Raw genomic sequence first — 71,598 nt, 5'->3', positions numbered from 1 at the left:
CCCAGGTGGCTTGTGGCAAACTTTAAACAACACTTTTTATGGATATCTTTAAGAAATGTCTTTCTTCTTGTCACTCTTCCATAAAGGCCAGATTTGTGCAATATACGACTGATTGTTGTCCTATGGACAGAGTCTCCCACCTCAGCTGTAGATCTCTGCAGTTCATCCAGAGTGATCATGGGCCTCTTGGCTGCATCTCTGATCAGTCTTCTCCTTGTATGAGCTGAAAGTTTAGAGGGACGGCCAGGTCTTGGTAGATTTGCAGTGGTCTGATACTCCTTCCATTTCAATATTATCGCTTGCACAGTGCTCCTTGGGATGTTTAAAGCTTGGGAAATATTTTTGTATCCAAATCCGGCTTTAAACTTCTTCACAACAGTATCTCGGACCTGCCTGGTGTGTTCCTTGTTCTTCATGATGCTCTCTGCGCTTTTAACGGACCTCTGAGACTATCACAGTGCAGGAGAATTTATACGGAGACTTGATTACACACAGGTGGATTGTATTTATCATCATTAGTCATTTAGGTCAACATTGGATCATTCAGAGATCCTCACTGAACTTCTGGAGAGAGTTTGCTGCACTGAAAGTAAAGGGGCTGAATAATTTTGCACACCCAATTTTTCAGTTTTTGATTTGTTAAAAAAGTTTGAAATATCCAATAAATGTCGTTCCACTTCATGATCGTGTCCCACTTGTTGTTGATTCTTCAGAAAAAAATACAGTTTTATATCTTTATGTTTGAAGCCTGAAATGTGGCAAAAGGTCGCAAAGTTCAAGGGGGCCGAATACTTTCGCAAGGCACTGTAAAAAAGATAGAAATGTAACAAATAATTAAGGAGCAACAATAAAATAACAGTAGCGAGGCTATATACAGGGGGTTCCGGTATAGAGTCAATGTGCGTGGGCACAGGTTAGTCGAGGTAATTGAGGTAATATGTACATGTAGGTAGAGGTAAAGTGATTATGCATGGATAATATATAGAGAGTAGCAGCAGCGTAAAAATGGGGGGTGGGGACAATGTAAATAGTCAGTAGCAAAGAGAACAGTCTATGACTCGGGTGGCTGGAGTTCTTGTCAATTTTTTGGGCACAGCCCGGTATAAAGGTCCTGGATGGCAGGAAGCTTGGCCCCAGTGATGTACTGAGCCGTACGCAGCAACCTCTGTAGTGCCTTGCGGTCGGAGGCCGTGCAGTTGCCATACCAGGCGGTGATGCAACCGGTCAGGATGCTCTCGATGGTGCAGCTGTAGAACTTTTTGAGGATCTGAAGACCCATGCCAAATCTTTTCAGTCTCCTGAGGGGAATAGGCGTTGTCGTGCCCTCTTCAAGCTGCTAGAAGTCTCATGGGTGTGCTTGAAAACTACCAAAAGGCATTATCATTCCTATGGCCTTACTTGTACCCTGCACCTGTGGAATATTGCTCAATACACTACTTTTACACAACTTTTGAAAAAACAGTGTTCAGTGCCGGGCCTTGGCCCCTCTAGTCTGCGGTGCCGAGGTCTGGGGGGTTATTTCTGGAAGGCGGGCTGGCCGCTGACCTCAGTCCATTGTTCAGGCTGGGTAGGGCAACGCTTAGTTAGCATGGGGGGGGGGGTTAATGGGACATGTCAGTTAGGAGTTGTAACTTATAGCTGATTCAAGGGACCTTGAAACTTGGTCTATTGTGATGTTGTGTGTTGTTGTTTTTTTTAACCATACTGGAAGAATCAAACAAAAACTTTTACAGTGTCTTGAACACAGGGGCATGACATTACACCATGCTTCTAGGTTTTCTCCTTCTAACGAGACAGGAACTGCAGTCTTTTATCAGCCCAACGATAAACAAATACATTCAGGCATGTGCAGAAGCATACACAAACACACACACAAACACAAACACACACACACAAACGCACACACACACGCATGAACACATCCATCTCTCCCTTCCTCTTCATCTTATCCATCATCATCCTCTGTGCACCCTCATCTGGCAATTGGCATTCAGATAACCATCCCGCTCTGATAGAAGACGGGAGAGCGTTTATAGATTGCACCACGCAGCCTGCCGTCCTCTACCTCTAGCAGATAACTCCTCTAACTGACCTCCCTGTGAACTATCTATCTCTGCATCTAGGGAGGGATGGGGACCAAGGGACCAAGTTTGAGATAGACAAGAGAGGAAGAGGCTTCAAATGTCCTTTCAATGCCAGTACAGTGCCGTTTCAATTTGCATACATCAAAAGAACGATGTTGTACAGACTGGTTCACTGGAGAATGAGAAACAAGGACCGTATTATATACGTAGCTTTGCATTGTGTTGTTTACATCGTATCAACCTGTGCTAACATCCATCAATCCCTCCTTAGTTGACCATGAGTGTAATCGGTACACTGGAGAAGGGGGCCCACCACCAGGCTCTGGAGCTCTCCGAGGAGCTCTCTCCCCTCAACCACCACCACCCAAACCACCACCACCTCCAGCACTCCAACTCTCTGGCCTCCAGCGCTCCTGTGGGGACCCCCTCCGGCGTGGTGGTGCCTCCCCCGTACTCTGCAGCTGAGAGTGGGGGAGGTGGTAGTGATGCTCCCCTGGAGCTCCGAGGCTCTCTGGACTGCTGGGCGTGCTCGGTGCTGGTGACGGCCCAGAACCTGGTCATCGCTGGGATCAACGCCTGCCTGGCCGGACTGGTGTTCGGACTCATCCTCACCCCCGCCATCGCCATGGTGGTGTTCGGGTTCCTCTGTCATTCTACGGTACGAAGGGTGTGTGTGTGTGTATGTGTGTACACAGAGTAAAGGGCATTTGTGCAATACTTACATTCATCTTCCAAAATTCCTATGTGTCATTTCAATTTCACATTCATAATTCATCTGTGTCAGTGTGTGTGTGTGTGTGTGTCAACGTGTGTGCGTCAGTGTGAGTGTGTGTCAACGTGTGTGCGTCAGTGTGAGTGGTGTTTGCCAGAACAGTCATAACAATTTACCCTTTCAGAGGTACTCAGGACTATCAGACTAGATAAGAAACCAGTAATAATATGTTATACAGCATGCTGACTAACTAAACCTCCACCATCCACCACAAGTTTGGAATAGTTTAGCTGAAAATTAGGGTGGAGTTTGGAATAGGTTAAATGAGGGTGGTGTTTGGAATAGGTTAAATTAGGGTGGAGTTTGGAATAGGTTAAATGAGGGTGGAGTTTGGAATAGGTTAAATTAGGGTGGAGTTTGGAATAGTTTACATGAGGGTGGAGTTTGGAATAGTTTACATGAGGGTGGTGTTTGGAATAGTTTACATGAGGGTGGTGTTTGGAATAGGTTAAATGAGGGTGGAGTTTGGAATAGGTTAAATTAGGGTGGAGTTTGGAATAGTTTACATGAGGGTGGAGTTTGGAATAGGTTAAATGAGGGTGGAGTTTGGAATAGGTTAAATTAGGGTGGAGTTTGGAATAGGTTAAATGAGGGTGGAGTTTGGAATAGGTTAAATTAGGGTGGAGTTTGGAATAGGTTAAATGAGGGTGGAGTTTGGAATAGGTTAAGTTTGGCTCTTTGTGATGTGTTTCATAAGCAGATGTTTAAGAACAGGGGCTACATGGTCAAAAGTAGTGCACTATATACTGAATAGGGTGCCAGTCAGGGTTTAGAATCAGACTGGACAGATTAGGACTCAGGAGTCAGGGGAGAGTGACGTCAGTGGTGGGAACTTTCAAGAAGAGAGGGAGGTAAGGGTTAGCCAGCCTGGCTGGTCTCAGATCTAGGTGTGCTTTAGCCTACTCTTACAAGCTGTCCAATAAAGTTTTAAACACACACATGCACAGATTCACCGGCAGAATAAATGTTGTGTGAAATACATTTAGCACACTTGTGCTCACACACACAGACTCACTGAGATGCACGCACGCAAGACCCTGTGGAGGTGGGAGGGTGCACGCACGCACACACACACACATTTGACCCCCATAAATCCCACCAGTTTCAGTTTCCCACCCAGCCACCCCTACAGGTCACAGTAGGTCAGAGTGTGAAAGGGAAGAAGGACCACAGCACTACTGGTCTGACCACCTTACTATGAGAGAGTGAGAGAGAGAGAGAGAGAGAGAGAGAGAGACAGAGAGACAGAGAGACAGAGAGACAGAGAGACAGAGAGACAGAGAGACAGAGAGACAGAGAGACAGAGAGACAGAGAGAGAGAGAGAGAGAGAGAGAGAGAGAGAGCTGTCCAAGAAAGTTGAGAGGAATGAATCAAAGGAGAGAGCGGGATGAAACAAAGAAGAGAGGGGGATGAGAAAGAAGGGAGGTGGGATTACAAACCTGGCTAAAAAGTTACCCTGAGCTCACAGTTTCCTGTCACAAACTCTGAAAAAGATAGAGCATCTTCGCTAACCAGCTGCAAGAACTTGAAATGGACAGTTGCATGATTTCAGAGCTAGATACCCAACACACACACAACTCACAACCACATGCCTTCAATAAGAATGAATATAAACATGATTCAGTTTGGGACATAAAATCCCGGATAAGGCCTCAGAAAGCGGAAATTAAAGACATTAATGTGTAGTGGTATCTGGGTTCACCTCCCAACCTCCCTCAACACTTTATGTGCCTCTCCTCTCCTATCCCTCTCCTTTCCTTTCCTCTCCTCTCCATCGCCCTTTCCTCTCCTATCCCTCTCCTCTCCTCTCCTCTCCTTTTCCTCTCCTGTTCACCTCCCAACCTCCTGCACCACTCTTGGTGCCTTGCTATCGCTCCCCCCTCCACTCTCTCATTCTGTTCTTACCAAATGGAGTTAAGGAAGGATAATTCAGCCCCTCCATTTTCCCTGTCCATTGCTCACATATTCTCTGTCACCCCCCTTCACCCTCTTCTCCCTCATACCAACAGCATCACACACCACAACAACAGGTGGCCATTTTAAATGTAAAGCACCAGAGGTATTATTGTGATGTTACACAGCCGTGATATAAGAATGGCAATTCATCACATTTAATCTATGGAAGGGCTCTTCGTTCTTTGTGGGGTCGGTATGTGTCCGTAAGAACAAAACAGATTGGGTTTGTGAGTGTTGCTCAGTCTCTCTGTCTCTCTGTGTGTGTGTGTGTGTGTGTGTGTGTGTGTGTGTGTGTGTGTGTGTGTGTGTGTGTGTGTGTGTGTGTGTGTGTGCATTCGTCAGACTGCTATCTTCTCTGTGTCAAGCCTCACCTCAGACACACACTACCAGGGGCACACCATTGTCTCCCTGCGTCTCCTCCTTGTTTCCTCCATCCTTCACTTGTCCTGATCACGGGCGCTGAAACCAACCGTCTCCATCGGTTCTGAGAAGACACCAACAGAAAGCCTCATTAGCTTTAGCTTGTTAGAAACTACCTTGTTATAGCAACGTGTGAGACCACTGCATGTCTGTTGCATGGACAATGCATTATTAATGTCATTTTACAGTCACAGGGACATTGTCAATCTCTTCGCTTTGAGTGCAACATTCTTACGGCCATGTGAAAAACAGTGAGTAACACAAACAATCAGGAAAAATACGACCCGTGTCCCTCTCCCCAGGTGCGCCCTCATGGGACGTCGCGCTACTGCTCGGACCTGCTGAATGACGGTGGCTGTGTGGCCCTCCTGGTTGTGGGTTTCCTCCTGGTCACACCCCTCCTGGTCCTGGCTCTGGCCGCCTACTGCCGCCTGGCCCGCCACCTCCAACTGGGGCTCTGCTTTATACCATACTCCAGGGCTATCTACAAGAACCTGCCCGCCACACAGCACCCTGGCCTGGGAGGGGGCTGCTGTGGAGGCAGTGGCGCTGGAGGGGAGGGAGGAGGGAAGGGTAAGGTCTGGGTGTGAGGGGGAGGGGGGGAGGGTGGGGAGAGGGAGCGATGTGAAGGAAGCTAGTGTCAAGATCTATGTATAGGGGGAGGGAGCGAGGATGAGCGAGAGTGACACACAAAGAGGAAGAAAGAGAGGGAGAGAGAAAGAAAAGGTGAGGAAGAGAAGGGAGCGCGTGGAGGGAAAGGGAGAGCCAAGATGAGGAGGGAGACAGGAGGAAAGAATGGTGTTAGAGCAGGGAGGAGAAGGAGGAGAACAACCACAGCAGCCAAACTCTTATCTGGGAAGGCTTCAGTATAGGCGCCACAGTTTAAAGAACAAAGTAAACCGTTCCTCTGGAGTTCAACCAAAGTAACCTCCTTCACACTACCACGTTTTATACAACCAATTTCATGTAAAAGTTATCTGTCAACATATGTGGTTTACTGTGGGAAAACTTTTGTTTGTGATCAACAGCAAACATCTCAACCACACGGCAGGCAAAGTGTTGTTTCTCCAGTTAAAGGACATAATATCACTGCCATGTGTTGACATCCAATATATTATTAACATTGATTCAACACAGTATCTTTAAGCATTTACCACCATGAAGGACCTTCAATAGAGTTTTGTGCATTTAGTTGACTCTGGTTTATGACTGCTACTGTTTCTTGTGTATTTCCTCTTTTCAAATAAAGTCATTTGGAATCAGTTTGAGTCTGTTTCAATTTTTGTTTTAATTATTATTATTTTAACCTTTATTTAACTAGGCAAGTCAGTTAAGAACAAATTCTTATTTACTATGACGACCTACCAAAAGGCAAAAGGCCTCCTGCTGGGACGGGGGCTGGGATTCAAAATTAATATAATATAGAGAGACCTAAGACAACAGCACAGCATGGCAGCAACACAACATGGTAGCAGCACGAAACATGGTACAAACATTATTGGGCACAGACAACAGCACAAAGGGCAAGAAGTTAGAGATAACACCACGCAAAGCAGCCATAACTGTCAGTAAGACTGTCCATGATTGAGTCTTTGAATGAAGAGATTGAGATAAAACTGTCCAGTTTGAGTGTTTGTTGCAGCTTGTTCCAGTCGCTCGCTGCAGCGAACTGAAAAGACGAGCGACCCAGAAATGTGACTGGCAGAACGGTTGTTGTATGTGGATGAGGGCTGCAGTAGATATCTCAGATGGGGAGAGTGAGGCCTAAGAGGGTTTTATAAATAAGCATCAACCAGTAGCCGAGATCACCCTTACCTGCAGATCTATAAATCACGTTTCCGTAATCTAGCATGGGTAGGATGGTCATCTGAACCAGGGTTAGTTTGGTAGCTGGGGTGAAAGAGGAGTGATTACGATAGAGGAAACCAAGTCTAATTTAATTGAATTTAAATTTAACTTTAGCCTGCAGCTTTGATATGTGCTCAGAGAAGGACAGTGTGCCAGTGTACCATCTAGCCATACTCCCAAGTACTTGTATGAGGTGGCTACCTCAAGCTCTAAACCCACAGAGGTAACCTGTAGGGAGAGGGGCATTCTTCTTACCAAACCACATGACCTTTGTTTTGGAGGTGTTCAGAACAAGGTTAAGGGCAGAGAAAGCTTGTTGGACACTAAGAAAACTTTGTTGTAGAGCGTTTAAAACAAAATCCGGGGAGGGGCCAGCTGAGTATAAGACTGTATCATCTACATATAAATGGACGAGAGCTTCCTACTGCCTGAACTATGTTGTTAATTTTTTTTTAAGTGTTCATTGTGGTTATGTATACATTTCCACATTAGAGCGTCTCTAATTACCTACCCCCACACACAGGTTTTCATCTCTTGTTTGCATACCCCAGGGTGTTAATTTCGCAAGCCTGGAATCAGGCGCAACAATCAGCTTGTTACTAAAGTATCTTTCCTGGCTGGATACATAGTTTTTTCGTCGCATGCAGTGTTGTTGACCCTCTCCAACAATCATGGAACTATTTACATGCAGTATTTGGATAAATATGCGTATAGATACGACAGAAGATTATGCCGTGGAGTTGTTTTGTTTGTTGAAGGGTTTCAAATGAGAACCTTGAAAGTTCATGGCGTCACAGATTCCACCACAACACACAAACCAATTAAGTAGGGCCTAGCCTTTGGTATTTAAAGCGCATGAGACTGAAGTTTACTTCGTGACTGAGTATGGTATGAGTTGGCCTACATTCTGAAATACAATGTTTGGTAATGTTTATCATTTGTAAAGACAGGACTCAATACCCCTCCCCTAGTCAAACTGTACAGCCAAATGCACCATCTTTACAGTTTGGCCTGCAGTAAGTTTAGGAGGGCAACTTCGAGAAAGCACCGTGCTAGAAATAAGGGGGATGGTACCTTGCAATGTGTTAAACTAATTTTCGTCATTGCCTCTGAATTAGAAACATGTGGGATGCATATCCAAATGGATCTAGCTAGATAGGTAGCTAGAACTGCACAATTGAACTGGAGTCATCTATGAATGTCCACTTGGTGGCGACAGAGTTCCATTTGGAAAACAAATCACCTTCGTGTTGGGATAAAACAAGCTATGCAGTCTGATTTGTGGAGATGATAGTATCGCTTGAATATCACAATGATCTTGACACGCCAGCAGTCATCGTTCAGACAGACTCAACCCAGAAGATGGAACTCTGTCGCCACCAAGTGGACATTCCTAGATGACTCGAGTTCATCTAGGTTCAGCCATTTGGATAATTGGCTATGCAAAATTATTATTTTATACTAAAATAATTGCTCAAAGACATTTTATTTGACAAAAAAAATAAATAAATGGGTGTCAAATTATTGGCACCCCTAATTATTCTTATAAGTAAAATCAAACAACATTTAACCTGCATTAACATTCTACTTTGAATTAATCTCAGTTTTGGGAACTGTATTGTGGACTTTCATGGCTTCCTGTTTCACTGGGGTATAAAAATTAGGTAACGTTTTATTATTTATCACCCTTGGGAAAGACAAAGAACTTCCAAATGAAGAGGCAAAATGGTGTACAAAAAATATATATTTAAATAAATAGGGCAACAATTGAAGTTTTAAAAACTCTGGAACAGTGGTAAACTTGCCTGGTAGAGGACCCAAATAAAACATGTAACATTGAGAATCTGTGGTTTGAATTGAAGAGGGCAGTCCAAAAGGCTAAAATCCCTCCCAATGTCACGGTTTTCTAGGTGTGAAGGAGAGTCGGACCAAAATGCGGCGTGTAGATTGCGATCCATGTTTAATAAACAAACGTAAAACACAAATCGATACAAACACTACAAAACAAAGACCGTAACAAAAACCGAAACAACCCTATCTGGTGAGAACAGAGACAGGAACAATCACCCACAAACACACAGTGAAACCCAGGCTACCTAAATATGGTTCCCAATCAGAGACAATGACTAACACCTGCCTCTGATTGAGAACCATATCAGGCCAGACATAGAAATAGACAAACTAGACAATGAAACATAGAATGCCCACTCAGCTCACACCCTGATCAACCAAAACATAGAAATATACAAAGTAAACTATGGTCAGGGTGTGACACCCAACATGTTATTCAATCTCATAAAACATAGAAAAAGACTAAGTGCCGTTATCCTCTTTAGATTTTTTTGTTCATTTGTTGTAAAGTTTTATCTCGGCGCAATTGTATTAGTGTATAATTGTGTTTTTTTTAGCATACAGTATAGCTCAGTATTTGTAGTATTTATTTTATAAAGTTTTTTTTTTTAAATCAAAGGTGGCAATCATTTTGGAAGAAGCAGTTACGATATTATTGCAGCTTGAAGTAAGGGTTTAATGGTTGACCATTTTTATTACTAGGGAACCACTTGCACTTCCTCCAGTGTATTTGTCTTCCACTCCCAGGATGCATTGTGATTTCAAAAACATATCTCTCAAAGATTAAATTGAACAGAGCCACATTTGTACTAGTCCGTGGACCAGTGTTTAATTTGTTTATTTTTTAACGAACAGTCCACTACCTGTACTCGACACGGAGTAGGCTACAATAACTGGACTGTTAGCTTGAAAGACTGGTACCCAGGCTAAACTGGCACCAGTTTGGTAAGGAAATACAACAAATCAAACACATTTTATTTGTCACATGCTTCGTAAACAGCAGGTGATGACTAACAGTGAAAGGCGTAATGACAGAGAAAGAAATAGAGAATTAATAAAAAAGTAATAATAAATGCAATGAGGGACGATAACATGGCTAGATACAGTCGTGGCCAAAAGAATGACACAAATTTCCACAAAGTTTGCTGCTTCAGTGTCTTTAGATATTTTGTCAGATGTTACTATGGAATACTGAAGTATAATTACAAGCATTTCATACGTGTCAAAGGCTTTTATTGACAATTACATGAAGTTGATGCAAAGAGTCAATATTTGCAGTGTTGACCCTTCTTTTTCAAGACCTCTGCAATCCGCCCTGGCATGCTGTCAATTAACTTCTGCGCCACATCCTGACTGATGGCAGCCCATTTTTGCATAATCAATGCTTGGAGTTTGTCAGAATTTGTGGGGTTTTGTTTGTCCATCCGCCTCTTGAGGATTCACCACAATTTCTCAATGGGATTAAGGTCTGGGGAGTATCCTGGCCATGGACCCAAAATATTGATGTTTTGTTCCCCGAACCACTTAGTTATCACTTTTGCCTTATGGCAAGGTGCTCATCATGCTGGAAAAGACATTGTTCATCACCAAACTGTTCCTGGATGGGAGAAGTTGCTCTTGGAGGATGTGTTGGTACCATTCTTTATTCATGGCTGTGTTCTGAGGCAAAATTGTGAGTGAGCCCACTCCCTTGGCTGAGAAGCAACCCCACACATGAATGGTCTCAGGATGCTTTACTGTTGGCATGACACAGGACTGATGGTAGCGCTCACCTTGTCTTGTCCGGTCAAGCTTTTTTTCCGGATGCCCCAAACAATCGGAAAGGGGATTAATCAGAGACAATGACTTTACCCCAGTCCTCAGCAGTCCAATTCCTGTACCTTTTGCAGAATATCAGTCTGTCCCTGATGTTGTTCCTGGAGAGAAGTGGCTTCTTTGCTGCCCTTCTTGACACCAGGGTGTCCTCCAAAAGTCTTCGCCTCACTGTGCGTGCAGATGCACTCACACCTGCATGCTGCCATTCCTGAGCAAGCTCTGTACTGGTGGTGCCCCGATCCCACAGCTGAATCAACTTTAAGAGACGTTCTTGGCGCTTGCTGGACTTTCTTGGGCGCCCTGAAGCCTTCTTAGCAAACAATTGAACCGCTCTCCTTGAAGTTCTTGATGATCTGATAATTGGTTGATTTAGGTGCAATCTTACTGGCAGCAATATCCTTGCCTGTGAAGCCCTTTTTGTGCAAAGCAATGATGACTGCACGTGTTTCCTTGCAGATAATCATGATTGACAGAGGAAGAACATTGATTCCAAGCACCACCCTCCTTTTGAAGCGTTGTGTCCTCGTCAACACTCACACCTGTGTTAACGAGAGAACTTTGCAATGAATTACAATTCATCTGATCACTCTTCATAACATTCTGGAGTATATGCAAATTGCCATCATACAAACTGAGGCAGCAGACTTTGTGAAAATTAATATTTGTGTCACTCTCAAAACCTTTGCCCACGACTCTACACGGGGTACCAGTACCGAGGCCATGTGCAGGGATACCAGGTAATTGAGGTAGATATGTACATATAACTAGGAATAAAGTGTCTAGGCAACAGGATAGACAATAAACAGTGGCAGCAGCGTATGTGATGAGTCACAAAAGTTAGTGCAATAATGGTCAATGCGGATAGTCCAGGCAGCTATTTGGCAGAGGGACATTGAGGCGGACACTCCATCTGCTGCTCTCTCCCCCCGCTGAGACTGGCCATCAGATGCAGGCACCTTCAGCCCAGTAAAATACAATTAAAAAGCTAATTATTTACATGTATGCTCCCTCGGCTGTGCCTCACAAGTAATACAACGGATCTATTACCAGTGTGATCATATACAGTGGGGCAAAAAAGTATTTAGTCAGCCACCAATTGTGCAAGTTCTCCCACTTAAAAAGATGAGAGAGGCCTGTAATTTTCATCATTGGTACATCACTGTAGCTTACCTCAAATTTAACACAATGCAACATGCCTAAACAAAACAAACTATTTTGTTGTAGGCAGAACGCATTAGAGTAGGGTTCTGTTGCATTGACACGCACGGCTCAGCGCGTACTCAACACAGACTGGTGCGGCATAAACAGAGCTGCAGTAGGCCTATATGCAACAAGACCATTTCCATATATGAATCTGTACCATTTACTTTGAACTGGACTGTTTACAGCATGAGCGATCGTGAGCCGATGAGCTTGTTTTGAGATCAAAGCGAGAGCTGCATGTAGACGTGTGCACATTTTTGTTAATATCCTTTGCTAGTTAGTGAGTTATTTGCCTAGTTATAGATCATTTGTAGCCAGCAACAGGGGAGTCATTTCTTCCTACAAGAGCACAAAACATGCACATTTCTAGACATATTTCAAAAGAGAGTCGGGTAACGAGTCTTTAAAGGGGCAGGGTTTGTCTTAAAGGGGCAGGGTTGTATTTTGAGACATGAGCTAAATAGCCAATAGCATAATGTGTCTGATTCTCTGTAATAATGGTATGGGAATAATAATGTATGTTGTGAAGGGGTTTCTTGCATCAAACAACACATTTTCAGTCATCTCCTTTTCTGAAGGACAAGTGGATGAACAGGTCAAGCCCTGCATGTTTGTTTTCATTCTCATGGAATGTAGGCCCACATTCAACACCACACACTGGCTGCTACTGTAGGCGGAACGGTAGAACAGCTGTGTCCATGTTAAAACGTTACAGGATGCATTTTCTCCATTGTTTTCAATGGAAGGCCTCTCTTGTAGGTCTACATTAGGGTCAAATAGCCACAGTAGCCTACTTAGCCACTGGTTAAAACTGTAACTTAAAGCGCGCTGGAAGTTGCACAGAATTTTCACAACATTCAAGTTTGCAACTCATCCTGTGTGGCATCCAGGTCAGATAATTAAATACCACACGTTATTTATGTGTGATTGTGTCATTGAATGTTTGTGTGTCATCCAGGTGGCCAACGGCTGTGTAGGCTGCGTCTGAGGACTACCGTATAAGGAGATTTGACTCTCGCGACAGACGTTAGAACTGCTGTTCACAAATGCTCTCCATCCAAGGAATGGGAAAAATGTTCAGTCTCTCCGATGTGCAAAACTGATAGAGACATACCCCAAGCGACTTACAGCTGTAATCGCAGCAAAAGGTGGCGCTACAAAGTATTAACTTAAGGGGGCTGAATAATTTTGCACGCCCAATTTTTCAGTTTTTGATTTGTTAAAAAAGTTTGAAATATCCAATAAATGTCGTTCCACTTCATGATTGTGTCCCACTTGTTGTTGATTCTTCACAAAAAAATACAGTTTTATATCTTTATGTTTGAAGCCTGAAATGTGGCAAAAGGTTGCAAAGTTCAAGGGGTCCGAATACTTTCGCAAGGCACTGTATATGAAAACAAACCACACACATGCCACTAACAAGGTGTTATTACCAGAGTACAATCTGATGACCAGACACGAAGCATAATAAGATATAAGCCTAATAGATTGAAGTTGTAGAGAAAGTTTCTTAAACATAAAGGCCAGCTTAGTGAAATTCAGGGTACAATTATTAAATCATATGGGTGGTTGTTCGAAGATCATGCTGAGATTTAGCTCCTGGTTGAACGTACAGGAAGAGGTTCACACACACACAGGTCCTGTACGTGATCACGCTGTGTGCCTTTATTCACACGGCACGCTTCCTATTGTCAACTCATGATACACATTCCTTTACAATAACTCATGGGGAATTACTGTATTTGGTCTGTAATGCATAAAAGATCAAGCGTTAACCATGGCTACGATATATTAATAATAGCTCTCCCTACATCACAAGAATCTGAGGTAGCCTTTTCAAAAAGTGATTTTTGAATGCGTGTATCATGTTTTCTTTTCCCCTTGTGTTTTTCTATTTTCAGGGTGACGCCAGCGGGACTCTCAGACTCTCAAACATGCCACAGCCTGTTCCAGATGACATACCTGGACTAGAGTACTTGCTACAGCTTCACACAACTGCCTATATGCCAGGAAAACTTCCCTTTTGGGAATAAAGCATATGGTCTACTTTTGATACCGTGTTCAAATCAAGCCACACAATGTGCCAAATGAATCATAGTCAATTGTAATTCTTAAATAATTCAAAACTCTTGTCATAGTCGTGTACCTCTTGCGTCGTTTCATGTGGGCTGCCCACTGCCAGTTTGTTCAATTATTAAATTGTTTGACTTTTATATGAATTATTGACAACAATGAGAGAGGGAACTTCTGCATCGAGACTTTCCATGGAAACATCATACAGCACGTCATCGGCGGGTTCCTCCGAGTTGGTTAAGTTATTTTCCATTCTTTATTTCCTTTTAGCAAACATTTCTTTCACATTATCTTTTTTTTTGTATCTTCTTTAGTTTAATCCGATAAGTCAGAATAGTAAAAATAAGCAATAAACCATATTATTTTTTATTAAATCTTTTTGTCATTAAGTTTTCGTGATCTGGGTATTGGTAATTCAATACTGGCCAACAGTTCAGGAAGAAGGCAGACAACTGAACGGTTCTCCTCCAGTACCAAAATATTAACCCAATTTAACCCAGAGTTACATCATGGAAAACAACAACAAATTAACTATAAGAAGGATTCCTTGATAAAGCACCAAAACTGTAGGGGAGAGTGGGGTATGTTGAGCCACCCCTTGTTTCTAGGAAACCATACACAAAATTAATAATGACCAAATATTTAGGAAGAGGTAATCGTTTCATGGAGTCTGTGAAGGAAGAAATCACATAGGGGAAAAGTGGTAAGTTAGGCAAAAAATAATAATAAACTGGATTTTCACAAAGTCAAATGAATTTGTTTTATAGGTTTCCTGAAAGTGCATCCTTGTAGCTGTGTGGGCTAAGGTGCTTTGAGGTAAGTTGAGCCAATGGCCTCCATACCCCCATACAAATTATTACTTTTTGTCAATTTTAATGCATAGTATTTTTGCAGTGTGTGATGTATGTGAACTTCAGAGCAGACCTCATCATGCCCCGTGTATACAAACATAAAACAAGCAGGGGTCTTCCCCCCTTGAGATTCTTGAGAGAGCAGCCAATGAAGTGAGTCCATTTGACCACCGGCAAGGGATTAAGAAAGTAGACCATGACACTGAAGAGGTACATTGACATGTACATGTGTGAGAGGCTATGAGTAGCAAAGTCACACAAGGTCTTATCTGATGACAGTCTGAGAGGGGAAGGAGGGCTACAGAGAGAGCAGGTAGAACGAAAGATGGGAGATGGGACAGAAAGAGGAGGAGATAGGAGAGCAAGGGAGAACTTTCATTAGTTCCGTTAGACACCACCCTCAGCGGGTCCGGAGGAAACTGGAAGCATCCGGTTTTCTGTTAAAAAGCAAAGAAGAGCTGAAGTCTGATCCGGATGCTTCCGGATTTTGCAGAAGCCGCTCAGGCATTTATTTTACGCCTGCTACGTTAGGTTGCTTAGATACAGACACCCAGAACTACCAGGATTGTGTGTCAGGGTAGGTCAGAGGTCACAGTGAACCCTGTGGTGACGGTAAGAACTACAGCTGGAAAAACTGACTGTCTGGGGCAGGAGTGAGTTGCTTTCATCGAGCAAGATCCGGTTAAGCAATCTTTTTTTGCCATCCAGTGGCTTGTGGTAATTGTTATATAACTTTCCAGATAAACACTCTTAGTAGCACTATAAGGGGATAAATATAGATTATGTTCTCAAGACAAAAACAAGCAGAGAGAGAGAGACCACTGTGTGCATGACAGACTGATAGAGAGGAATACTGCACATACAGTTGAAGTCGGAAGTTTACATACACCTTACATACACCATAACTCAGTTTTTCACAATTCCTGACATTTAATCCCAGTAAAAATTCTGTGTCTTAGGTCAGCTAGGATCACCACTTTATTTTAAGAATGTGAAATGTCAGAATAATAGTAGAGAGAATGATTTATTTCAGCTTTTATTTCTTTCATCACATTCCCAGTGGGTCAGAAGTTTACATACACTCAATTAGTATTTGGTTGCATTGCCTTTAAATAGTTTAACTTGGGTCAAACATTTAGGGTAGCCTTCCACAAGCATCCCACAATAAATTGGGTGAATTTTGGCCCATTCTTCCTGACAGAGCTGGTGTAACTGAGTCAGGTTTGTAGGCCTCCTTGCTCGCACATGCTTTTTCAGTTCTGCCCACACTTTTTCTATAGGATTGAGGTCAGGGCTTTGTGATGGCCACTCCAATACCTTGACTTTGTTGTCCTTAAGCCATTTTGCCACAACTTTGGAAGTATGCTTGGGGGTTATTGTCCATTTGGAAGACCCATTTGCGACCAAGCTTTAACTTCCTGACTGATGTCTTGAGATGTTGCTTCAATATATCCACATAATTTTCCGTCCTCATGATGAATTCTATTTTGTGAAGTGCAACAGTCCCTCCTGCAGCAAAGCACCTGAACAACATGATGCTGCCACCCCCGTGCTTCACGGTTGGGATGGTGTTCTTCGGCTTGCAAGTCTCCCCCTTTTTCCTCCAAACATAACGATGGTCATTATGGTCAAACAGTTCTATTTTTGTTTCATCAGACCAGAGGACATTTCTCCAAAAAGTACGATCTTTGTCCCCATGTGCAGTTGCAAACCGTAGTCTGGCTTTTTCATGGCGGTTTTGGAGCAGTGGCTTCTTCCTTGCTGAGCGGCCTTTCAGGTTATGTCGATATAGGACTCGTTTTTACTGTGGATATAGATACTTTTGTTCCTGTTTCCTCCAGCATCTTTACAAGGTCCTTTGCTGTTGTTCTGGGATTTACTTTTTGCACCAAAGTGCGTTAATCTCTAGGAGACCGAACGTGTCTTCTTCCTGAGCGGTATTGTCACGGTCGTCATTTGGAGGAGACAAAGGCGCAGCGTGGTAAGTGTACATACTTCTTTAATTAAAGAAAGAACACTGAACAAACTATACAAAACAACAAAACGAACCGTGAAGCTAATATGCGTAGTGCAGACGTGCAACTAAACATAGACCAAGAACCCACAAACTACTCAGGAACAACGATAGACAGCTGCCTCTGATTGAGAAACAATCTAGGCAACCACAGACATATAAACACAAAAATGAAACAAACCACCCTCGTCACACACTGACCTAACCAAAATAATAAAGAAAACAAAGATAACTAAGGTCAGGGCGTAACAGTCCCCCCCCCCCAAAGGTGCGGACTCCCGGCCACAAACCTAAACCTATATGGGAGGGTCTGGGTAGGCATCTAACTTCGGTGGCGGCACTGGTTCTGGAAGCCGCCCCCCTTCTTCCGCCCTTGTAGCACTGACCCGTGGATCATCGCCGGAGGCTCTGGACTGCGGATCCTCGCCGTAGGCCCCGGGCTGGGGACCCTCGCTGCGTGGATCATCGCCAGGGGTTCTGGACTGGGGACCGTCGCTGGCGACCCCGGACTGGGGACCGTCGCTGGAGACCCCGGGCTGGGGACCGTCGCTGGAGGCCCCGGGCTGGGGACCGTCGCTGGAGGCCCCGGGCTGGGGATCGTCGCTGGAGACTCCGGACTGGGGATTGGCACTGGAGGTTCTGGACTGTGGCCTGTCATTGGAGGTTCCGGACTGTGGCACGTCGTTGGAGGTTCCAGACCCTGGAGGTGCACTGGAGGCCTGGTGCGTGGTGCCGGCACTGGTGGTACCGGGCTGGTGACACGCACCTCAAGGCAAGTGCAGGGAGCAGGCACAGGACGTACTGGACTGTAGAGGCGCACTGGAGGTCTGGAGTGTAGAGCTGACACAACCCGTCCTGGCTGGATGTTTATTCTCGCCCTGCATTTGCAGGGTGCTGGCACAAGAAGCACTGGGCTGTGCAGACTCACCGGAGACACAGTACACAGAACCGGCGTAGGATATCCTGGTCCAAGGAGGTATACTGGAGACCACGAGCGCTGAGCCGGCACCCTCCTTCCTGGCTGGATGCCCAATAGAGCGCACCGGGCTAGAATAGCTCACTGGAGACACCGTGACCTAACCAAAATAATAAAGAAAACAAAGATAACTAAGGTCAGGGTGTGACAGGTATGGCGGCTGCGTGGTCCCATGGTGTTTATACTTGCGTACTATTGTTTGTACAGATGAACGTGGTACCTTCAGGCATTTGGAAATTGCTCCCAAGTATGAACCAGACTTGTGAAGGTCTACAATTTATTTTCTGAGATCTTAGCTGATTTCTATTGATTTTCCCATTATGTCAAGCAAAGAGGCACTGAGATTGAAGGTAAGCCTTGAAATAAATCCACAGGCACACCTCCAATTGACTCAAATGATGTCAGAAGCTTCTAAAGCCGTGACATCATTTTCTGGAATTTTCCAAGCTTTTTAAAGACACAATCAAGTTAGTGTATGTAAACTTCTGACCCACTGGAATTGTGATACAGTGAATTATAAGTGAAATAATATTCTTGTAAACAATTGTTGGAAAAATTACTTGTGTCATGCACAAAGTAGATGTCCTAACCGACTTGCCAAAACTATATTTAGTTAACAAGATATTTGTGGAGTGGTTGAAAAACGAATTTTAATGACTCCAACCTAAGTGTATGTAAACTTCTGACTTCAACTGTACTTCAGCTGTAACCCAAGAGAGAGATGGGCTCACTAGGCGTGCTGAAACCCAAAACGACCCCTGGAAAAGCCTGTGAGCAAGGCTACGTTCCAATGTCCACTTACTAGGTGAACAGATGGGATATATGTCCATTGTATGTGGTATGGAACTGGAACACAGCGAAACACTCCTGGCACCGACAGAGATGGTCACCTCGCTTCAGGTCCTTAGGAAACTATGCAGTCATTTTTTTTTTTTTATGTATTATTTGTTACATTGTTCCCCCAGAAAATCTCAAGTGTTATTACATACAGCCGGGAAGAACTATTGGATATAAAAGCAACGTCAACATACCAACATTACGATCAGGAATACGACTTTCCCGAAGCGGATCCTTTGTCCGGACCTCCACCCTGGACATGGGATCTAATCCCAGAGGCCGACCCAAAACAACGAGGTCGCCGCAGGAGAGGCAGACGGAGAGGCCTAATGGTCAGACTTAGAAGGCGAGCACACCATCCACCGCTTCCGAGCATATTACTCACCATTGTCCAATCTCTAGACAACAAGATGAACGAAATTAGGGCACAAGTTGCCTTCCAGAGAGACATCAGTGATTGTAACATTCTCTGTTTCACGGAAACATGGCTCACTCGGGATACGTTGTCAGAGTCGGTACAGCCACCCGGTTTCTTCACACATCGCGCTGACAGAAACAAACATCTCTCTGGTAAGGGGGGTATGCCTTATGATTGACAACTCATGGTGTAATCATAAAAACATACAGGAAATCAAGTCCTTTTGTTCACCTGACCTAGAATTCCTTACAATCAAATGCCGACCACATTATCTCCCAAGAGAATTCTGTTTGATTATAGTCACAGCCGTGTATATACCCTCCCCCCAAGCAGATACCTCAACTGGAAACCATATATGCTGAGGCTGCATTTATTGTAGCTGGGGATTTTAACAAAGCTAATCTGAGAACAAGGCTTCCCAAATATTATCAGCATATCGAATGCACGACAAGAGCTGGTAGGATTCTGGATCATTGCTACTCTAACTTCCCCAATGCATACAAAGCGCTCCCCTGCCCTCCCTTCGGCAAATCTGACCATGACTCAATTTTGTTGCTCCCATCCTATAGGCAGAAACTAAAACAGGAAACGCCCGTGCTCAGTTCTATTCAACGCTGGTCTGACCAATCGGATTCCACATTTCAAGAAAGCTTCGATCATATGTTCCGGGTAACCTCAGACAATAACATTGACGTATACGCTGACTTGGTGAGCGAGTTTATTAGCAAGTGCATCGGTGATGTTGTACCCACTGTGACTATTAAAACCTCCCCTAACCAGAAACCGTGGATTGAGGGCAGCATTCGCGCAAAACTGAAAGCGCGAACCACCGCTATTAATCATGGCAAGGTGATTGGAAAAATGACCGAATACAAACAGTGTAGTTATTCCCTCCGCAAAGCAATCAAACAAGCAAAGCGTCAGTATAGAGACAAGGTATAGTCTCAATTCAACGGCTCAAACAGACGTATGTGGCAGGATCTACAGTCAATCACGGATTACAAAAAGAAAACCATCCCTGTCGCGGACATCAACGTCTTGCTCCCAGACAAATTAAATAACTTCTTTGATCGCTTTGAGGACAATACAGTGCCACTGACACGGCCCGCTACCAAAGCCTGTGGGCTCTCCTTCTCCATGGACAACGTAAGTAAAACATTTAAACGTGTTCACCCTCGCAAGGCTGCCGGCCCAGACGGCATCCCTAGCCGCGTCGTCAGAGCATGCGCAGACCAGCTGGCTGGTGTGTTTACGGACATATTCAATCGATACCTATCCCATCTGCTGTCCTCACATGCTTCAAGATGGCCACCCTACCTGATACCCTAGACCCACTCCAATTTGCTTACCTCCCCAATAGGTACACAGACGACGCAATCGCCATCACACTGCACACTGCCCTAACCCATCTGGACAAGAGGAATACTTATGTAAGAATGCTGTTCATTGACTACAGCTCAGCATTTAACACCATAGTACCCTCCAAACCCGTCATTAAGCTCGAATCCCTGGGTCTCGACACCGCCCTGTGCAACTGGGTCCTGGACTTCCTGACGAGTCGCCCAAAGGTGTTGAAGGTAGGAAACAACATCTCCACCCCGCTGATCCTCAACACTGGGGCCCCACAAGGGTGCATTCTCAGCCCTCTCTTATACTCCCTGTTCACCCATGACTGCGTGGCCATGCACGCCTCCAACTCAATCATCAAGTTTGCAGACGACACTACAGTGGTAGGCTTGATTACCAACAACAATGAGACGGCCTACAGGGAGGAGTTGATGGCCCTCAGAGTGTGGTGTCAGGAAAATAACCTCTCACTCAACGTCTATAAAACAAGGTAGATGATCTTGGACTTCAGGAAACAGCAGAGGGAGCACCCACCTATCCACATCAACGGGACAGTAGTGGAGAAGGTGGAAAGTTTTAAGTTCCTCGGCGTACACATCACAGACAAACTGAAATGGTCCACCCACACAGACAATGTGGTGATGAAGGCGCCTCTTCAATCTCAGGAGGCTGAAGAAATTTGGCTTGTCACCTAAAACACTCACAAACTTTTACAGATGCGCAATCGAGAGCATCCTGTCAGGCTGTATCACCGCCTGGTACGGAAACTGCACCGCCCTCAACGGCAAGGCTCTCCAGAGGGTAGTGCGGTCTGCACAACGCATCACCGGGGGGGAAACTACCTGCCCTCCAGGACACCTACAGCATCCGATGTCACAAGAAGGCCAAAAAGATCCTCAAGGACAACAACCACCCGAGCCACTGCCTGTTCACCCTGCTATCATCCAGAAGGCGAGGTCAGTACAGGTGCATCAAAGCTGGGACCGAGAGACTGAAAAACAGCTTCTATCTCAAGGCCATCAGACTGTTAAATAGCAATCACTAACATAGAGGCTGCTGCCAATATACAGACTCAAATCTCTGGCCACTTTAATACATGGATTTAATGAAGGTACAGTGCCTTGCGAAAGTATTCGGCCCCCTTGAACTTTGCGACCTTTTGCCACATTTCAGGCTTCAAACATAAAGATATAAAACTGTATTTTTTTGTGAAGAATCAACAACAAGTGGGACACAATCATGAAGTGGAACGACATTTATTGGATATTTCAAACTTTTTTAACAAATCAAAAACTGAAAAATTGGGCGTGCAAAATTATTCAGCCCCCTTAAGTTAATACTTTGTAGCGCCACCTTTTGCTGCGATTACAGCTGTAAGTCGCTTGGGGTATGTCTCTATCAGTTTTGCACATCGAGAGACTGAATTATTTTCCCATTCCTCCTTGCAAAACAGCTCGAGCTCAGTGAGGTTGGATGGAGAGCATTTGTGAACAGTAGTTTTCAGTTCTTTCCACAGATTCTCGATTGGATTCAGGTCTGGACTTTGACTTGGCCATTCTAACACCTGGATATGTTTATTTTTGAACCATTCCATTGTAGATTTTGCTTTATGTTTTGGATCATTGTCTTGTTGGAAGACAAATCTCCGTCCCAGTCTCAGGTCTTTTGCAGACTCCATCAGGTTTTCTTCCAGAATGGTCCTGTATTTGGCTCCATCCATCTTTCCATCAATTTTAACCATCTTCCCTGTCCCTGCTGAAGAAAAGCCGGCCCAAACCATGATGCTGCCACCACCATGTTTGACAGTGGGGATGGTGTGTTCAGCTGTGTTGCTTTTACGCCAAACATAACGTTTTGCATTGTTGCCAAAAAGTTACATTTTTGTTTCATCTGACCAGAGCACCTTCTTCCACATGTTTGGTGTGTCTCCCAGGTGGCTTGTGGCAAACTTTAAACGACACTTTTTATGGATATCTTTAAGAAATGGCTTTCTTCTTGCCACTCTTCCATAAAGGCCAGATTTGTGCAATATACGACTGATTGTTGTCCTATAGACAGAGTCTCCCACCTCAGCTGTAGATCTCTGCAGTTCATCCAGAGTGATCATGGGCCTCTTGGCTGCATCTATGATCAGTCTTCTCCTTGTATGAGCTGAAAGTTTAGAGGGACGGCCAGGTCTTGGTAGATTTGCAGTGGTCTGATACTCCTTCCATTTCAATATTATCGCTTGCACAGTGCTCCTTGGGATGTTTAAAGCTTGGGAAATATTTTTGTATCCAAATCCGGCTTTAAACTTCTTCACAACAGTATCTCGGACCTGCCTGGTGTGTTCCTTGTTCTTCATGATGCTCTCTGCGCTTTTAACGGACCTCTGAGACTATCACAGTGCAGGTGCATTTATACGGAGACTTGATTACACACAGGTGGATTGTATTTTTCATCATTAGTCATTTAGGTCAACATTGGATCATTCAGAGATCCTCACTGAACTTCTGGGGAGAGTTTGCTGCACTGAAAGTAAAGGGGCTGAATAATTTTGCACGCCCAATTTTTCAGTTTTTGATTTGTTAAAAAAGTTTGAAATATCCAATAAATGTCGTTCCACTTCATGACTGTGTCCCACTTGTTGTTGATTCTTCACAAAAAAATACAGTTTTATATCTTTATGTTTGAAGCCTGAAATGTGGCAAAAGGTCGCAAAGTTCAACGGGGCCGAATACTTTCGCAAGGCACTGTATCTAGTCACTTTAAATAACGCCACTTTTTAATAATGTTTACATATCCTACATGACTCATCTCATAGGTATATACTGTATTCTATACCATCTACTGCATCTTGCCTATGCATCTATTTTATGTACATGTTCTTATTCATCCCTTTACATTTGTGTGAATAAGGTAGTTGTTGTTAATTTGTTGGATTACTTGTTAGATATTACTGCACTGTCAGAACTAGAAGCACATGCGTTTCGCTACACTCGCATTAACATCTGCTAACCATGTGGATGTGACCAATAAAATTAGATTTGATTTGGGTGGCTGAGGTCGCAGGTAGCCCTCTCTTCCTGAAGACATAAATCCTATGTCAGGTAGCTGGATTATATAATAAGATGCACGACAATGTGGGGGAGGAAGTGATGGAAGGAAATGGAAAAACAGAGAGGGAAGGGGGTACAGAGTGGAAAAGAACGAGATGGAAGGAAAGGGGCATTCTTTGACTGCCACTTCTCATGCGACTCACACACAAACAGAATGAGAGAGAGTGAGAGAGAAACAGATAAACAATTAGGCATTAGCCAGTGTGGTAAGTGGATTGTGAAGACGAGACTTCTTGCTGTGAACTCATTATTTCGCATTGAACCCCTACTTTCCCGAAAACCTCCCCCATTCCCCTTCCCACTCCCTCCACAGGACGCTGACTCTCCCACTGGCCCTAGGAAGTAGACACCCACTGGGCAAAAACTGATTGAATTAATGTTGTTTCCACTTAATTTCAAAAAAAAAAAAAAAATTGGGGGGGGGGGGGGCGGTTTTCAAAAAGTCATCAACGTAAGGAAATGTTGTATTTTCTTCACCCAACTTTTAACCTAAATCCAATGACATGGTGAAATTGTTTGTTGATTTCACGTTGAATTAAATCAAAACTAGACTTTTTAAACAATGTCTGTGCCCAGTGGATAGAGACATGAAGGAACAGAGCAAAACCCATCATTTAGCAGGTCTACTGAACCCCTTGCCCCAAACCCCCCCCCCCCCCTCCCCCCTTTCCCAAAAACATCCCCCCTACTCCCACTCCCCTCACAGTACACAGACTCCCCCATTGACCCTTCGAGGCAGACGAGAACACAGACGGACATAAAGGAGCAGAACAGAACTGGTTTCAACTGGTCACAACCAACCACCTACTACACACACACACAACATATAATAACTGAGCTATGTAGTTAGCTGCACATATCAAATATCCTTGATCAAAATGGCAGACACAAAGGGAGAAGATTGCTACCGATCCTTGTTCTTTTGACTTTTCTCTTTTTTTAAAAAACATAATTTCATCTTTTCTGTTTCTTGATCCCTCCTTTTTTATCTTTCCTTGCATTTATACAGATCGTCCTTTCAACTTTTTCTCTTTCTGCTTCCTTCCTTTCTTCCTACTTTCCATCTTCTCTAGGGCAGTGGTTCCCAAACTTTTTATTGTCCCGTACCCCTTCAATCATTCAACCTCCAGCTGCGTACCCCCTCTAGCACCAGGGTCAGCGCACACTCTCAAATTATGTTTTTTTTGCCATCATTTTAAGCCTGTCACACACACACACACACACACACACACTAAACAATACATTTATTAAACATAAGAATGAGTGTGAGTTTTTGTCACAACCCGGCTGGTGGGAAGTGACAAAGAGCTCCTATAGGACCAGGGCACAAATAATAATAATCAATAATTTTGCTCTTTATTTAACCATCTTACATATAAAACCTTATTTGTTCATCGAAAATTGTGAATAATTCACCACAGGTTAATGAGAAGGGTGTGCTTGAATGAATGCACATGACTGCAATGTTGGGTTGTATTGGAGAGAGTCTCAGTCTTAAATCATTTTTCACACACAGTCTGTGCCTGTATTTAGTTTTCATGCTAGTGAGGGCCGAGAATCCACTCTCACATAGGTACGTGGTTGCAAAGGGCATCAGTGTCTTAACAGCGCGATTTTCCAAGGCAGGATCCTTAATATAGAGTATAGAGCAATCCAGAAATATGACAGTGGCTTCTGATTAAATTCAATTTTCACAGAACCGCTTGTTGCAATTTCAATGAGGCTCTCTTGTTCAGATATCGGCAAGTGGACTGGAGGCAGGGCATGAAAGGGATAACGAATCCAGTTGTTTGTGCCATCGGGAAAGTACCTGCGTAATTGCGCACCCAACTCACTCAGGTGCTTCGCTATATCACATTTGACGTTGTCCGTAAGCTTGAGTTCCTTTGCACACAAATAATCATACAATAATGGAAAGACCTGTGTGTTGTCCTTGTTACTGCAGACAGAGAAGAGCTCCAACTTCTTAATCATAGCCTCAATTTTGTCCCACACATTGAATATAGTTGCGAAGATTCCCTGTAATCCCAGATTCAGATCAAACAGGTGAGAAAAAACATCACCCAGATAGGCCAGTCGTGTGAGAAACTTGTCATCATGCATCTGGTCAGACTCGTGAAAATTATGGTCAGTAAAGAAAACTTTAAGCTCGTCTCTCAATTCAAAAAACGTGTCAATACTTTGCCCCTTGATAACCAGCACACTTCTGTATGTTGTAAAAGCGTTACATGGTCGCTGCCCATATCATTGAATAGTGCAGAAAATACACGAGAGTTCAGGGGCCTTGCTTTAACAAAGTTAACCAAAACATCTTTCAAGCTGTCAGGCATTCCCTTGGCAGCAAGAGCTTCTCAGTGGATGCTGCAGTGTACCCAAGAGGTGTCGGGAGCAACTACTTGCACACGCGTTACCACTCCACTATATCTCCCTGTCATGGCATTTGCACCATCAGTACAGAGACCAACATGAGCAGCAGCTACATAGTGGAATTCCCACGAGAGAGTAACGGTTAATGTGATTGGATGTTAATTATTTGACTAGGCTACCTGTATTTGACATTGTGTTTTTATTTCGCAGAACACGACATGTTTTAATTTGATTTTTGGCAGTGAAACGAGGCTACTCAGGCAAGAAACGAGAAAAAAAACTCACCCAAATGTATGGCCCCGTTGGAAAATATAAATTGACTTTTTGAAAAAGTGAAGAGAAAAAAAATCACATTTTTATTTGGCGTACCCCTGACGGCATTGCGCATACCCCAGTTTGGGAATACCTGGTCTAGGGGATTTGACCTATGTTGTCAATAAGCGACAGGAGAGAAAACACATGTATGATATTGGAATTTGATCTCATAGTTCTAGGACATAGTTCAATGAATTTGTTCATTGTTCTAGTAAATAGTAATTTGGTTTACTGGTTGGTTGGTTGGTTGGTTGGTTGTATAATCAACATGTAGGATCCTATATGGTTTGATGGTTTTGTAATCTGTGTTTTCTGTTCTATTTGTTCCAATGCCACAAAGGAACCGTCGAGGATAGAAGAGGTCGGGAGAGAGAGTTGGGGACTGAAGTGGAGTAAAAGGAGCCGAAGGGACAGTGAGAGGAGAGAGAGGAAGAGGGGGAGAGAGATGGGGGAAAAGGGGGAACGGAGGGAGGGGGACATGTTCTCAAACTGCTGTACACAAGAACCAGTCAAGGGCGTCGTCAACCGGCTTGTCCCCCAGGTCCCCTTATCCCGACCCCTTGCCAGAACCCACAAGAGCCTGAATGTGTGGGAAGTTGGGAACATCTTGAGGTCTGAAGGAGGAGAGGAGGGGGAGAGAGGGGGAGAGGGGTTGTGAAAGAGTAAACACTTGTTAGACACACAGGCCCAGACTTGATGGGACCGGTTTCGTCAGCTCAAGTCTAACCGAAGCCCTGGTTAAAAGTAATGCGCTATATTGGGAACACAGATGTAGAATTTTAATTGGAGCCAGTTTACTACAGCAGGAAAGTAACAGGACATTTTAATTATTATGTGGATTATAATTAATGGACATTTTTGTAGGAGTTTATACATTTTTCGTAAGAAAAAATGTAAGCGTGGAAATTACAAACTTGAGAAGCCTTTCTAAACCTCAAATACACTACAAGTTTTAAATGTCCTGCTTTGCAGGAAGGTTCTCCTGCAACAGGGTGATCAAATTAAGATCCTACATCTGTAGGGTGCCATCTGAGACACAGCCTACGTGACAATAACACATCCACACAGAGACCTTCACCTCATAAAACCACTGTGTAAACCATTATAAACTCTCCCTAGCTCAGGGTCGTGACCACTCCTTCCACACAAGGAAATCACTCCCGTGGAAGCAGACTGTGAGTGCGTCCCAAATAGCCCCCTATTTCCTTTACAGTGCACTACTTTTGACCATGGCCTATAGGGGTCTGGTCTAAAGCAGTGCACTATGTAGGGAATAGGGTGCCATTTGGGATGCAGGGAGCGAGTTGGGGCAGCAGGTAGCCTAGTGGTTAGAGCATTGGGCCAGTAACCAAAAGGTTGCTGGATTGAATCCCCGAGCTGGCAAGGTAAAAATCTGGTGTTCTGCCCCTGAACAAGGCAGTTAACCCACGGTTCCCTGGTTTTGCTGTAATTGTAAATAAGAATTTGTTATTAATTAACTGACTTGCCTAGTTAAAAAAAGTTTTTTTTTAAAATAATGAGTGGAAGTGACAAGTAGCATTGACTTGTAACACATTACCCTCCCTTATTGCTTTTTGTGACACATATTTACGTTACAACAGTGCTATTCTTATCCTGACTGAGGGTAGTGGAAGCGTGATGGTAGTGCTGAGAACGTTGGACTAACTAGCTGAGGGGCCAAAGATTCACAGAGGATGAAGTCAGTATTTTTATATCTGCCATTTAAAAAAATAGATTTTTATTTGGCATCCGATTGGTCCTCCCACTGAATGTATCTGATGTCACAAGGAGACTCTGAGCCAGAAGCGGTGCGGTTCGAGTCCCCTTGTCTCAATTATTGACAATTGTATTAGGTCGTCATACATTAACAATCATGACTGCACTACTTTTGGCACGGCTTGAGTCAAAAGTAGTGCACTACTGTATATACAGGGAATAGGGGCTGAGGACACATTCACAAGGACACAAAGAATGAATCAGTGATGGTTTTAATACTGCACAGAACAATGTGCTACTGTGCAAATATTGGACAGTATTTAGCTTCTGCTTATCTGCCAACTGCCACTCCCCATATTGCTTCCATTTACTATATTTGCATCCCAAATGGCACCCTATGTGGTGCACTACTTTTGATCAGGGCCCATAGGGTGACGGGCAAACGTAGTGCACTAGGTAGGGAATATGGTGCCATTTGGGATGCAAGCCACAGTAATATGAAACACCAGAAAGGATCCATTTCATTTCGAATAAGAGTCTTTTTACCCCCATTCTATGGTCCGCAAACAAACGTCTGACATACGTAGGTGAGCTAATGATTGACTGGGAGTTTATACTACCTGGAGACAATGGCCCGCTGCAGGCTGGCCTTCACCCACATTTAGAGAGAAAGAGTGAGGGGGGAGGGGGGAGAGAGAGAGACAGATGAGCAATACCATGGGTGTATACTACCTGAGTATACTACCTGAGTATACTACCTGAGTATACTACCTGTTGCTTCGGGTTATTGTTGGTCACTCCGAATTATAATCCGTTTCCCTCTGTCATTTGTCCAAGTAACTTTCCACCAGTCCTTTGGCCATGTCCTCACACAGCGATACAGAAGCCCTGGCTGGATAAACCATGAGCCGGAATAAGGTTGGCATGCAAAGACCTAATAAAAAGCAATAAAATACAAATTTGAACAGGTCACCCTTAGCAGAACCAAGATGCATCATAATGCATATAATGCATCATTATACCAGAGATGATGCGATGCCATTCTTGTAGTCCTTTTTTTTGCAGTCAAATGACTAGTGGCCTCATGGGTGGAATGTTATCATTTTTTTCTCACAAATTCATAATTTATAGTAATATATTTATAAACGTTAAGTTAAAAAAAAATTACAGCCACAAATCTTGTGTTTCTATGTCAAACGGTTTTGCTATTTTTCAGCCTTCTGTGAGGTATATAAAGTGTAATATTGGGATGCAAACTCAAAATGGAATACATTTCAACTCTATCTCTGACATGGTACAGGTGTCTTCTTTCGTTTAAGCCCATAACCAGGTGTTTACTTTGGTTTCAAAGTAGATTTGTTTAAGACTACCAAGAAACAGTCTGTGACCCTGATTTTGCCCACTGCAGTAAAATTATATTATTAAGGTGTGTTTGGTTGAGAGTGAGACTTCTTGGAAGATTAGTAACACCGTATCATCACATGCGTGTATTAAATGTTATGAGCCATTTAAGTCACTGTTTAGCTGCGTTAGGGCCAAGGTGACGATACACACCCTCCTCCATTCCTCCTCTCCTCCGTTCCCTTTCTCCTCCACCCACGTGTTCCAGAAGATGGGGTGTGTTTATACAACTTGTGTAGTTAACTTAGCTTTTGTTTTGATTTGATCCAGAGATGGATTCCAAGTTTGTTTCCAAGTAAACACCCTCACGTCATGTCACGACAGCACACCACGACTCCCTAGGTACCGGCCTGGCTGGCTGGTGTATACAGACCTGTCACGCCCTGACCTTAGATCCTTTTTCATGTCTCTATTTTGGTTTGGTCAGGGCGTGAGTTGGGGTGGGCATTCTATGTTTTGTGTTCTATGTTTTGTATTTCTGTGTGTTTGGCCAGGTGTGGTTCTCAATCAGAGGCAGCTGTCTATCGTTGTCCCTGATTGAGAACCATACTTAGGTAGCCTTTTCCCACCTGTGTTTTGTGGGTCGTTTTCTGTTTTTGTGTCTGCACCAGACAGAACTGTTTCGTTCATTCTCTTTGTTGTTATTCAGTGTTCAGTTCTATTAAAATATCATGAACACTTACCACGCTGCGCTTTGGTCCACTTCTTCAAACAGCTGTTACAGAACTACCCACCACCAAAGGACCAAGCAGAGTGGTGTAATGGACTTCTGGACATGGGAGGAGATCCTGGAGGCAGGCTGGGGAGTATCGCCGTCCACAGGAGGAACTGGAGGCAGCTAAGGCTGAGCGGCAACATTACGAGGGAACACGGCTGGCAAGGAAGCCTGAGAGGCAGCCCACGGGGAGTTGGCTCAGGTCTCCAACCTGACTCTGCCAACTCCCCGTAGCTTACCGTGGGGGGCGTCGTACTGGTCAGGCACCGTGTTATGCGGTGGAGCTCACAGTGTCTCCAATACACGTTCTTAGCCCAGTGCGCTACATCTCAGCTCCGCGCTTCTGCCGGGCTAGGGTGAGGATCCAGCCAGGACCGATTGTGCCAGCCCTGCTCTCCAGACCGCCAGTGCGTCTCCTCGGGCCAGGATATCCTGCGCCGGCTCTAAGCACGGTTTCCCCAGTTTGCCAGGAGAACCCAGTGCGGCCTGTTCCAGCTCCCCGCACGTGCCGGGCTAGACTGGGCATTCAGCCTGGAAGAGTGGTGCCAAGGCTACGCACCAGATCTCCAGTGCTCCCCCACAGCCCGGTCTATACTGTACCTCCTCCAAGGACCAGGCCTCCAGTAGGTCTCCTCAGCCTGGTGAGTCCTGTGCCTGCGTCCTGTCCGGAGCTGCCAGGGTCGCCCTCCTGTCCGGAGCTGCCAGGGTCGCCCTCCTGTCCGGAGCTGCCAGGGTCGCCCTCCTGTCCGGAGCTGCCAGGGTCGCCCTCCTGTCCGGAGCTGCCAGGGTCGCCCTCCTGTCTGGAGCTGCCAGGGTCGCCCTCCTATCCGGAGCTGCCAGGGTCGACCTCCTGTCCGGAGCTGCCAGGGTCGCCCTCCTGTCCGGAGCTGCCAGGGTCGCCCTCCAGTCCGGGGTCGGCGGCGAGGGTCCCCGCTCCAGAGGCGCCACCTAAGTGGGCCAAGCCTAAAGTGGAGCGAGGTCCACATCCCGCACCAGAGCCGCCACCGCGGATAGATGCCCACCCAGACCCTCCCTTGTAGGTTTAGGTTTTGCGGCCGGAGTCCGCACCTTTGGGGGGGGGGGGGGGGGTGGTACTGTCACGCAATGACCTTAGATCCTTTTTTATGTCTCTATTTTGGTTTGGTCAGGGCGTGAGTTGGGGTGGGCATTCTATGTTTTGTGTTCTATGTTTTCTATTTCTGTGTGTTTGGCCAGGTGTGGTTCTCAATCAGAGGCAGCTGTCTATCGTTGTCCCTGATTGAGAACCATACTTAGGTAGCCTTTTCCCACCTGTGTTTTGTGGGTCGTTTTCTGTTTTTGTGTCTGCACCAGACAGAACTGTTTCGTTCATTCTCTTTGTTGTTATTCAGTGTTCAGTTCTATTAAAATATCATGAACACTTACCACGCTGCGCTTTGGTCCACTTCTTCAAACAGCCGTTACAAGACCATGGAATTCCTGGAAACAAGGAGGGGAGCAAACTCAACCAACCTGTCCGTGCTTACTGGGACAGTTGTGAATCAGCTGAAAGGAAATGACTTGGTCCGATGAGTGGGTACAGATATAGGATCTTAATCTGATCACCCTGCTGCAGGAAAACATTCATGCAATGCAGGAAATGTTCACCTTATAGTGTATTTGAGGTTTAAAAAGGCTTCTGAAGTTTGTAATTTCCACTTTGAAATTTGACATGATTTTTACTTATAATTCCAGTTGCTGCAGGATTATTTTCCTGCTGTAGCAGACTGTCTAAAATTAAGATCCTACATCTGTTTAGGCCAGGGGGTATAGGGGTATGTTAATGCAGGCACATACGTACACGATCTCTCTGACGTTTGTCGAAAATCTTATTCGTCATGGAAAGAAGGAGAGCGAGAGACTTTGTGATCTCGCTTTGTCTCATGCTATATACTCTTCTATTTTATTCCCATGTTCATTCATTCATCCCTCCAGTCATTTTTTCACAGATCACCGATTCACTCCTCTAGTGCATTATAATCTTCTCAGCTTTATTTGTTAATTGTGTCAAATCCAAATGAATTATATCCACCCTCTAATCCCTTACTATCCAGTAGGTCTACTGACTGAAACACTGCTGCTGATTTGTCTGTGTGTGACTAAACTATGACTTGTTATAGACTGTTGAAGACCACATTGAGAAAAGGAGGGAGGTAGTGAGGGAGGCGTGTCTCGGGCCACAGGGATGAGCTATTTAAAGTTCAGGCTCTCCATGCGCTCGACAAACCTTTCCATGTTGCCATCTAGTGCAGTGCAAGGATCAACCTAGCATTCGGTATAAAACGCCCGCCTCGTGCCGAGTCTTGTGGAGGTCGCATTTAGTAGAACTGACATCAGAAAGTGGAACAAGCTAAGTTGCAAATGGTGAAATCACCATTGAATTGGAACCAATAATTTGATTCGGCTGTATAGGTATCCTAATTGAAAATTGCACATTTTTCTTCCAGATCTGCAAAGTTGCAACTGATCAGGTAGGTTATTGTGCTTATTTTAAGGTTAAAATTTGCGTTTTTAAATGACAGACTTTCATACTTTTATCATAAGCTACAATTTCAATAAATAAGAACAGTATTGTTATTTCACTGCAGTACACTTTTGAGGAGACTATTAATGAATTTAAAGCAGAATAGAGGGTTTTACACAACACATACAGACAAATAGTAGCCTAAACGTTATGGAAAAGTGTAACTTGCCTCGGAGATAGAGAGGGAGGGGGGCTGTGTGGCTGTTTACTTGGCTGTAGGAGGTGTGTCTGGGTGGGAGTGTCCCATGAGAGTTGTAGGCTTGCTGTACAGTGCGCCTGTACTAAGCATTTTGGTACACCGGAATTACATTAATTTCCAATGACACTGCGTTTGCCTTGCAGCATTGCGTTGCAGAGGCAGTTGCAGTGCGTTTGGTGTGGTGCATACATTGGATGTTATGAACGTATGCGTCAAACTGTATGCGTAGACGGCTTGACAGAAATGGTAACAGAAGGTGCACGTTGAACTTTAGTTGCATACACATCCAGACGATGCTGCGTACTATTTTGCGCAATGTCTCTGTCGGTGTGTTCAAAGCGTAACGACTAGAATACGCAAGCGTTGTATTGTTGTTCAGTGTTGACTTCGATATTGGGCCTTCATTTGGCTTTTATGATTTAGACCTGGGCCCAGTGTTCAAGCGTCTCAGAGTAAGAGTGCTGATCTAGGATCAGGCCACCCCATTCGGTATAATCTAAAAGGCTAAACTGACCCTGGATCGGCACTCTAACTCTGCGATACATGGAGCCTGCATGGATATGAGAAAATGCTATCTTAGTTCAAACTAATCCTTCCTACTCAACTCCAGATGATTCCAAAACAACTTATATTATGCGTGACACTTTATTTAGACAGAAAAGGGTGTATTAATTAATAGACTTCCTGTCAGAGTGTTAGCACACCCTCTTCCATGAAAATGTAAAAACTCCCTTTATTTATTATTTACACCCACAACTCCTCTTTCAGACAAACAGTTTGAACAGAAACAAATGATGTTACTGCCAGACCTGGGTTCAAATACTATTTGAAATTTCTCAATTACTTTTCACATACATTTCAAAGTAAGCATTCAGAAAATACAAGTAGTTGAATATTGTATTTGGAAATACGGTTGGAAAGTATTGGCATGTATTTGAAAATAATCAAAAGCTCAGGTTGCCCAGCCCGGGGGTGATACAATCTTCGGCAAAATCATTCGCAAGGAGATTCCTGCAAAAATATTATTTGAAAATAATCAAATACAGGGATTAAAACACACTCCCATGCATTTAACCCGGGTATTTTAAAATATTATAGAGAACAAGGGGGCAGAGAGAGAGAGAGCGGTGATGCACTGATTAATTGAAAGCTTCAATTAGCCCATATTGCTCTGTTGTTCTGTCACTTCATTCAACCTGTTGGGGGCCCTCTTCTGGAACCATGGTAACATTCCATAGGCCTACCGTTATTCAACATTGGAAAATGGCCAGAGGGAAATTATGCAAAAAGATCTGACACAACTGCAAGAAAAGTTGTGTTTGAGTATTACTTCCCATTTCCATAGCTGTTTTGCAGATGGGTAAGGGTTCTAATGTTAGTGGGCAGACTGGGCACCAATAGGCCTAAATGTGCGTCATCGTGCCAAGGGAGCAGGGGCCCTGCTTCTTTCAGGGGCATAGAGAGAAATAGTAATGGCGTCTTTTTGTAGGTACTAACTCTGCCATGATTTGTTGGGCAAAGTCTATGGGAAAATGAATGGAGTTTTGTAGGGTTTTTGGAAAACACTGAAAATAGCGTCTGTGGTAAACACAGGCTTAGGAGATCTTATACGCTTTGTTCTATGATATTATCTTCATCAGCTAACCTCATTTTTTTGTGAGTTTTGAAGCATTTATGTCATTTAAAAAAAAGCACAAAGCCTTTTATAATTCATAAAGGTCATGTTAACTGACTGATATTATCTCATAGAACAAAACATATATAAGATCACCTAAGCCTGTGTTAACCTAAGACCTCATTTTCGGCGTTTATTCCAAAACCCTATTCTACCCTATTCCCCATTAATTTTCCCCATAGGAAGGGCTGAACAAACCAAACGTAACTCATTCCCATTTTTTAGGACTACAAGCTGGCGAGCTCTATTACAGACCCAGGCTCACTGCCACAAGTTCTCTAAGTCTGTGTCCCAAATAGCACCTTCTTCCCTACATGTTACACTACTTTTGACCTGAGCCCTATGGGCCCTGGTCAAAAGTAGCGCACTATATAGGGAATAGGCTGCCATTTGGGACAGACACTAAGTCTCCCAAGAGGCTGAAGACTTGGAATGGACATAGGAAAGGTTGAAAAACAGAAAATCAGATTTCTGTAGAGTTTGCTCATATACTCTGACTTTCCGGGTTATGTTACATGCTGCAAACCATTTTACATTCCAGGTAGGAACACACACAAAGAATGTGTGTTTTACGTTGTTCACTGTGTATAGTTCTGTATGTAACCTGTCAAATGTATGCATAGGTATATGTATTTAAGCGTTTAACATATAAGCATTTCACTGCAACTGCTATAACATCTGCCAAAGTGTGTACGTGACCAATAAACTTTGATTTGATAAATCCACACACGCACACACACACACACACCCTATGACAAATAATAGGGCGATAAGAGAACCTATGAGTATTTTAGCAATATTGAGCAATCAGTAACTGCCAGAATAAGTCAATGACCAGGCAGTGTGTATTAGTAAAACCACATTGTTCAGAGCTGCACGTCCTTCACGTCACCACTGTGCTCTGCCCTGGCAGGATCCTGCACAGAAAACAGGCACAGAAAACAGGCCCAAAGCCCAATTCCAGCCTTCCCCCTCTCTCTGCTGTTTAGGTGGGCACTGTTCTACTTTCTCCCACCCTCTCAGGCTCTCTCCTTCTCCAATCCCCTCTCTGTCTCTCTCTTCCCCCTCTTTTTCTCCCTTTCTCTCAAACCTTTTCTCTCTTGCTCTCTCTCTCTCTATCTCGCTCTGTCTTCCACTGGACTGGTTTTGCTGTTCTGCTCTAAGCCCTGTGACTGCTGTTCTTTGCCAAAGACTCGCTGTACTAGATGCTGTAATGACCGGGGCCCAAAATTCCTCACCACTGACCGTCTATTTTGTGTGCGTGACCCAGATTGAGAAAAGGACTGTGTTTGAGTGGGTCATTAATACACAACGAATGTATTATCTCTGTGCAGATTTAGGCCCATGAAGTAGAGGGGAGATTCAGCAACACTTGTAGAACAAACGGAATGACATTTTAAAAAGCTTATTTTTTGCAAAGAGTAGAAACAACGCGTTTAGGCTTTTGATCTTCTTCAGGGTTTTTACAGAAATAAGAAGGAATTAGGCTTTGGCTCATGGAAAGGTCTGGAAAAGAAATCTGACCAATGTGTGCTCTACATTACAAGGCTTATTTGTTATTTTTTCCTGCCCACCCCGCTCTCTTTCCATCACTCTCCTATGTACACTACACCATACAATAAAAGACAACGGTATGTTTTATAGTCAATGTCCTAACCCAACTCAGTGCTATCACAGACTCAACCATTTCCTTATTTCCCTCTCAGGAATTCCAAAGGGGCTAAATTGATCAGTCTGTCTATCTGAACAACTTCCTACAGCTTGGCCGAGCAACATTTAACTTAGTATAACGGGTTCATTGTGTCTGTATATGGATAAGAGCCATACCAGAGAACGAGAGAGGGGTTGAGGGAAAGGGTAGAAAGGGAGAGAGGGTGAGAGAGAGAGAAAAGAGAGTTGTTTTTGAAAGCAATTTTCACTCATTGTGACTAACTCTCGACAGAGGGGAAAACTGATATGAGTCCCCCACCTTGGCCTGACCCCTAGGAGTCAAAGGCGCTCAGAGACTGTAAGAGAGCTGTCACGTCTTTATGAAATTAGCTCGTCCCTGTGAGTGCAGGGACAGCGAAACACACCCACGCCAGTGAGTGTTACAGCCAGCAAAACACACCCACGCCAGTCAGAGGGTTTTCTGCTACAGATTGCATGTCTGCACTTGCAGCAGAGTCCAGTGAAAGGCTTCTGTTATGTGTGGTCATGGGCTTGCAAGGAAAGCCTCGATTTGTTGGCAGCACCGCCACCCTCTCCTGACGTTGCCACAGAGCGGGAGCTAAATGGAGATCTGTGATGATGGAAGACCATGAGAGGTTTTTAAAATAGAAAGCAATGTGATTGTTTCAATAGAGAGTCATTCAATTTCTCTGTTCTATTCCGGTGCCTTCAAACATGAGGTCAGTGGAACAAGGTAAGTGGCAGTATCAAAGTGTTCGGGGCCATATTTTCAGATATACTGAAGGAATAGAAAGCTATACTGGCAACACTGAAAACTAAGACTGCTCAAAGGTTTTTACCAGAGAGTTCTTCAGACTCAATTTAGTACAACCTCTCTTTTAATTGTAATCAATTAGTTCATTTCTGAGGACAAAGGGACCCCATAAATGTTGTGTTGTTGCCCGCTACAGACGGCTATGTCAATCTGCTAATACAGGACTAGTAAAGGCAAAATGCGCTACTTTTGAATCTTCCACGTTAGCGTCATGTCGGCTCATTCGGAAAATGACCTTTCCATTTATATCGAGCCATCTGTAACACTTCACCCAGGCTGGGAAAACATGCAAAATGACTCTTCTGGCGAATCAGGGACCTCAACGAGAAGCTAAGTAGTTTGTGTGCGTGCTCGTGTATGTGTGTGACTTCAATGAGAGGAAAGCAGGGTGGGTAGTGGGCACCAAGCCAACAAAGCCTGTCTCTACATGTTAACGCTTTGGGAAGAATAACATGCAAATTGTAAACTATGCTGAACAAAAATGTAAACGCAACATGCAATTTGCAACAATGTGCAACAACAACAATTTCAACGATTTTACTGATTTACAGTTCATATAAGGAAATTAATCAATTTTAATAAATTCATTAGGCCCTAATCTATTGATTTCACATGACTGAGCAGGGGCGCAGCCATGACTGGGCCTGGGAGGGCATAGACCTAGACACTTGGGAGCAAGGCCCAGCCAATCAGAATGAGTTTTTCTCCAACATTTTTTTTTTATTACAGACAGAAATACACCTCAGTTTCATCAGTTTTCCGGGTGGCTGGTCTCAAACGATCCCGCAGGTGAAGAAGCCGGATGTGGAAGTTCTGGGTTGGCGTGGTTACAACCTGCCGGTTGTGATGCCGGTTGGACGTACTGCTAAATTCTCTAAAACGACATTGGAGGCAGCTTATGGTAGAGAAAGGAACATTATATTCTCTGGCAACAGCTCTGGTGGACATTCCTGCAGTCAGCATGCCAATTGCACGCTCCCTCAAAACTTTAGACATCTGTGGCATTGTGTTGTGTGACAATACTGCACATTTTAGAGTGGCCTGTTGTCCTCAGCACAAGGTGCACCTGTGTAATGTGCATGCTGTTTAATCAACTTCTTGATATGCCACACTTGTCAGGTGGATGGATTATCTTGGCAAAGGAGAAATGCTCACTAACAGGGATGTAAACAAATTTGTGCACAAAATTTGAGAGAAATAAGCTTTTCGTGCATATGGAACATTTCTGGGATCTTGTATTTCATCTCGTGAATCATGGAAACCAACACTTTCATGTTGCGTTCATATTTTTGTTTAGATGGTGTGGAAAAGGGCTGAGTAAGACATATAGACTGCCATGGGCATAGCTGTAATGGATCCATACAGTCAAAGGTATTCAGTTAGCCTGCATACATTTATCAATGTATACATTTACAATGCAAATACATGTATTACATGTCAAAATCCATTTGAGAGTCCTACTGACTACCTAGCTAAATGCCGAGAGCATTAGTATGTAAATTAATTCAGGGCTCTATGACATGACTTGATTGACACCTACAAGTAACAGACTTGACGTAACTTGGGTAACACCACAGAACAGTATATCTCTTTAAGCAGCTACAATACTTTATGGCATGATTTGCCTGCCCTCTCTTATCCTGTCTGTGTTGTATGTGTCATGTGACCTCTGTGTAATTCCATCCAAGGCTTTAATTAGCCCTTTTAGCTATCTGCTGTAGCCCATTGAAGTCCAACTGCTGGATTATCAAAGGAGGTGTGTGTGTGTGTGTGTGTGTGTGTGTGTACATACAGTTGAAGTCGGAAGTTTACATACTTAGGTTGGAGCCATTGAAACTCTTTTTTTCAACCACTCCACAAATTTCCTGTTAACAAACTATAGTTTCAGCAAGTCGGTTAGGACATCTACTTTGTGCATGACACAAGTCATTTTTCCAACAATTGTTTACAGACAGACTGTTTCACTTATAACTCGCTGCATCACAATTCCAGTGGGTCAGAAGTTTACATACACTAAGTTGGCTGTGCCTTTAAACAGCTTAGAAAATTGTAGAAAATAGTCATGGCTTTAGATGCTTCTGATTGGCTAATTGACATAATTTGAGTCAATTGGAGGTGTACCTGTGGATGTATTTCAAGGCCTACCTTCAAACTCAGTGCCTCTTTGAATGACATCATGGGAAAATCAAAATATATCAGCCAAGACCTCAGGAAAAATGTCAACACCTCCGCAAGTCTGGTTCATCGTTGGGAGCAATTTCCAAACGCCTGAAGGTACCACGTTTATCTGTACAAACAATAGTACGCAAGTATAAACACCATGGGACCACGCAACCGTCAAACAGCTCAGGAAGGAGACGCGTTCTGTCTCCGAGACATGAATGAACGTACTTTGGTGCGAAATGTGCAAATCAATCCCAGAACAGCAAAGGACCTTGTGTAGATTCTGGAGGAAACAGGTACAAAAGTATCTATGTCCACAGTAAAACGAGTCCTATATCGACATAACCTGAAAGGCCGCTCAGCAAGGAAGAAGGCACTGCTCCAAAACTGACATAAAAAAAGCCAGACCACGGTTTGCAACTGCACATGGGGACAAAGATTGTACTTTTTGGAGGAATGTCCTCTGGTCTGATGAAACAAAAATATAACTGTTTGGCCATAATGGCCATCGTTATGTTTGGAGGAAAAAGTGCGAGGCTCGCAAGCCGACGAACACCATCCCAACCGTGAAGCACGGGGTGGAGGCATCATGTTGTGGGGGTGCTTTGCTGCAGGAGGGACTGGTGTACTTCACAAAATAGATGGCTTCATGAGACATGAAAATGATGTGGATATATTGAAGCAACATCTCAAGACATCAGTCAGGATGTTAAAGCTTGGTCGCAAATGGGTCTTCCAAATGGACAATGACCTCAAGCATACTTCCAAAATTGTGGCAAAATGGCTTAAGGACGACAAAGTCAAGGTATTGGAGTGGCCATCACAAAGCCCTGACCTCAATCCTATAGAACATTTGTGGGCAGAACTGAAAAAGCGTGTGCGAGCAAGGAGGCCTACAAACCTGACTCGGTTACATCAGCTTTGTGGGAAGCTTGTGGAAGGCTACCTGAAAGATTTGATCAAAGTTAAACTATTTAAAGGCAATGCTACCAAATGATAATTGAGTGTATGTTAACTTCTGACCCACTTGGAATGTGATGAAAGAAATTAAAGCTGAAATAAATCATTCTCTCTACTATTATTCTGACATTTCACATTCTTAAAATAAAGTGGTGGTCCCTAGCTGACCTAAAACAGGGATTTTTTTACAAGGATTAAATGTCAGGAATTGTTAAACTGAGTTTAAATGTATTTGTCTTAGGTGTATGTAAACTTCTGACTTCAACTGTATGTGTGTTTGTGTGAATGCTCGTCTACTGTTGACAAGAGACAAGACAGAGATTAGCTAAGCCTCCTCAGTCATCGCGGTGTCATCAGGTCATTTCATATTGTTTGGTCCCCTCACAGTGACATTACTGGACTAATTCCACTGGATTAGTGTACTAGACCGGACTAATACCATTATGGCAACCCTGTGAGTGATGATGAGATAAAGACACATCGTCTCAGTATTGTCTGGTTAATAAAGGTTAATTGATAGCAGATGGCCGTGTTGTTTTTATTTCATAATTGTTTTCTGTTATCAAGGCCAGGCTAATCAGTTGGCTAAGAGTTATTTGTGGTTGTGGGTTGATATGTTATCTTGTGATTTGAAATGAGTAATTGATTCTAAGAAGTAATTCCAAACAAACAAATGCCTAGGCAATTAAGACAAAGCTGATGGGTAAAAGCTGTGCAACTACAAGATAGCAATTCAAAAATAGTCAAATATTTATTTCATTCTCTCTCTCTCTCTCGCAGACCTCCTCAGCTCCAGGCATGGGTGTGAAGGTCCTCAAGTGCTTCTCCTGGTACAGACGCTGTAAGGAACGATGCAAGGCTAAACAGTGCCCCCCACCTGCAGGTGAGAGAACTACTTCCACTTCATAGTACTTCATGCATAGAACAGTTATCTATTCCATTACATACGCTATTACATACATTATCATTATGTCAGAATAACTTCCCAAGGCTGCACTCGTGATTATCAAACACATACCGTATATTGGAATACATGTTGAAACAAGTGATCTGATATAACCAGGAATGTCAATTAGGTTGTGTTAAAGAAATGCTTGGGGCTCTGCTAATGGTAGTCCATAATGTCAATCTCCCAGTACTATAACTGTCAATCAATAAGTTGCTCATTAATTCCACCCATAACTTCATAATGGATATCCTCTATTAGATGTTTATATTATTAGAATGTCAAATCAGTGCATGTCATGTTATATTTGCATTACATTAAAGATGCCTGAGGGATCATTCATACCATTAGCTATGTTAAATTGCATTATCAAATCATCCCATACAATGTAGACATGTATAGACATGCCAAAGAAAAGATTCTAAAACGTTGTGTGCTAGCGGTTCAATAAACCCGCTGTCTTCTCTCTTCGTCGCCTCATCTTACGCCACCTCGCTCCGTCCCTCCAGTCCCCAGAGAGGAGATGAAGCCTCGCCTGTCGTCTACGGTGTCGTGTGGTAGCCAGGGCGAGGGCGGTAGCAGCCTGAGTGGATCCCAGATCTACTTCTCCACCAAGGCTCGCCTCTCCTTTAGACACCAGATGGACAGCAACTTCAACGCAGTGGACGCAACCTGCTGAGTAAGAGCAGCCTCGACAGCCTGGGTAGTGTTCATTAGGCATCAAATGGAAGAATAAAGACTGAATCAGGGAGGGACTACCTGGGCTTGTCCAATCATCATCATCACCACCCCGAAAAAATGAACTCTCACCCCTCCACTATGGCAGCCATTATTCTAGCTCAACAGAACGGGGAATGGGGCAGAATGTGAAGGACTGAGACTTCACCTACTCAGTGGTGCATAAATACATCGTTCTCAACTCTCCCTTCAGGGATGACTGTGAGAGGAGGAATATAATCACAGCAGATTGAGTTCTTCACTACAGAGAAAGACTAAGTGCACTGCTAATGTAGCTAGTGGAGGTGGAGAAATGTAATGGAGAAATGTTTACAACGTTATCATACTAACTGCATTATTTTCCTTTTGTTTTTCTGCCCACCCTTTTTATTTCTACGTTCCTTTTTTCCAATGTGTGTGTTGGGGTGTAAATTACTGGGTTGGTTTGGTCTAGGGCCAGGTAAAAGACCACAAACTGCAAACAATAGTGTCTTTAAAATACTAGCTGGTGAATATGATTTGTATGAGTTAGGGATCCCCATTAGCTGCTACCAAGGCAGCAGCTACTCTTCCTGGAGTCCAAACACATTAAGGCACTTAAATCACACACAAAAGATAAAACGGTACATCATATAACATTATTACACAAATACATACCTACAATGCAAAATGTATAATACCACCATACAACAATATTACAATGTACGTGTGTGGAGTGCATGCGTAAGAATGTAAGCACTCCCAACTTTAAATACAGGCTTTTTTTTTAAATATCCTGACAGTGTCCTCACCTGCTGAGAAAAACATGGTAACTAGATCTGATCGGAGTAGCTGATAAAGACATTAATGAGTTTCAGAGTTTGTGCCTTTCTTTTAACTTAATTTAAACATTTCCAAAGCTCTGACGAAGGCCTCGAGGCCGATACGTAAAGCTTAATAATGAGCAGTGTGCGGGTTTCTTCTGTTTTCCCCCCTCACTTTATTCAGCGGTTACCATGCACCTGCAACAAAGATAGCTCAGATGTGCGAGAGTGCCTTTTGAAACATTTCCAAAGCGAAATGAATTTTGGTGCCAGCAATCTTCTAGTAGTGCCCTGCCTAACTGACTGAGTCTACACTTTATTTGGCAGCAATGCCCTCTCCATCTTACATCCAGCTTTTACCTTGACTGACTTCTCATGAAATCTTCTGGGGAACATCAATGAAGTTCATGAACAGATGCTTCACATACTAGTTTAAGGGCATGTCATTCCCCCCCCCCCCCCCCCCACTTCTAATTGTGTTGTGTTTGTAGAAATCTAAGTTCTAGATACAAATTGAGAAATAGTTGTATGAGTGATGAGGTAATAGCATCTCACTGACACCACTTCTGGGGGTTTGGTGAGAAGAATGTACAGGGCTTCAAAGTATTCACACTCCTGGACTTTTTCCACATTTTGTTGTTACGGCCTGAATCTAAAATTACATGTAGATTTGGGGTCAATGGTCTACACACAATACCCCATAATGTCAAAATGGATTTATGAATTAAAAATGAAAAGCTGAACTGTCCTGAGTTAAGTCTTCAAAGCATTTGAAATAACTTCAGGAATAAAAAACAAGTTGGACATCCTGTGTGCAATAAGTGTAACTTTTCTTCATGACTACCTCATCACTGTACCCCACACATACAATTATCCGTAAGGTCCCTCAGTCGAGCAGTGAATTTCAACCACAAAGACATGGGAGGTTTTCCAATACCTCACGAAGGGCACCAATTGGTTAGTGGCGAAAAATAACTTTGGATGGTGTATCAATACACCCAGTCACCAACTCAGTTGACGGAGAGGAAGGAAACCGCTCAGGGATTTCACCATGAGGCCAATGGTGATTTTAAACCAGTTGGAGTTAAATGGCTGTGATAGGAAACTGAGGATGGATCAACATAGTACTTACTCCACAATTCATTTAAGTCATGCCGTACACTTTCAAGACGATTTAAGTCAAAACTGTAACTAGGCCACGGGGGAACATTCAATGTCGTCTTGGTAAGTATCGCCAGCGTATATTTAGCCTTGCGTTTTAGGTTTATTGTCCTGCTGAAAGGTGGGTTTGTCTCCCAGTATCTGTTGGAAAGCAGACTGAAATCAGGAAAACCTTAGAAATAGTATACGATCCAGGTTTCAAAGCTCTTGGACATTGACCAAGAAAAAGACTCACAGCTGTGATCACTGCCAAAGGTGAGTCAAACATGAATTGACTTAGGGGGTTGATATACTTATCTAAATCGGAATATTTGATTTTCCATTAATAAAAAACATTGTTTAAATTTTCTTCCACTTTGACAGAGTATTTTGCATACTGTTGACAAAAATGACAATTTATTCAATTGTAATCCCACTTTGTAACAACAAAATGTGGAGAAAGTCAAGGGGTGAGAATACTTTGTGAAAGCACTGTATGCAATCCCCAATAATGGTGACAAAAACATTGATGATTTACCCAATGTTCAACCATTTGAATGGAAATCAAAGATCCTAACATTTTACTCTATTCTTGTTGTAATGGGAATGGCTGAAATGTACTACTAACAAATGCAATACAAAAGATAATTTGCATACTAAAATGTTTTGGTGGATTCATTTAGCTTCATATTGGGAAATGTGCAAATATCTAATGAAGATATTTTTCCTTCAACCTTATTCATTACAAAATATTGTAATCGGTACAAAAAGATGAATAAACTGAAGACAGTCCGACATACGACTCTCTAAATGTTCTTTGGTTTGCAAATGACTCCGTCTGGGTGGCAGTTCCGGAAGCGAGCCACAACGTCAGGGTCCAAGAGGTGATCAGAGTTCAAGAGGTATCTTAGGTGCATGCCCTCCAATTGAGAGAGAGAGAGAGAGAGAGAGAGAGAGAGAGAGAGAGAGAGAGAGAGAGAGAGAGAGAGAGAGAGAGAAAAAATAAATAAATGCAGCTTAGAAAAATAGCAACATACAATAAATACAGAGACACGTACAAGTTGGGTTGGACATTGTGAGGTCTGCCTCACAAGAGCTCAATCTCCTGGCTACCAGGTGAAAGTATCAATCATCCCACAGATCTCATTTGGCTTGTGGTTGATGGAATGCACCTAAGATAGGAGAAAGAGAGAGGTAGAGACAAAGAGGGAGATATAGGAGAGGGTTGAGTTAAAACAAATCAGGGCTCTCTTGGGATGGGAATGTCACATCAAATGGATTCATTGTGTTTGACCCCTGACCTTGGCCACAATGACATCACAGTCCAGCCCTCTTGAATCCCTGGGGGCTTTCAGTCACACCTACCTGAGGAGAAACACACACATCAATACACTTGTGTACACACACACACAATAATAACAGTAAATACACCCAACTGACTGCACCAAACTGCCCAAAGCTGAGCCCAGACTCAGATAAGAGGTATGATGCCGCACAACATATCACAATACATGCCAAAATCGCTGTAACTGGTTGGTCTTCAACCAAATGATCTCATCAACACGCTCATAGCTACGAGAGAAAGCAAGGGCAAGACCCACAGTCAGATTGGGCCAGTAAGTAAGTCAACAGTCACAAAGTTTGATGAATAAAGAGACTCACCCCAAAAGAAACACATTCTACACACAACTCCATAGCCCTAAAGAAAAGAGCTAGGGAGAAACATGGAGATTAAAACAGTCTATTGTAAATTCTAAGTGAAAGATGTCAAAGCACCAATCAACATAATCCAAAATCAGGAGTTTAAGGCTTCTATCATTAAACCGCTCTGTCAGACCCTTTCTGCTGTAGTGCATGTTCATTAGCATGTACTGCTCTCCTGGCAGCTGATTGGTCGATTAGTAACACACTATTCCACTCATATCTGATTGGTGGAGGTAGTGGAGGTACCTGCCTGTCACCCAGAGGAAAAGGAGGCCGTCGTCCTGGAGGAAGGGGGTGTGGAGCTTCCTTATCTCAATGTCCGTCAGAGTTCCATAGGGCAGCCCCATGTGGATGTCCCAGGGAGGGTCGGCCATCACCACAGATAACTTTTCCAGGACACGGATGCCACAACAGATCCACTGTGATGTGGGACAAAACCGGATCAGGCTGGATCGAACTGCAGCATCAGACTGCCTAAGAACCACATCTGACTACTTTTGGAGGTAGCGGACATAACTATGTAGACAGACATTTTCCTAATGTCCCCCTTTGGGGTTTACGAAGGTATATGAATTTAGAAAATCCAAAGCTGTAGAGACGTGTACCAAAATACCCCCCACCAGTCTCTCCCTCCTTCCTTTTCATAAGCCTCCCCCTTTTCCCTTCCCTCTATTCCTCCTCTTCTCTCACCTGAGGGGGGAACAGTTTCTCCACATTGCCGTCTTCTTCTCCCTGGTATAGTCCCACCTCCATGTCCCAAACTTGGGAACCCATCAGACCCCCCTCTGCCTCTGGAGGCTGTCGATCCCCTAGTGCACATACTGTATTTACAGGTGTCCATGTGGAAACAGGTGCTGAGGAAAGAGCAGTCTTCAAGACTCTCGTCTGTATGCTTGTTGGTGATGCGTCAGAGAGGGGAGAGAAGACTTGGGCTTAGTCAATAGGGTAGGACAACAACAAAAAAGATAGATCAGCCAATCATAAGTGATTGAATGGAGAGAGCTCCAATGAGAAGGGAGAGATCGCTTAGATATTCAACCAGCACAACAATCTTTTTGTGGAGGGGATGATTAAACGAAGTATAGAATGAAAGACGAGGTAAAAACAAAGGGATTTCTTGATTAATCAAGAACAATACATATTTTGGAGAGTATTTCTAAGACTGTGTAGCTGCACTGACCGGAAATGCTCTTGGGCCCCATTCTCTGAGCTAAGGCCCCACCCCCAATCATGACACAGAGTTGTGTGTGGTCCACGGAGATGACTAGCGTGGAGGAAGAGGTGCCCATAGACGGCTGGCTTACTTCGAAGAGCTCCGGGACAGAGAACTTGAGCAGCAGACTCTGGATGCAGCCATGGGTGATGGGCGCTTAAGACTGGAGGAATAATATAAAAGACAGGGATAAGAGAGAGGAAGGAAAAAAAAGGGAAAGGATAGGAAATGGAATGTCAATGTGATGCAGTCAGTCAGTGATGGCAAAGTGGCTCATAGCAATTACTCTTATCCAGTCTTCATTCAAATTAGCAACAGCATGTAACACATACATCTAGTGAACAAAACATTAGGAACACCTGCTTTCTCCATGACAGACTGACCAGGTGAAAGCTATGATCCTTTATTGATGTCACTTGTTAAATCAGTGTAGATGGAGAGACAGGTTTAAGAAGGATTTTTAAGCCTTGAGACATGGGTTGCTCACACTCCACAGTTTGCTGTGTGTATCAAGAAATGGTCCACCACCCAAAGGACATCCAGCCAACTTGACACAACTGTGGGAAGCATTAGAGTCAACATGGGCCAGCATCCCTGTGGAACACTTTCGACACCTTGTAGAGTTCATGCCCTGACAAATTGAGGGAGTTCTGAGTGCAAAAGGTGGGGTGCAACTCAATACTAGGAAGGTGTTCCTAATGTTTTATACACTCAGTGTACTTTCTATTGTTGTTCTGTACTTGTCTATGCAAATATAGTAGACCTTGGTCACACCTTACACTGTCGAGCTCATCAGTGATGGTCAGATGAATCAGTAGGCAGTGAGGCTCAGGTCAGTCAGACAGATATCCCAGGACCAGCTCGGGCGCCAACAATCAACGATAGGCTGAGTGAGTTTAAACCACGCCCAGTCTCTACTCTGACAGGCCAGCTCGGAAGCAGGAACTACTTCTGTCAGAGTATATTATAATAACTTTGTCAGGAACAAGTCAGTTCTCTGTTCTACCCTTTGTGGTGTTACAGCGAACATGTATATACGAAAATTGCATTTACCACTTATTGCTTAGCTAATAAAAAATACATAGTATACAATCGGTGACTCAATGTCATATTTATCCTGATACCAGATTCGATTGACGCAACCCTTAACAATATGTGTGCAAAGTTCAACGTTCACTACATGCCAAGCCGTCTAGGCATAGTTTGATACATACGTTCGATAAATCCAACGTATGCACCACACAGAACGCACTGCAACTGCCTCTGCAACGCAATGCTGCAAGCGTTACATTGGAAATGCGACCTGTACCGAGTTGTGTGGGGTCTTTCTGCCGCCTCTTCAGTCTCTCTCGCAGAGAATCCTGGTGCTTCCTGTGTGCCTGGATGTTGCACCATGTATGCGACATTTCAAGCAAGTTAGCTGACTAGCTAACATTAGCCAGTTAGCTGGCTAGCTTTATGATGTTGTGACATGAGTATGAAATTCTAATTCTGAAACAACCAGCAAACCAGGCAGTCGTCTTGTGAAACAGTGAATGTAAATTTTCTAGCTAGCTAAAGCATTTACTGCAAATTGAATGTACTATTTTGTAAGCTTGCCTTGCTTATAATTGCCACGCAATGCAGATAGATTAAATAAAGTAGCTAGTTATGTTCTTGCTTATTGTGCAGTGGAGGATAAAAATACCTGTATGCCCTATGGATGTGTAGCTATCTAGCCGATCTGTGTATGGGCCCAAACGTTCGGTATACATATTAGTTCAGAACCTAGCTATGAATCTCAGCTATCATAGACAGTTGTATCAACTTCAAAACAGTCTGAATGACATTAATGAAGCCTATGGATTGAGTAGAATATAACTTTGTGCCAAGGATGCAAGTCGTATTTACATGTAGTAATTACCATGCATGAGATCCTCACATTGTAGCCTGTACATTGAATATATTCACTGATCATGCACTCTACCTTGGCAAATAAAGGTGCAGTTCAGGTATGAATGTCATATCCACTACCAGGAGTATCAAATTCCAGTCTTTGAATGATGCTGTGTATGCATGTATGTATGTATTACAATCATACACTTCAACAGTGTTTACCAATCTTGGTCCTGGGACATCAATGGTTACACATTGTAACTAATAGACTAGAAACAGGATTTAACTAATTAAAAGGCTGATTTGTAATTCATATATACAGAAATAGAATTTAAAAAACAGTACACTACACTTCCTATGCATCATGTAAATACTCTAAAACCGGTTCATGTCAATATCTAATGCCCTTCATCTGCATCTGTTAAACAGGTTAGGTGTAGTGTTTCATCAAATGAGACTTAATTTCAACCAGTAGAGAATGTGAAACGCATTGTTGAAAGAAGTTCATTATCCAAGTGTTATAAATACATGCATTATAAATACAAGTTCAATCTGTACTTCAATGCACATCTCTTGTGCATTATAAAAACCGATGAAGAAAGAGGTGGTGAGAGAGGTGTAAAAGACAGAAAGGGAAAGAGGTAAGAATATAGGAGCAGGGAAGGCAGCATATGATTAATGAATCACAGTGCAACCCAAATATTCTCTCAGTTCATCACAATTACATAATAGTCTCTAGTCAGCCCAAAGGCTATCTTAAAAGTGGGTGAGGTGGTGATGATAGGTCTGCGGGTCGGCATCCTCTCACATCAAAACATATCTGCAGACGAGAGACAGATGGAGAGAGAGAGCATGTTAAAGCCTTGTTTTTATTTTTTATTCTAACATTGTTAGTCATAATAATCATGAGGTGCAAACCTGACCTTGGATCATTAACTCTGGGACTACTGCATCTCTATCTGTATTTCAATGTAAAGTATCTCTTTAATAATACTTCCTGTTGACCTGACCATCTCTCACCTCTGATCATGCTGTGGCCTCTATATAGCCAGTTCCAATGCAGGAGGGGTTCACCGACACAGCTGATATAACCTAGAGGATTTAGGGTGACGAGAGAAAGATGAAGTTAAGGAGAGAGACTGTTATTGAGAAAATAAAGTAGTTAAAAGAGACAGTGTTCAACAGGAATCTATGTGTTGCCTCTGTCATGTATTGTCATGTTGTGTCTTTCTGTCCTTTCCTTTCACCCTGTCTCCCTCTGCTGGTCGTATTAGGTTACCTTTTCTCCCCCGCTTTCCCCCAGCTGTTCCTTGTCTCCTCCTAACTACCTCATTCACCCCTTTTCCCACCTGTTCCCTTTTTCCCTCTGATTAGGTCCCTATATCTCTCTCTGTTTCTGCTCCTGTCTTTGTCGGATTCTTGTTTGTGTGTCTCATGCCTGAACCAGACTATCATCGTGTTTGCTGCAACCTTGTCCTGTCCTGTCGGAATCTACCTGTCCATCTGAGCCCACGTGTGTTCATCATTAAAGAAACTCTGTTTGTTAATTCGCTTTTGGGTCCTCATTCACGCACCTGACAGAAGAATCCGACCAAGAATGGACCCAGCGACTTCGGATCCTCTCCACTCAGCCGTCGAGATCCAGGGAGCGATGCTAGGCAGACACGAGCAGGAATTGTCTGCTGCTCGACATGCCGTTGAGACCCTGGCCACCCAAGTCTCCAACCTCACAGAACAGGTTCACCATCTCCGCCTCGATCCACCGGCCACTTCCAGGGCTTTCGAATCTCCGGAGCCCAGAATCAATAACCCGCCGTGTTACTCTGGGGAGCCCACTGAATGCCGCTCGTTCCTCACCCAGTGTGATATTGTGTTTTCTCTCCAGCCCAACACTTACGCCAGGAGCACTGCTCGTGTCGCCTACGTCATATCTCTCCTTACTGGACGGGCTCGTGAGTGGGGCACGGCAATCTGGGAGGCAAGGGCTGAGTGTACTAACCAGTATCAGGACTTTAAGGAGGAGATGATACGGGTTTTTGATCGATCTGTTTTTGGGGAGGAGGCTTCCAGGGCCCTGTCTTCCCTATGTCAAGGCAATCGATCCATAACAGACTACTCTATTGAGTTTCGCACTCTTGCTGCCTCCAGTGGCTGGAACGAGCCGGCTTTGCTCGCTCGTCTTCTGGAGGGTCTCCGCGCAGAGGTAAAGGATGAGATTCTCTCCCGGGAGGTTCCTTCCAGCGTGGATTCCTTGATTGAACTCGCTATTCGCATTGAGCGACGGGTTGATCTTCGTCACCGAGCTCGTGGAAAGGAGCTCGCGCTCTCCGTTGCCCCCCTCTCCGCATCACTACCATCTTCCTCTGCCGGCTCGGGAGCTGAGCCTATGCAGCTGGGAGGTATCCGCATCTCGACTAAGGAGAGGGAACGAAGAATCACCAACCGCCTCTGTCTCTATTGCGGTTCTGCTGGTCATTTTGTCACTTCATGTCCAGTAAAAGCCAGAGCTCATCAGTAAGCGGAGGGCTACTGGTGAGCGCTACTACTCCTGTCTCTCCTTCAAGATCCTGCACTACCTTGTCGGTCCATCTACGCTGGACCGGTTCGTCAGCTTCCTGCAGTGCCTTAATAGACTCTGGGGCGGAGGGCTGTTTTATGGACGAGACCTGGGCTCGGGAACATGACATTCCTCTCAGACAGTTAAGGGAGTCCACGGCCTTGTTCGCCCTGGATGGTAGTCCTCTCCCCAGGATTCAGCGTGAGACGCTACCTTTAACCCTCACTGTTTCTGGTAATCATAGCGAAACCATTTCTTTTTTAATTTTTCGTTCACCTTTTACACCTGTTGTTTTGGGCCATCCCTGGCTAGTTTGTCATAATCCTTCCATTAATTGGTCTAGTAATTCTATCCTCTCCTGGAACGTCTCTTGTCATGTGAAATGCTTAATGTCTGCTATCCCTCCTGTTTCCTCTGTCTCTTCTTCACAGGAGGAGCCTGGTGATTTGACAGGGGTGCCGGAGGAATATCACGATCTGCGCACGGTGTTCAGTCGGTCCAGGGCCACCTCTCTTCCTCCACACCGGTCGTATGATTGTAGTATTGATCTCCTTCCGGGAACCACTCCCCCCCGGGGTAGACTATACTCTCTGTCGGCTCCCGAACGTAAGGCTCTCGAGGATTATTTGTCTGTAGCTCTTGACGCCGGTACCATAGTCCCCTCCTCCTCTCCCGCCGGAGCGGGGTTTTTTTTTGTCAAGAAGAAGGACGGGTCTCTGCGCCCCTGCATAGATTATCAAGGGCTGAATGACATAACAGTGAAGAATCGTTATCCGCTTCCTCTTATGTCTTCAGCCTTCGAAATCCTGCAGGGAGCCAGGTTTTTCACTAAGTTGGACCTTCGTAACGCTTACCATCTCGTGCGCATCAGGGAGGGGGACGAGTGGAAGACGGCGTTTAACACTCCGTTAGGGCACTTTGAATACCGGGTTCTTCCTTTCGGCCTCGCTAACGCTCCAGCTGTCTTTCAGGCATTAGTCAATGATGTCCTGAGAGACATGCTGAACATCTTTGTTTTCGTTTACCTTGACGATATCCTGATTTTTTCACCGTCACTCCAGATTCATGTTCAGCACGTTCGACGTGTCCTCCAGCGCCTTTTAGAGAATTGTCTTTTTGTGAAGGCTGAGAAGTGCACTTTTCATGCCTCCTCCGTCACATTTCTCGGTTCTGTTATTTCCGCTGAAGGCATTAAGATGGATCCCGCTAAGGTCCAAGCTGTCATTGATTGGCCCGCCCCTAAGTCACGCATCGAGCTGCAGCGCTTTCTCGGCTTCGCGAACTTCTATCGTCGTTTCATCCGTAATTTCGGTCAGGTGGCAGCTCCTCTCACAGCCCTTACTTCTGTCAAGACGTGCTTTAAGTGGTCCGTTTCCGCCCAGGGAGCTTTTGATCTCCTCAAGAATCGTTTTACATCCGCTCCTATCCTTGTTACACCTGACGTCTCTAGACAGTTCGTTGTCGAGGTTGACGCGTCAGAGGTGGGCGTGGGAGCCATTCTTTCTCAGCGCTCCCTCTCTGACGACAAGGTCCACCCATGCGCGTATTTTTCTCAACGCCTGTCGCCGTCGGAACGTAACTATGATGTGGGAAACCGCGAACTGCTCGCCATCCGGTTAGCCCTAGGCGAATGGCGACAGTGGTTGGAGGGGGCGACCGTTCCTTTTGTCGTTTGGACTGACCATAGGAACCTTGAGTACATCCGTTCTGCCAAACGACTTAATGCGCGTCAGGCGCGTTGGGCGCTGTTTTTCGCTCGTTTCGAGTTCGTGATTTCTTATCGTCCGGGCTCTAAGAACACCAAGCCTGATGCTTTATCTCGTCTCTTCAGTTCTTCAGTAGCCTCCACTGACCCCGAGGGGATTCTCCCTGAGGGGCGTGTTGTCGGGTTGACTGTCTGGGGAATTGAGAGGCAGGTAAAGCAAGCGCTCACTCACACTCCGTCGCCGCGCGCTTGTCCTAGGAACCTTCTTTTCGTTCCCGTTCCTACTCGTCTGGCCGTTCTTCAGTGGGCTCACTCTGCCAAGTTAGCCGGCCACCCTGGCGTTCGGGGTACGCTTGCTTCCATTCGCCAGCGTTTTTGGTGGCCCACCCGGGAGCATGACACGCGTCGTTTCGTGGCTGCTTGTTCGGTCTGCGCGCAGGCTAAGTCCGGTAACTCTCCTCCTGCCGGCCGTCTCAGGCCGCTTCCCATTCCCTCTCGACCGTGGTCTCACATCGCCTTAGATTTTGTCACCGGACTGCCTTCGTCAGCGGGGAAGACTGTTATTCTTACGGTTGTCGATAGGTTCTCTAAGGCGGCTCATTTCATTCCCCTTGCTAAGCTTCCTTCTGCTAAAGAGACGGCACAAATCATCATCGAGAATGTTTTCAGAATTCATGGCCTTCCGTCAGACGTCGTTTCGGACAGAGGTCCGCAATTCACGTCTCAATTTTGGAGGGAGTTTTGCCGTTTAATTGGGGCTTCCGTCAGTCTCTCTTCCGGCTTTCACCCCCAGTCTAACGGTCAAGCAGAACGGGCCAATCAGACTATTGGTCGCATCTTACGCAGTCTTTCTTTTCGCAACCCTGCGTCTTGGTCAGAACAGCTCCCCTGGGCAGAATACGCCCACAACTCGCTTCCTTCGTCTGCGACCGGGCTATCTCCTTTTCAGAGTAGCCTCGGGTACCAGCCTCCGCTGTTCTCATCTCAGTTCGCCGAGTCCAGCGTCCCCTCCGCTCAGGCTTTTGTCCAACGTTGCGAGCGCACCTGGAAGAGGGTCAGGTCTGCACTTTGCCGTTATAGGACGCAGACTGTGAGGGCTGCTAATAAGCGTAGAACTAAGAGTCCTAGATATTGTCGCGGTCAGAGAGTTTGGCTCTCCACTCAGAACCTTCCCCTTAAGACGGCTTCTCGCAAGTTGACCCCGCGGTTCATTGGTCCGTTCCGTATTTCTCGGGTCATTAATCCTGTCGCAGTTCGACTTCTTCTTCCGCGATACCTTCGTCGCGTCCACCCGGTCTTCCATGTCTCCTGTATCAAGCCCGTTCTTCGCGCCCCCGCTCGTCTTCCCCCCCCCCCCCCCCCCCATCCTTGTCGAGGGCGCACCCATCTACAGGGTCCGCAGGATTTTGGACATGCGTCCTCGGGGCCGTGGTCACCAGTACCTCGTAGATTGGGAGGGGTACGGTCCTGAGGAGAGGAGTTGGGTTCCCTCTCGGGACGTGCTGGACCGTGCGCTGATCGAGGATTTCCTCCGTTGCCGCCAGGTTTCCTCCTTGAGTGCGCCAGGAGGCGCTCGGTGAGTGGGGGGGTACTGTCATGTATTGTCATGTTGTGTCTTTCTGTCCTTTCCTTTCACCCTGTCTCCCTCTGCTGGTCGTATTAGGTTACCTTTTCTCCCCCGCTGTTCCTTGTCTCCTCCTAACTACCTCATTCACCCCTTTTCCCACCTGTTCCCTTTTTCCCTCTGATTAGGTCCCTATATCTCTCTCTGTTTCTGCTCCTGTCTTTGTCGGATTCTTGTTTGTGTGTCTCATGCCTGAACCAGACTATCATCGTGTTTGCTGCAACCTTGTCCTGTCCTGTCGGAATCTACCTGTCCATCTGAGCCCACGTGTGTTTATCATTAAAGAAACTCTGTTTGTTAATTCGCTTTTGGGTCCTCATTCACGCACCTGACAGCCTCACCTGGTGTCCACACCACACTAAGTGGCCGCAGAGTACTTTATGCTGAAAAACATGAACGGACACACGAGGAAAAACAATATAGCGTAGTTATAGAAATAATGAAGTGTCTTACTATTCTCCATGGTTGGCCGTCTTGCCTATTCTATGAAGGTGGAAGGAGCCCCATTACTCCGCAACACAATCCATCAATCAGATTGATACATGAGTGTGTCGGTGTGGGTTATAGGGTGTCTACTTGTTCTACATTTTTTCAATATGGGTGATTTAAAATAGCCTGTTTTGTTTTTGTACAGACATCACACCCTTACCTAAACAGCACCATCACCTGAGAAGTAGAAATCAAAGGGAGAGAAATTGGGAACTGAATAACTGCAGTTGACATAGCTAAGTAAATGGAAGAATACTCTTATTGCAATGTGAATGGCTCTTAAAAGAGCCTTTGGTTGTGCATAGTGTAGTCTATGGTGTTAGAGAACAGCTTTTCGAAAAAGTAGGAGGTGAAGATCTCCCGCACACAGATTGCCTCTCTTGCTGCGTTGATGGACCCCATCCTTGAAACAGTTATGCAGGACATAGGTAGCCTTCACACACCTGAATTCCTCCAGGAGGCAGTCCCAGGTGGCCCTGGTCACCCAACCTTGCAGTGCCCTACACGTTAACTGTAGGCAATCGTTTAAAGAATCTCCAGTTACAAGGTATCTGTGGGAATATGGAAGACAATGTAATTATTAGACTTTTACATCACCAGGTCATTGTGGATTATAATAATATCCCTGATAACAACTCACGATAACATTGGATTGATAGATGCATGGGCACACGCATGTGTAGTATGTGACAATAACAGGATCTTATCAAGGATAGCATCACAAATGAATACACAAATACTACTTGAAGCTTTGATGATGAGTTGATCATTTGAATCAGCTGTGCAGTGCCAAGGCAAAACCAAAAATGCGCACCTCTTTGAGTCCCCAGGACCAGGACTGAGAACCACTGCTCTTCATTGGGACCTCTTCATATGTAGACAGGATTTCATAGCCCTCTTTATCTGAGGACAGAAAACCTCCCAAGAAACAGACTAAATTATAGTCAAATTACACCCCACTGAATATTATGTTACTATTATCTCCATCTTCACTTCTAGGAATAGCCTACACAAACAAACAAGCATAGTCAATAATACAGTAGAAAAATAAGTCTATATACAATGTGAGCAAATGAGGTGAGATAAGGGAGCTAAAGGCAAAAAAAAGGCAGTGGTGGCGAAGTAAATACAATATAGCAAGTAAAACACTGGAATGGTAGATTTGCAGTGGAAAAATGTGCAAGGTAGAGATAGAAATAATGGGGCGCAAAGGAGCAAAAATAAATAAATACAGTAGGGGAAGAGGTAGTTGTTTGGGCTAAATTATAGATAGGCTATGTACAGGTGCAGTAATCTGTGACCTGCTCTGACAGCTGGTGCTTAAAGCTAGTGAGGGAGATAAGTGTTTCCAGTTTCAGAGATTTTTGTAGTTCGTTCCAGTAATTGGCAGCAGAGAACTGGAAGGAGAGGCGGCCAAAGGAAGAATTGGTTTTGGGGGTGACCAGAGAGATATACCTGCTGGAGCGCGTGCTACAGGTGGGTGCTGCTATGGTGACCAGCGAGCTGAGATAAGGGGGGACTTTACCTAGCAGGGTCTTGTAGATGACCTGGAGCCAGTGGGTTTGGCGACGAGTATGAAGCGAGGGCCAGCCAACGAGAGCGTACAGGTCGCAGTGGTGGGTAGTATATGGGGCTTTGGTGACAAAACGGATGGCACTGTGATAGACTGCATCCAATTTATTGAGTAGGGTATTGGAGGCTATTTTGTTAATGACATCGCCGAAGTCGAGGATCGGTAGGATGGTATGTTTGGCAGCATGAGTGAAGGATGCTTTGTTGCGAAATAGGAAGCCAATTCTAGATTTAACTTTGGATTGGAGATGTTTGATGTGAGTCTGGAAGGAGAGTTTACAGTCTAACCAGACACCTAGGTATTTGTAGTTGTCCACATATTCTAAGTCATAACCTTCCAGAGTAGTGATGTTGGACGGGCGGGCAGGTGCAGGCAGCGATCGGTTGAAGAGCATGCATTTAGTTTTACTTGTATTTAAGAGCAATTGGAGGCCATGGAAGGAGAGTTGTATGGCATTGAAGCTCGTCTGGAGGGTTGTTAACACAGTGTCCAAAGAAGGGCCAGAAGTATACAGAATGGTGTCGTCTGCGTAGAGGTGGATCAGAGACTCACCAGCAGCAAGAGCGACATCATTGATGTATGCAGAGAATTTTTTTATTTTTTTTTACCTTTATTTAACTAGGCAAGTCAGTTAAGAACAAATTCTTATTTTCAATGAAGAGAGTTGGTCCAAGAATTGAACCCTGTGGCACCCCCATAGAGACTGCCAGAGGCCCAGACAACAGGCCCTCCGATTTGACACACTGAACTCTATCAAAGAAGTAGTTGGTGAACCAGGCGAGGCAATCATTTGAGAAACCAAGGCTACCGAGTCTGCCGATGAGCATGTGGTGATTGACAGAGTTGAAAGCCTTGGCAAGGTCAATGAACATGGCTGCAGAGTATTGTTTCTAATCGATGGCGGATAAGATATCGTTTAGGACCTTGAGCGTGGCTGAGGTGCACCCATGACCCAATATATCACCCAATATGAAGTTAGGTAGATGGTGATATTTCATTCACTTAGCTAGTTATCTATACAGTATGTGAAGTTGGCTAGATACAGTTGAAGTCGGAAGTTTACATACACTTAGGTTGGAGTCATTAAAACTCGTTTTTCAACCACTCCACAAATTTCTTGTTCACAAACTATAGTGTTGGCAAGTCAGTTAGGACATCTACTTTGTGCATGACAAGTCATTTTTCCAACAATTATTTAGATGATTTCACTTATAATTCATGTATCACAATTCCAGTGGGTCGGAAGTTTACATACAGTAAGTTGACTGTGCCTTTAAACTGCTTAGAAAATTGTAGAAAATGATGTCATGACTTTAGAAGCTTCTGATAGGCTAATTGACATCATTTGAGTCAATTGGAGGTGTACCTGAGGATTCATTTCAAGGCCTACCTTCAAACTCAGTGCATATTTGCTTGACATCATGGGAAAATCAAAAGAAATCAGCCAAGACCTCTGGAAAAAAAAATTGACCTCCACAAGTCTGGTTCATCCTTGGGAGCAATTTCCAAATGCCTGAAGGTACCACATTCATCTGTACAAACAATAATATGCAATTATAAACACCCTAGGACCACGCGGCCGTCCTACTGCTCCGGAAGGAAACACATTCTTTCTCCTAAAGATGAAATGTACTTTGGTCTGAAATGTGCAAATCAATCCCAGAACATCAGCAAAAGATCTTGTGAAGATGTTGGAGGAAAAAGGTACAAAAGTATCTACAGTGCCTTGCGAAAGTGTTCGGCCCCCTTGAACTTTGCGACCTTTTGCCACATTTCAGGCTTCAAACATAAAGATATAAAACTGTATTTTTTTGTGAAGAATCAACAACAAGTGGGACACAATCATGAAGTGAAACGACATTTATTGGATATTTCAAACTTTTTTAACAAATCAAAAACTGAAAAATTGGGCGTGCAAAATTATTCAGCCCCTTTACTTTCAGTGCAGCAAACTCTCTCCAGAAGTTCAGTGAGGATCTCTGAATGATCCAATGTTGACCTAAATGACTAATGATGATAAATACAATCCACCTGTGTGTAATCAAGTCTCCGTATAAATGCACCTGCACTATGATAGTCTCAGAGGTCCGTTAAAAGCGCAGAGGGCATCATGAAGAACAAGGAACACACCAGGCAGGTCCGAGATACTGTTGTGAAGAAGTTTAAAGCCGGATTTGGATACAAAAAGATTTCCCAAGCTTTAAACATCCCAAGGAGCACTGTGCAAGCGATAATATTGAAATGGAAGGAGTATCAGACCACTGCAAATCTACAAAGACCTGGCCGTCCCTCTAAACTTTCAGCTCATACAAGGATAAGACTGATCAGAGATGCAGCCAAGAGGCCCATGATCACTCTGGATGAACTGCAGAGATCTACAGCTGAGGTGGGAGACTCTGTCCATAGGACCACAATCAGTCGTATATTGCACAAATCTGGCCTTTATGGAAGAGTGGCAAGAAGAGAGACATTTCTTAAAGATATCCATAAAAAGTGTTGTTTATAAAGTTTGCCACAAGCCACCTGGGAGACACACCAAACATGTGGAAGAAGGTGCTCTGGTCAGATGAAACCAAAATTGAACTTTTTGGCAACAATGCAAAACGTTATGTTTGGCGTAAAAGCAACACAGCTGAACACACCATCCCCACTGTCAAACATGGTGGTGGCAGCATCATGGTTTGGGCCTGCTTTTCTTCAGCAGGGACAGGGAAGATGGTTAAAATTGATGGGAAGATGGATGGAGCCAAATACAGGACCATTCTGGAAGAAAACCTGATGGAGTCTGCAAAAGACCTGAGACTGGGACGGAGATTTGTCTTCCAACAAGACAATGATCCAAAACATAAAGCAAAATCTACAATGGAATGGTTCAAAAATAAACATATCCAGGTGTTAGAATGGCCAAGTCAAAGTCCAGACCTGAATCCAATCGAGAATCTGTGGAAAGAACTGAAAACTGCTGTTCACAAATGCTCTCCATCCAACCTCACTGAGCTTGAGCTGTTTTGCAATGAGGAATGGGAAAAAATGTCAGTCTCTCAATGTGCAAAACTGATAGAGACATACCCCAAGCGACTTACAGCTGTAATCGCAGCAAAAGGTGGCGCTACAAAGTATTAACTTAAGGGGGCTGAATAATTTTGCACGCCCAATTTTTCCGGTTTTGAATTGTTAAAAAAAATTGAAATATCCAATAAATGTCGTTCCACTTCATGATTGTGTCCCACTTGTTGTTGATTCTTCACAAAAAAATACAGTTTTATATCTTTATGTTTGAAGCCTGAAATGTGACAAAAGGTCGCAAAGTTCAAGGGGGCCGAATACTTTCGCAAGGCACTGTATATCCACAGAAATCAAGTCCCATATCGACATAACCTGAAAGGCCGCTCAGCAAGGAAGAAGCCACTGCTCCAAATCCGCCATAAAAAAAAAGCCAGACTATGGTTTACAACTGCACATGGACAAAGATCGTACTTTTTGTAAAAATGTCCTCTGGTCTGAAAAAGAAATACAACTGTTTGGCCATAATGACCATCGTTATGTTTGGAGGAAAAGGGGGAGACTTGCAAGCCGAAGAACACCATCCCAACCATGAAGCACAGGGGTGGCAGCATCATGTTGTGAGGGTGCTTTGCCGCAGGAGGGACTGTTGCACTTCACAAAATAGATGGCATCATGAGGAAGGAAAATGAAGTGGATATATTGAGGCAACGTCTCAAGATATCAGTCAGGAAGTTAAAGCTTGGTCGCAAATGGGTCTTCCATATGGACAATGACCCCAAGCATATTTCCAAAGTTGTGGCAAAATCGCTTAAGGACAAAGTCAAGCCATCACAAAGCCCTGACCACAATCCTATAGAAAATTTGTGGGCAGAGTTGAAAAAGTGTGCGCGAGCAAGGAGGCCTACAAACCTGACTCCGTTACACCAGCTCTGTCAGGAGGAATGGGCCAAAATTCACCCAACTTATTGTGGGAAGCTTGTGGAAGGCTACCCAAAACGTTTGACCCATGTTAAACAATTTAAAGGCAATGTTACCAAATTATAATTGAGTGTATGTTAACTTCTGACCCACTTGGAATGTGATGAAAGAAATAAAAGCTGAAATAAATCACTCTACTATTACTGACATTTCACATTCTTAAAGTAAATAAGGTCATCCTAACTGACCTAAGACAGGGAATTTTTACTACGATTAAATGTCAGGAATTGTGAAAAACTGAGTTTAAATGTATTTGGCTAAGGTGTATGTAAACTTCAACTGTTGTTAGCTAGCTAGCTCATTTAGCAGCTCATTTGAGTTAGCCTGCACTGTAGCTAATTAGCTAATAATACATCGTTTTTTAAAAACATTTTTGAAATGTAACATATTGACTTAGTTGAATATGTTCTCCCAGCCATGTGGACAACAGGGCAGCAAAGTGTGTTTGTCACCAGAGCATTTTAGAGGATATTACTATTGAACTATGTACCCATTTAATAACCAGACCTTCATACAAACTTGCAATGCTGATTTTTTGACGCACAATTGAACTTGCTGCCAGCACGCCCACAAGCGAAATGGGCGACCTAAGCGGCACGCGGCGATTTACTGCTATCAAGTGTACCGGCTCGGTTAGTTTAGCGGGATAATGTAGACCAATAGCTATGTGTGGACACGGCAACAACAATAAATGAATTGTTCCCTCTTGTTGGAGGAACATCTAACAGGTAACTTTTTTTGAAATCATACGATTTTATTGCAAGTAGGATTTTTCACCTCGCAGAAGTAGTTGAAATGATATGTTTAGGTTATGTTAGGTCGTGGCTATTTAAAATAAATAGATTTGTTAAAATGAGCAGAAGACGGATGTGTTTTGGAAACGGACACATTTCCGGTTCGAAAGGGGACACTTCCGGCGAAATGCTTGTTTTAATGTCTATTGTTCAACAACTATCCACATTTAGATAGTTCATTAGTTACCAGTCTGTGGTAAAATAAATAATAATAATACAAACTTCGATTTAGTACATTCACTAAATAAGAGTTGTTTAGCAACGAATATGGTAATATCCTCCTACTGCTGACCCCTCTAGGCCAGCAGGTGCTGTGTTTTCAATTTAGTTTTCTTGAATTCTTCCAACAACCACCAGGGAAAGATGGCGGAAGTGGATAAGGATGGTGATCCTGCGGCTGAGAAAGATGACCTACAGATTTTAAAGGTATTGCAAAAGATAATGCTATAATCCCTACATGTAATATATTGTCATGATGTTTCTTAACCTGACTATTTTAATGAAGGTCTTGTCTAAAGTTAGACAGATAACATCTTCCCTTTGATGGTAGCTAGTTCGCTCTCCTCCAGATTCGTTACTATAACAACTGACACCGACGGTCATTAATCTACCAAAATCTGTTTGTGGTTGATTTTTAGCTATCCCGAGTTGGTTGTCTCTAAATCTGCCGAGTCGTCATTTTTCTCTATATGTTTATGCATCAAGCTCCTCAGTTAGCTAGTTAACGTTAGCTAGCTAGCTTTGGATGGTGTGCATCGTTCTTAGTTACAATCTCTCTCCATTTGCTAACGTTAGACAGCTAGCCATGATGCAGCCAAATAAATTAGCTAGCTAAACTTGCTGCGTCATCATACCTCATAGGCTCTTTAAAAAATACACCTTGGTCTATCGTTACTTCTTAAGGTCCAAGGTCAGGACCTTATATTGATACTGCATCTGGCAGATAAAGCAACCAAATACTCCATCTTAACGTGAATCGATTCTAAATTGTGATACAGTTTTAGAAACATAAAGCCCTTTTACTTTCATATCGATGTTTTAACCGGCTTTATCACAGTTGTAGCCGATAGTATTTTTCAGTGACAACACATTTCTGGCAGCCTTCTTCCATTACACAGGTGTTCGGGGGCATGCCAAATAGCTAATTAGCACAGGTTGCCCCTGTGTCTTCTGTCTGTCTACTGTAACATGGATATCCGATCTGTGGGAACACTAACCCTATAAAGGTGTGTATCAATGAAACATTTCTCACTGATACGGTCCTTCGCTTTCAAAACCCTACATGCATGTTGATGTTCGTTGGGGCTCTTAATAAAACTCACTCTTACAGAAGACGCCTTCTTCCAATAACTCTTATGTGTAATGTAATGGATCCCTCATTGCCAATGAGCATGCATGCACCCACTCATGCAAGGATCCTAGCCTCATCAAGTAAATTTGCAGTCCAGTCCTATTCAGCAGCACATTGCAAAATCATATTCTTGCATCATCATCTGCCTCTAATCATGCATCAAGTTTCTTTCTCTGGTATCAATACCATGGTATCAATACCAGTTTCCATCTCTGTTTCTGGGTCAGGAACTAGTGGATGAGTTGTATCATTTTCGGGATCATTACTTTGAGACTCACAGTGTGGAGGATGCAGGGAGGAAACAGAGTGATGTGGCACAGGAGATGGAGAAGACTCTAACGAAGCTTAGGGAGAAAGAAGGTGAGATGACAGAACAGAAAAGGAAGGTGTGCTGCTATTTAGTAACTACACATGTAAAAAATAATATACTGACATTTTGCATGATAGCTTTGTATCCATTTGGCATTTCAATTTTTAGCTACACATATATTTTACTGCACTATTCAGTACTCACACTTGCCTGACTGGAGAGGGGTGTCTTTATGCATTATGTATTCATCAATGACTTACATAACTAAGACTATTTGTGTCCAGCCATCTCATCTAGTCTTATAAGCGCTGTTGTCGTCCACCAGCCAGCTCTCTCATACAGTAGCAATTGAGCCTGGGGACGAGGTTACATAAGCACAGTGCTGACTGAGTTGAGCTTTGCCTCCATTTGATATCTAATATGTGGGGTTACATCTTCAAACACAAAATAATTCAATTGACTACAGAATAATCTCTCTGTCTTCTCCAGAGTCGTATAAGCACAGCGCTGAGTTCCTGCTGCTGCGGGGCCGCTGCCTGGGGGTGGCACCAGAGTTTAGCACCACCGCCGAGGAGTGCCTGTCCAGGGCTGTGAAGCTGGAACCTGGGCTGGTGGAGGGCTGGAATATCCTGGGGGAGCAGTACTGGAAGAAAGGAGACCTGACCACCGCCAAGACTTGTTTCACTGGAGCCCTGCAGCAGGTTAGCAACAATACAGTAGTTATACACTTTATTTGCATAGCTGCGCGTTATTTAATTTATAGACCGCAGGAATCGCAAATCTCTTAAGGTTAACTGGAGAGAGCGATGTCAGTGTCGTGGTACTGTTATTGTGTTGAGAACAAGGTATTCAGTAGAGACTTGCTGAGAGGATAACATGAATAGAATGCATGTAAAGCGTGCAACACTGGTTATAGCCTTAGTCCTACACAAACAACAGCTGTTTCTCTCAGCCTTCCAAGCCATAGCTCTTCCTCTCCCATTGTTTCCACCTTTCTTTGTCTCTCTCTTTCTTTTTAACTTCACATCTTTTGTTCACAAAGGTCTCTTTTATCCTCTATTCCTAAATCATTTACATTGACCTACCCCCAAACCAATATCCATTTATAATATTTTTTTAAGGAGTTGGGCAATATATTTTGCTTTATTGAAGAGAGAGTACAGTGATGGAAAGATGGGCACTATAGAGGAAGTCAAAGGGCAGTGTGCCGGATTGGAACCCATTCCAAATCTGGCATAATTGTGCTGGACCACACAGGCTGTGGATTTCCTGGTTTTATCTGGATTATACTCATCACATATATTTTCTCCCTCCCTCCCAGAAAAAAAACAAGGTGTCTCTGCGCAGTCTGTCCATGGTGCTGAGGCAGCTACCGGGCGTTGATGAGCAGGGGAAGAGGGTCCTGGAGAGTGTGGACATGGCCAGGCAGGCTGTACAGCTGGACGTCACAGACGGCACCTCCTGGTGTGAGTATGATTGGTAGTCTCATAACAGATATTCACATTTCACATGGGGTTACTGGGGTGGAGTATGGGTACAGTTACATACGTTGGAGATGTGGATGGGTCTAAGCATGGTGGGAAATGATTTTGGCTGTAATTCACGTTCTCAAAAGAGAGGATAAAAGATCAGCAGTTTATGTAAATGACTGGTATGAGAAGAATGTCTTCTAGTGCTGAATATGAGTGGAACATTGAGTTATTGGCATTTTTTTGACAGACATCCTAGGAAACGCCTACATCTCCCTGTTCTTCACCTGCGGACAGAATCCACAGATGTCTCAACAGGCTCTGAGTGCCTATGCACAGGCTGTGAGTTATTATGTCCACACACGCACACCAAACTGGGTTGTTTTTTTACAAAAGCCTGACTGGACAGTATGGGCAAGTCAATTTAATTCTCAGGCAATAATCGTTGTTCAGCAACCCTATATAATTCCTTTCCTCTCTGTTCTCTCTCTCTCAGGAGAAAGTGGACCGAACAGAAAACTCCAACCCTGATCTACACTTCAACAGAGCCACGGTAACACATTGTTTACATATTCTGATATGATTGTTACACTAGGCATGTGAGACATGAATTACATCAGAAAAATGCATGATTGTGTCCCCTCCTTCAGCTGTTCCAGTATGAGGAGATGTTTGGGTCTGCGCTGGGGGGGTACAGCCGGGCTGCGGCACTGGACCCCGCATGGGAGGAGCCTCCAGAGAGGGAGAGGCAGCTGATGGAATACCTGGAGAAACTCACAGCACTCACAGAGAACAAGGTAGGACAGGATAACCACCCACATTCTCATAGATAAACTGCACAGGGCACATCAGTCTCCAAACTACATCTATCAGCAGTTCATGGGATCTGTCTAGGATATAAACTCAATAAATAAATACAAACGCATTTCTTATTACCATTTACCGATGCAAAGGAAATTGTGTTTTAAATCACCAGTAGGTGGTGGCAGAGTACTATTCTTTCTCACTTGTTAGTCTGCTACTCTTTCACCCCTACAGGGGAAGGTGAAGGCCCGGCGCCTGCGGACAATGCTCTCCAACCTCAGCACGTCGGCCCTGGGGCCGTGCTCCTCCCCTCAGTTCCGCTCCCCCGCAGGCCGCGTTGGGAGCCTGGAGCCCCGCAACCTGTCTGCCTTGACACACGGCCACAACACTGGGGTGGCTGCCCTGGGCAAGGTGGTGTTCAGCCTGGCCTCCGAGGGACGCATGGCCTTGTGAGTCTACCTTCTAGTGATAGAATGCTATCTGTAATGTGGGACCTGCTGTGCACTTTGTGTGTCTGTTTGCATACATGTTTCTTTATGCATTTAAATAATGATACAGTGCCTTGCGAAAGTATTCGGCCCCCTTGAACTTTGCGACCTTTTGCCACATTTCAGGCTTCAAACATAAAGATATAAAACTGTATTTTTTTGTGAAGAATCAACAACAAGTGGGACACAATCATGAAGTGGAATGACATTTATTGGCTATTTCAAACTTTTTTAACAAATCAAACACTGAAAAATTGGGCGTGCAAAATTATTCAGCCCCCTTAAGTTAATACTTTGTAGCGCCACCTTTTGCTGCGATTACAGCTGTAAGTCGCTTGGGGTATGTCTCTATCAGTTTTGCACATCGAGAGACTGAAATTTTTTCCCATTCCTCCTTGCAAAACAGCTCGAGCTCAGTGAGGTTGGATGGAGAGCATTTGTGAACAGCAGTTTTCAGTTCTTTCCACAGATTCTCAATTGGATTCAGGTCTGGACTTTGACTTGGCCATTTTAACACCTGGATATGTTTATTTTTGAACCATTCCATTGTAGATTTTGCTTTATGTTTTGGATCATTGTCTTGTTGGAAGACAAATCTCCGTCCCAGTCTCAGGTCTTTTGCAGACTCCATCAGGTTTTCTTCCAGAATGGTCCTGTATTTGGCTCCATCCATCTTCCCATCAATTTTAACCATCTTCCCTGTCCCTGCTGAAGAAAAGCAGGCCCAAACCATGATGCTGCCACCACCATGTTTGACAGTGGGGATGGTGTGTTCAGCTGTGTTGCTTTTACGCCAAACATAACGTTTTGCATTGTTGCCAAAAAGTTCAATTTTGGTTTCATCTGACCAGAGCACCTTCTTCCACATGTTTGGTGTGTCTCCCAGGTGGCGTGTGGCAAACTTTAAACAACACTTTTTATGGATATCTTTAAGAAATGGCCAAATTTCCATAAAGGCCAGATTTGTGCAATATACGACTGATTGTGGTCCTATGGACAGAGTCTCCCATCTCAGCTGTAGATCTCTGCAGTTCATCATGGGCCTCTTGGCTGCATCTCTGATCAGTCTTCTCCTTGTATGAGCTGAAAGTTTAGAGGGACGGCCAGGTCTTGGTAGATTTGCAGTGGTCTGATACTCCTTCCATTTCAATATTATCGCTTGCACAGTGCTCCTTGGGATGTTTAAAGCTTGGAAAATCTTTTTGTATCCAAATCCGGCTTTAAACTTCTTCACAACAGTATCTCGGACCTGCCTGGTGTGTTCCTTGTTCTTCATGATGCTCTCTGCGCTTTTGACTGACCTCTGAGACTATCACAGTGCAGGTGCATTTATACGGAGACTTGATTACACACAGGTGGATTGTATTTATCATCATTAGTCATTTAGGTCAACATTGGATCATTCAGAGATCCTCACTGAACTTCTGGAGAGAGTTTGCTGCACTGAAAGTAAAGGGGCTGAATAATTTTGCACGCCCAATTTTTCAGTTATTGATTTGTTAAAAAAGTTTGAAATATCCAATAAATGTCGTTCCACTTCATGATTGTGTCCCACTTGTTGTTGATTCTTCACAACAAAATACAGTTTTATATCTTTATGTTTGAAGCCTGAAATGTGGCAAAAGGTCGCAAAGTTCAAGGGGGCCGAATACTTTCGCAAGGCACTGTAGATACCATTTTGTGTCCTTTTGCTTAATTCTGAATGTTTTTCTCCATACCATACAGTGCATTCCCTTGGTTGAACATGAGGTTTTATGATGAGTTGTCCTCTTACTGTACATTCTCTATGGTGGATAGACAGTAATGTGACTGTCTCTCTCTCTCTCTCTCCCAGTACGTTTGGCATGGTGGACAGTGAGGAGACCTGCTGCGTGATCATGGTTTATAACACGGCAGACAGTTGGGGTGTTCTGATTGGCGACTCAGTGGTCATCCCAGAGCCCCAGGTCAAACGCCACAGTGTAGCCCACAAGGACCAGGTCAGTCTCTCTCTCTCTCCAGCTAACATGGACCACTGCACACAACTTGTGATAGGAATGTTATAACATTGTGAAAACAGGTCAGTGTCTACAACAACATGCAGTACTTGTGCTATAAACATACACAAAGCATCTGACTAGAATACAAACTGTGATTGCACTGTCCAAAGATGCAAATCCTCTCTGTATTAGGTATGATGTTACATTAACAAACGCAATTCTTGATACTCGCAACATTTCTGATTCTCTGATCTATTCTCTCTTCTCCCCTGTGCCTCCTGCAGACGTTTGACTTCCGCAGTATACGAGTGGACTCTCCCCTACTCCTCATCGTCAATGGCAAGAGACAGAATGTCCAGGCTCAGACTGCAGCCTCCGTCAGTTACAAACCCCAGAGTGAATGAGAGGAGGAGGAGGGCGGCAGAGGGAAGAAGCATGATGAGCGAGTGCCTGTTTTTTTTTTTTCTCAAAATGTTTTCACGTGTGAGTTTTGTAAATAGTAGATCCTTGTTATGTTAGTCTTTAGGAATACACTGTTTGTACATATTTATAAATATTTCTTTTTTTTGTATTTTGTGGGAGGGAGGCTGGGGGATTTTGTAAATGACTGCCTACAATATGATAATTCATTGCGATGACAATGGTGTCAGGCGTATGTGTTCAAGACATTAAAACAAACATCCCCATTCCCCAAATATTGTGTCTTTCTCCAATGTGGACATGATTTCACATGCATGCTTTATATAGTTGATCCTCTTTCACTGGAAGGTAATCAAACCTTTCAGTGAAAAATAACATTTTAGTAGAATAACATACACCTTTCTTACAATGGTCATGCTGAATTTTATTGACAAAATAAGTGCAATGCAAACATAAATGTTGTATCAGAGCATTTTGTCAAGATACAGTAACTTCAGGTAAGAAAAAGGCAACTACAATATGAATATCAAACCATCCTTAGATAACCTGACAGTCTACACTATGATAATGCTGTCATTGATCCAGCAGCCAGGTACCCAACCAGCGTTGCCTCAGTCAGACATACAATTATTCTATTCATTCTAATCCTGGAGTTCTAGAATTGGAATTCTAGTCTCAGTATTTCTTGAGTAAGGCCCGGCCCCTGTCTCTGGCAGGAGAGCTGAACTGGAAGAAGGTCTTGGCTCCAGCATCGGGCTCCAGGGAGGAGAAAAGGCGGCTGTCCCCCTCAGGGCCCATGCCCAGGAAGTGAGGACTACCTCGGGGAGAGGGCTTCCTGACCACCCCTGGGAAACGGGTAGGGGTTGAATCTCCAGACCTGGTATTCTCTACGCCTCTTTTATACGTTTTGTTTTTAACCAATCCTTGTTTTTAACCAATCCTATGGGGAAGTCCTGAGTTGAGACAAGTAAGCTGAACTCAAACTTTCAAGCAAATTCCTAATGACATACACACATTATTTTACACAGACAGAACTCCCAAGATGTGTCTCTAATCAGGATTCAGACCCTACTCCCTCTAACCTGTGTTGAACTCCGGGGGTCCTGGCTGGCGTGGTGCCTCTCTGTCCCCCACCACCATGTTGCGTAGCCTCAGCGAGTCATAGAGCCCCTGTAGCTTCTGGTACTGTCTGTTCCTCTCCATCAGACGCTCTGATACCTCACTGTACTTCCTCTTGTACTCCTCCATCACCTGAAAGAGACGAGAGAGGGATACCAAGGAGATGGAGGGCGATAACGAGGTAGAGTATATAAGAAGGCTAAATAAAAGTGAATGGGTTATGGTTAGGGCTGAGCATTCATTTTGGGTGGTGAAGGGCCACAGTGGGTTTCTGGGTGCAAGGCATTTGTTCTGGCCGAGCAGCACTAATTGTGATGAGTTGAATCAGGTGTTAGTGAGCAAATGGAGCAAAAGCCTGCACCCAATAGGAGACTAAGCTTGCCCACTCCAGGGTCTGATGTGACGTAAAGGTGGTACCTTCTTCAGTGAGGTGACCTCCCCTCTCATGGCATTGAGCTCCAGCTCTCTGCTCTGGTTCTGCTGGGTCAGCACCTTCTCCATCTGTTTCACCTGACCCTCGGCCCGGGACAGACTGTACTCCTGGAACATACGCTCCTGGTGCACCTGCAACACACACACATGCACACGCATGTCGGGCACAAGCATGAGAAGGTGATGGTATAAGATAGATTTGACACTCCCATTTCTTGAACTGTGCCCTTCATCCCTTGTCCTGGGGACACACAAGGTGTGCAGGCTTGGTTTGATCAGTAGAATCAAGTGTGTTAGTACCAGGCTGGAACAAAAGCCTGCATACCCGGAGGGTCTCCTGGACCAGGCCTGAGATAAACTATGGAGTAATTACATACTGTGAATGTCATAGGCAACACACTGACATACCTGGTAAGTCCAGAAAGCCAGGGCACGGGCGCTTATGTCCAGCACTGTCTCTGGCCTCAGTCCCGCCAACACCATGGCCTTGTACTCCTCAGATGGCGACAGCTCAGTGCGCACGATGTCCAGCTTTCCCGAGAGTGCAGAGGAGCAGGCCGGGCATATTGCCGGGGAGCGGCTGAACTCTCCGGATCCATGTTGGTCACAGAAGGCGTGAGAGCAAGCTGTGACCCAGGCGAACCCACACAGCTTCGCCCGACACTTTGGGTAGTTGCAGAGCAGAGTGTCGTCGCACATAGACATGGCTGTCGGGGACAAGAACAACTTGGTGAAACTTCATACACTCACTTCACACAGAGGTTGATGATGTAAAGTTTCGTTGATGATGTAACGTGTCTCAATACAAGGTATGCAACATCCAACCTCTGCCATCCTTAGCATACTAGCATGCTAGCTAACTGTCATACTGCTACTACAAATACCTGTAACGTTAGTTCTAACATTTCTTTCTGAAATTAGTGGCTAGCTACAACTCTATAAAAATGTAGCTGTGTACGATACTCAATGGGTTCAACAAACTTGCCAGTTTAATTGGGCAAAAGTAGGACGTTTGAGGAATGTTTTGATGCTAAAGGTTTAATAGCTAGCTACAGTACATGTCTTTGAAGCGGGCTCGAATGAAAATTCTGATTGGCTTGCTAGAAATTTCAAGGGACCAATCAAATAAGTCCTTTATTATAGACGTAATAAAATAGGTATTACTCGTTGACTTATGTAGTCAAAACTAAAGTTAAATATATTCCTTCATAATAACAAGGAAGGATAATTACACGTTTTATTGAGTTCTGCGTTGTTGGTAAAATAATGCATTGTTTGTAAAGGGCTTGTAGTAAGCATTGTATTATTGTAAGGTTTACACCTGTTGTATTCGGTGCATGTGACAAATAAAATGTGATTTGAAAGGGCATCCATTTTTACTAGTGAAAGTTTTGGTAACGTTTTGCCTATTCATGTTTGGAATACTTTATAATTTTTTTATACAGGTTGATGCTATTCTTTTTATTTACTTGGCATTGGTTTAATCCTCACACATCTTTGTACAATCATTGTATTTACCATGCTATTTTTATTTATATTTATTTATTTCACCTTTATTTAACTAGGTAGGCAAGTTGAGAACAAGTTCTCATTTACAATTGCGACCTGGCCAAGATAAAGCAAAGCAGTTCGACACATACAACGACACAGAGTTACACATGGAGTAAAACAAACATACAGTCAATAATACAGTAGAAACAAGTCTATATACGATGTGAGCAAATGAGGTGAGATTAATTATTTTGGTTCCATTTAACCAGCCTTTTGCTGTTCATTCCTGTCCACCATGTATTGAGTGGGACATGTATGCGAGACACCTACTTAAAAAGGGTCCCTTTTCTCTCGCTCTTTTTTTTTTTTATCCCTCCTCCACGTGGTACAGGAGTAAAGGCGGGGGGTGAAAGAGGGCATTGTGCTGGAGCAGCACTGGATCCGGGGGTTCATAGTGAGAGAGAAGAGGTGCTCACTCAACTGTGTCCAGTGCGCCATTGTCGTAGATT

The 71,598-nt window shown here is 44.0% G+C and overlaps 3 protein-coding genes, 2 long non-coding RNA genes and 1 pseudogene across 5 annotated transcripts in view; 3 read left to right on the top strand and 3 right to left on the bottom strand.

Annotated features, from left to right (window-relative positions):
• LOC110500511 (transmembrane protein 88) overlaps positions 1 to 6,495 on the top strand; it is a 9,433-nt gene extending 2,938 nt beyond the window's left edge. The window contains exons 2-3 of the mRNA XM_021577913.2: positions 2,356 to 2,742; positions 5,536 to 6,495. Coding sequence (XP_021433588.2) covers positions 2,362 to 2,742; positions 5,536 to 5,823 — 669 coding nt within the window. The 5' untranslated portion in view covers positions 2,356 to 2,361 and the 3' untranslated portion in view covers positions 5,824 to 6,495. The remainder of the gene's footprint in view (positions 1 to 2,355; positions 2,743 to 5,535) is intronic.
• Positions 6,496 to 32,323: 25,828 nt separating this feature from the next.
• LOC118942932 lies at positions 32,324 to 43,311 on the top strand. Its single transcript, XR_005038609.1, has 3 exons — positions 32,324 to 32,567; positions 40,883 to 40,985; positions 41,558 to 43,311. It is a non-coding gene; the product is annotated as an uncharacterized LOC118942932 (long non-coding RNA).
• A 1,175-nt stretch (positions 43,312 to 44,486) lies between these two features.
• On the bottom strand, positions 44,487 to 48,031 carry LOC110500847 (annotated as a pseudogene).
• A 750-nt stretch (positions 48,032 to 48,781) lies between these two features.
• LOC118942788 lies at positions 48,782 to 55,975 on the bottom strand. The gene is made up of 4 exons (XR_005038440.1): positions 55,690 to 55,975; positions 54,728 to 55,426; positions 49,521 to 49,592; positions 48,782 to 49,320 (listed from the first exon to the last, which is right to left on the bottom strand). It is a non-coding gene; the product is annotated as an uncharacterized LOC118942788 (long non-coding RNA).
• Positions 55,976 to 61,141: 5,166 nt separating this feature from the next.
• Positions 61,142 to 68,322, top strand: ttc5 (tetratricopeptide repeat domain 5). The gene is made up of 11 exons (XM_021577911.2): positions 61,142 to 61,160; positions 61,584 to 61,652; positions 62,805 to 62,937; positions 63,377 to 63,588; positions 64,209 to 64,353; positions 64,607 to 64,698; positions 64,853 to 64,909; positions 65,007 to 65,153; positions 65,395 to 65,609; positions 67,483 to 67,627; positions 67,912 to 68,322. Exons 2-11 carry the CDS (start codon positions 61,590 to 61,592, stop codon positions 68,029 to 68,031), a joined length of 1,329 nt encoding a protein of 442 aa, XP_021433586.1. The 5' UTR covers positions 61,142 to 61,160; positions 61,584 to 61,589; the 3' UTR covers positions 68,032 to 68,322.
• A 128-nt stretch (positions 68,323 to 68,450) lies between these two features.
• On the bottom strand, positions 68,451 to 70,648 carry LOC110500510 (E3 ubiquitin-protein ligase CCNB1IP1). The gene is made up of 4 exons (XM_021577912.2): positions 70,007 to 70,648; positions 69,584 to 69,730; positions 69,130 to 69,298; positions 68,451 to 68,892 (listed from the first exon to the last, which is right to left on the bottom strand). Exons 1-4 carry the CDS (start codon positions 70,301 to 70,303, stop codon positions 68,723 to 68,725), a joined length of 783 nt encoding a protein of 260 aa, XP_021433587.1. The 5' UTR covers positions 70,304 to 70,648; the 3' UTR covers positions 68,451 to 68,722.
• Positions 70,649 to 71,598: the final 950 nt, after the last annotated feature.

This window comes from Oncorhynchus mykiss, chromosome 21 (genome assembly GCF_013265735.2).
Source record: "Oncorhynchus mykiss isolate Arlee chromosome 21, USDA_OmykA_1.1, whole genome shotgun sequence".
Classification (NCBI taxonomy): domain Eukaryota; kingdom Metazoa; phylum Chordata; class Actinopteri; order Salmoniformes; family Salmonidae; genus Oncorhynchus; species Oncorhynchus mykiss.
This window is presented reverse-complemented; position numbering and strand designations above follow the sequence as displayed.

Bases quoted from the DNA above. Each gene is read 5' to 3' on its own strand.
- ttc5 (XM_021577911.2), top strand. From the start codon at position 61,590: ATGGCGGAAGTGGATAAGGATGGTGATCCTGCGGCTGAGAAAGATGAC. The intron at 61,653-62,804 runs GTATTGCAAAAG...TTTCTGGGTCAG, and splicing joins ATGACCTACAGATTTTAAAG to GAACTAGTGGATGAGTTGTA. The intron at 64,354-64,606 runs GTGAGTATGATT...TTTTTTTGACAG, and splicing joins CACAGACGGCACCTCCTGGT to ACATCCTAGGAAACGCCTAC.
- LOC110500510 (XM_021577912.2), bottom strand. From the start codon at position 70,303: ATGTCTATGTGCGACGACACTCTGCTCTGCAACTACCCAAAGTGTCGG. The intron at 69,731-70,006 runs GTATGTCAGTGT...TGTGTGTTGCAG, and splicing joins TGGCTTTCTGGACTTACCAG to GTGCACCAGGAGCGTATGTT. The intron at 68,893-69,129 runs GTTAGAGGGAGT...CCCGTTTCCCAG, and splicing joins ACCCCCGGAGTTCAACACAG to GGGTGGTCAGGAAGCCCTCT.